The sequence below is a fragment of the Peromyscus maniculatus genome, chromosome 1 (genome assembly GCF_049852395.1).
Source record: "Peromyscus maniculatus bairdii isolate BWxNUB_F1_BW_parent chromosome 1, HU_Pman_BW_mat_3.1, whole genome shotgun sequence".
Lineage (NCBI taxonomy): Eukaryota > Metazoa > Chordata > Mammalia > Rodentia > Cricetidae > Peromyscus > Peromyscus maniculatus.
The window spans coordinates 22,928,593-23,000,681 of NC_134852.1; the positions used below are offsets into that span (position 1 = coordinate 22,928,593).

The 72,089-nt window shown below is 36.9% G+C and overlaps 1 long non-coding RNA gene across 1 annotated transcript; it reads right to left on the reverse strand.

Moving 5' to 3' along the window:
• Window positions 1–22,644: 22,644 nt before the first annotated feature.
• Window positions 22,645–37,700, reverse strand: LOC102911904 (uncharacterized). The gene is made up of 3 exons (XR_013051144.1): window positions 37,611–37,700; window positions 27,035–27,212; window positions 22,645–22,775 (listed from the first exon to the last, which is right to left on the reverse strand). It is a non-coding gene; the product is annotated as an uncharacterized LOC102911904 (long non-coding RNA).
• Between the last annotated feature and the right edge of the window lie 34,389 nt (window positions 37,701–72,089).

Here is a 72,089-nt window from a genome sequence, read left to right on the forward strand (position 1 = left end):
CTGTTTCCTTGCCTAGGTTGTTTTGGATGTTTTTAAGGAATACTTGATTGAGTTGAGGTATGGGGCAAATACTTGCATTGTGGTAGGGATGTTAGCAGGGATCTCAGACATCCACTAGAGATGTGGGTGGCCTTGCCTTAGCAAGTACTCTGCTGCAGAGCTGGGGGTAAGGCTGGGGGATTGGACTAAAAGGAATAAGGAAGAGTGAAGATCTGTATTTAGGTTAGCTCTTCTGACCTCTATATCTAATCTAGTGGCTGTCTCTGCCCTCTGATCTTCAGGCAAGTCTTATTAAGGTATACAATATATCACCACTTTTCCACATTTTTGTCTAAAGTAATAAAATAAGATTATAACTAATATAAGAATATTATATTCAATAAGTATAATAAGTACATACAATATATCCAGTTAAGAATTATATTAACATTGGACCGATTCAGAGAAATTATTCCTTTATTTATTTCATTTTGGTGAGTCCAGAATGTTGTACCTAATTCACTTACTATCCTAACTTTTATTACCAGATGAATATTCTCTTTCAATGACTTTCAAACATATACACTTTATACCTATTTAGTGAGTTTCCTTTCTCAATTAGTTAACAAGTAAAACTGTAACTATCTAGTCTTGAACTCCCTCAGAGATCCAAGAAGGAAGTAATATTCACTAAGTAAGCAATAAGTGCAAGCAGGCAACTTCCAAAAAATGTGAGAAATGACAGAAACTGATGGCTGCCTGGATATTCACCCAAGGTTTCTCAGTTGTAGTATCCATTTTTGGCTCACAGTCCTAGTATTTGGGACAGAGTCATCCATGAAGCAGGATGTTCTAAAGGGCCTTCCTACCTTGTCTATGTAAGTTTCAGCAGTCCTGTCTTTGTGTCCTCCTTGTCCATTCAGACAGTCTGCTGTCAGCACTTGAGGGAATGGCCCTTTATTACCAAGTGGCTAACATTTTGCAACAAAGGAAGTAAACTCCATAAGGAGTTATTAAGTGCCCCTCATCTTCTCTGAAGTAGATTAATGCTGCAAGGAGTACAATGTCTCACAGACATGAAACAGAATATATGTTATTAAAACATCACAAATACCATATTCTGCAGATCTCTGAGGTGTTTGAGATGACCTATCTAAAATATATTTCAATTTGAATTTGAAAATGTACCTAATATAAATACAAGTTCAAATGTAACAGGTGACTAACAACTAACTTTCATTTCTTTATATGCTAATTACATGGTAATAATATATTTCAGGGACTAGCAATTTGCATTACATTTTAAAGGAGTTGTATAGGTACAAAGCCTTGAACAAGATTGGAATAGTTTGTACAATATGGTCTTGTATACAAATTTCTAAAGGGTCTTAATAAATAAAAACAAGGAACCTAATATAGGGTAAAACCTTAGAGAGATCAGGGAAAAAGGAAAAGCCAACAGCCAACTTCACCTCACCAACTCTGTGGTTTCCAAATACTATCTACTTCCTGTCTACCCATGACTCTTTATGCCTTGCTTTTCTGCCTTCTTATTGGCCATTATACCAACTACCTCACTGCCTTGTCACTGTCTGTCTGTACATACCTCCAGATGTCCATAGTTGGTAATTGGATTAAAGGCATGTGTCAACACACTTGATTCTGTTCCCTAGTATGTCTTTGAAAACTCAGAGACTCTGCCTGCTAATTGATCAGATTAAGGGCATTGTGCTGCCTGACTTTGTTTACTTAAAATGGCTGGTCTTTCACCCTGATTTCCAGGCAAACCTCATTTCTAAAAGCACAAATAAATCATCACCACATTTCAGCAGAAAAAATATCCCCACACTTTGTCTTTTTTTGTGTAATAAAATTTTTCAAAATTAAAAATTTATAACTAATATAAGAAAAACTACCATCCAACTGGCAGGGACCTGTGGAAGCAATGCTGCAGACCCCTGTGGGGATCCTAAGGAGCTCATGGACTTCAGGCTTCTCTAACTTTCACTACGCTTATTCTCATGTTAATTCTTAGTCTTGTTTTATCAGTTGTGATTGTAGCTGAGTTTACTGGGAACAGAAGCTGATAAGTTTCTACAAAGAAATTAAACCTTTCTGCAGTCATTCACAGGAACCGGTTTCTCCAGTCACCCCTGGATGCCTTTGCCATCATTCTCAGTGAGAAAAGAGAACTCACTAGGGCTAAAGGTTCTTGCTTAATTAACTATCCTAAAAAAAGAGAACTGTATTCTAAAAAATTTAAGAACTTGGGAGGAAGTTTCTTAAAAATTTATAGGGACACGTAAGGAAAAGGTAAAGGATATGAAAGGTCAGAAATCTTTTCAGTTAAAACTGTCAGTTCCCTTGGAAGTAGAAAGTACACATAGAAACTGCTAGGAAAAAACGGTCGCGAGACGGCAGGAACTGACCTACTCTGGTGATGGGATGGCCAGACACCCAGATAGTGGTGCCATAAACCCCATCCAAGGACTGAGGAATCTGAAGGCAGACATCCACGGCTGGGCCCCTGGTGGAGCACTGGGAGTCTAATTAGTGAGTAAGAAGAGGGTTTATATGAGCGAGAATTGTTGAAGCCAAGGTTGGATAAAGCACCGGGACAAATAACCAAATGAATGGAAGCACAGGATCTATGAACCAAAGGCTGAGGGGCCCCCAACTGGATCAGGCCACCTGAATGGGTGAGACAGTCATTTGGCTTGATCTGTTTGGAAGGCAGCTGTGCATTGGTGCCAGGTCCTGGGCTCGTTGCATGAGTTGGCTGTTTGAATCCTGGGACTTATGCAGGGACACTTGGCTCGGTCTGGGAGGGGGGAATGGACCTGCCTGGACTGAGTCTACCAGGTCAACCCCGGTCCTCGGGGGAGACCTTGATCTGGAGGAGGTGGGAATGGGGGGTGGGCTGGGGGGAGGGGTGGGCGAGAGGGGGAGAACAGGGGATTCTGTGGCTATTATGTTGAACTGAATGGTGTTGTAAAATAATAATAATAATAATAAAAAAAAAACCAAAAAAAAAATAAAAATAAAAAAAAAAAGAAAAACTATATACTATAAGTACAATAACTACATACAATACATACAAGCAATAAATACATCAACAATGTCTAGTCCATTTACATTGGACAAATTCAGAAAAAATATTCATTTATCTATTCTATTTTGTTACGCCCAAAATGTATCTAATTCACTTCTTATTCTAACCTAAATTACCAATAGAAAACTATCTTATGATGTCTTTCAGACTTATACACTTAACACATCTTAGTGAGTTTCTTTTCTAAATTTCTTAAGTAGGAAATTTGTAACTATAACTATCTATAGTTTAACTCCCTCAGAGACCAAAGAAGGAAATAATATTATCTAGTAAAACAATAAATGTAAACAAGCAACTTCCAAAAAATTGAGAGTTCACAGAAACTTTCACCTGTGCATACAGTCATCTGAGGTTTCTCTGCATGTTAGGTCCTCATCTTCAGCCTATAATCTTAGAGTATCTGACAGACTCATTTGTGAAGTAGGGTGTATGCAAGGCCTCCTTCTTAACATCATATTTGGTGCAAGTGTTCCATGTTCCATATAAACTTGAATTCCACCAGTGTCCTGTCATGATTCAGGATTTTAAATTCTGGAAATTGTTGTTGTTTTTGGAATTTGGTTGTGCATTCTTCTCAACTAGTTGGTGGCTTCATCTCAGAATCCCATCATTCTTAGCTTATGGGTGGTTTCATGTCCTATCTTCAATGCCAGTCTATCATTGAGAGGATGGATGCCATCAGCCTAGTTACTCCTTCAGGAATAACTGTTTCAGTTACTGTTTCACTGCACACCAGAAGCCATCAGGCCACTGTTTGTTTGGTTGCCTTGCAATAAAGAGGCACTGTACTGCTGTGGATACCATTCTATATAAATAAAACACTGATGGCCAGTGACCAGACAGGAAGTATAGGCGGGACAAGGAGAGAGGAAAATTGGGGAAACAGGAAGAAGGAAGGAGAGACACTACAGCCACCACCAGGAAAAGCAGCATGTAAAGATGCCGGTAAGCCACCAGCCATGGGGCAAGGTATAGATTTATAGAAATGGGTTAATTTAAGATATAAGAACAGTTAACAAGAAGCCTGCCACAGCCATACAGTTTATAAGTAATATAACTGAGTGATTATTTTATACATGGATGATGGGACTGCAGGGATTAGTGGAACCTGGAGAGAAGATCTCCAGCAACACTGTACCTTTTCTGGATTACAAAGCCACTTTGGTAATGGTACCATATTGTCCTTATCTCAGAGGCCATCTGTTGACAAAGCTGCAACTACACTTGTCTTGGCAAGAACTGGTCATCCTGTGTTTTGTGTACTATTTGTCCATTTTGGACATAACACTGTCAGCAGTCAATGTGAGGTCACCCAGTGGCTAAGTTTTGATACAAAATAGTTAACTCTATATGCATTTCTTTCTTTGCCCATATCTTCTCTGAAGTAGATTGGTGCTGCCAGGAACTGACATGTATAGGCAGCTAAATGAAGCCTTTTTCTAGAAAAAGTTTGTACTTTATGACATTAATATCATGACATAAGTTTAATATATATGTATATATATACATATATATGTATTCATACATATATATTAATCTTATAAATTTTGACATAAAATTCACACCTTAAAAAAAGTTTGAAGAATCAAAATAGAACCAAAGAATTGAGATCAGTGGCAGTAGAAACGTTCCTTAATTTTTTGGTTTTCTTCTGTCCCATATCAGAAAATGTTTTTTTCTTCTGACACGATACAGAGAATTTGCATTTTTCTTTTAACAATATGCTTGGGTTTAGAGAAGGAAAGAACCATTCTCCAACTCCAAAACCAACTTTAATTTTTAATTGAACTGGGATTTCTTAAAGACCATTTTAGGTAACTGTAGAGAAGATTAAAAACAAATATTTAAGGAAGATTTATGAATTTTTTTTTTCCATCACAGGCAATTTATTTTGTTCTATTCATTCACAGTTAATACAGAAAATACTTGGAAACATTTCCATATAATGTTTGACAACATAAATCATCAAATAGAAATATACAATGTTGACAGGAGGCAGTACATTTATAATTTATAACCCCAAATGTATTTATAAATTAGAAATGGAAAGATCTACAAATGAAATTATGAAGGTTCACCAAAGTCATTTAATCTGTCAGTTTCTCATTCATTTTTATGTCTTAATAATATTCTATTGTATGAATAAGCCACATTTTCTCTCCAGTATTTGATAGCTATTTGAGTTGTTTTAACTTTTTTACTATTAGCAACACACTGCTGTAAACCTTCATGTACATGTTTCATAGGTGCACATTTTCAGTAGTTTGAGGTTATATTCCTAAGGGTAGAATTGTTGAGTAACAGAGTAACAATGTTTTGCATTTTGACCAACCACCAAACTGTTTTGCCAAAGTGGCGCACCATTTTACAATCTCACCAAATCCTTGTTTTTAAGGCTCTGATTTTTGTACAAAAGCATTCAATCATTCTGTCAGACCAAACCAGGAAAAGTAAGCTATAGTTCAGAGCTGTTCTATTCCATTTACTATGCAAAGCCAATCTTGGCGTTTGCAACTCTCAGCCCTTTTGAGTATTCTTGCAGTGTTCACCTTTTCCTCCACCACTTTTTTTTTCTTCTTTTTTTTCTGGTTTATTTCTATTTATTACAAATGTATAAAAAATCCTCCATCAACGCTGCTGATAGCAGCAGAACCTTGAGAAATATACCATTGGTTTGCCTCAGAAAAGGAACACATATTGTACTGTAAAGTTTATAAAATTGGCGCAAAACATTGTAATAATGTTACAATACCAGTTTTAAGAGTTCAGTGACTAATGGGGAGCCGATGGGATACACGCAGAACTGTGAGAGCGATCTCACTTAGCCAGCTGTACTCGTAGAGTGTAAATCTACATTCAGGTCATTTCTGAACTAAGACTATCATCTCAGTTTATCTGTTGAGATCAACCAGGAAACCCTAGAATATACCTTGATTTTTGCAAAAAAACAAAATAGGGGGAGGGGTTTCTTCAGCATTTCAGTCCACGAGTAACAGTATCCTAACAGGCAAAGTGTTCTCTCACTGTCAACATAGAATGAACTGCTGCTGGAGGTCAACTTGCGCTTTAATTTGCATTAGCACTTACATGCATAGTAGTCCAAGTTGTTGACCTCATGACTTTAAAAAGTAACTCTAAAAAAGTAAAATGGCCCTTCTTGAAAGACTAAAGAAAGACATCCAGCCACAGTTGTAAAAAGTCTCATCAAAACAATATACCCTTTTATGAATTACACCTCAATTAAAAAAAAAAAAAGTAGCCCCAAATAAGAAGCAGCTCTGAAAAAGAAAATATAACTTAAGATATTTGAAAAATACAAGGTGAATACAGGTTCAAAAGTAATTAAGATATATTTTCTTAAGGCTATCTAGAATTAGGCTTTAAAGAATTCTACCATTTCAAGTTTACCACTAGTTACTAGATACCTATTTACAAACAAGATGTTCACCTTTTTTGTTCCTTTATCAAGAGAAAAATCTACCTTCAGACTATGAGGATGGTGATGGGGAGGGACTAGAAAACAAGATTCAAACAATCCCATGCAAATATCACATTTTTCAAAAGGAAGAACTCCAAACTGCACTAGAAGTTCCAATCACTTAGACACTTTCCATTGAAATGATTTAAGTACAACTACATGGCACCAAGGTTTAGGCCTAATATAGGCCTGACAACCAAGTCCTTGTTTTCTGGAAGAAAGGCCTCAAAAGTCCCACTCAATTCCATATAACAATACTTCAAAGATCAATTAGGTTTTCCTTTCCTTAATATTTTTGTTTTTGACTTCTAATCCTAAAGACTAGATTAAAACTTAGCTCATTTCCCAGAAGGCATTACTTCCCTTTGCTCTATGAAAGAGTCCACCAAGACCTCTTCCTCAAAACCATCCAGCCCCCAGCCACCAGCCTTTGCTTGTGATGCATCTTTCTCAACATCCTGAAAAGGTAATGTAGGTAAAATATGCTCATAAACATTAAAACTAGTTGTTAGAAAGACGTAACTAGCTTTATAATTTAGGTTTTAAAGCATAAATACTTGCAGCTTAATCTGCACTGACAATGATTGTCAAAGCCTAGAATTCAACATTTACAAATTCTCATTCACACACACAAAACACACTATTATCACACAACTTGTGTCTTGAGAGAATCTTCTGCTTTTTAAATCTTTGGCCTCCCAGTCAATCCCAAGTTCAACCAACTTTTCAGAGTTCTGGTAGTTACCTGGACCACTGAGGCATTGCCACAAGACTTCTTCTCTTTTGAAACATCCTTTTTCTCTAAATATTAGGATAGCTACACCAGCTTGTTTCTTCTGTGGTGTATGTTGGTGTGGGATTATCTATTGCTTGATTTTTCATGGATGTGTTTATCTTCTTTGGGTTGAATTTTCCCTTCTAATGCTTTCTGTAGGGCTGGGTTTGTAGACAGGTATTGATTAAATCTGGTTTTATCCTGGAATATTTTGTTTACTCCGCTTATGGTGATTAAGAGTTTTGCTGGGTATAATAGTCTGGGTTGGCATCCGTGGTCTCTTAGTGTCTGCATGAGATTTGTCCATGATCTTCTAGCTTTCATAGTCTCTATTGAGTAGTCTGGTGTTATTCTGATGGGTTTGCCTTTATATGTTACTTGGTCTTTTTCCTTTGCGGCTCTTAATATTTTTTCTTTGTTCTGTGTGTTTAGTGTTTTGATTATTATGTGGCGAGGGGACTTTTTTTTTGGATCCAGCCTATGTGGTGTTCTGTAAGCTTCTTGTATCTTCATATGTATTTCTTTCTTTAGGTTAGGAAAATTTTCTTCTATGATTTTGTTGAATATATTTTCTGTGCCTTTGAGTTGGTATTCTTCTCCTTCTTCTATCCCTATTATTCTTAGGTTTGGTCTTTTCATGGTGTCCCAAATTTCCTGGACGTTTTGTGTTATGACTTTTTTGTCTTTAGTGTTTTCTTTGACTGACGAATCTATTTTCTCTATCATGTCTTCAGTGTCAGAGATTCTCTGTTCCATCTCTTGTAATCGGTTGGTTATGCTCGTTTCTGTAGTTCCTGTTCGTTTTGTCAGGATTTCTATTTCCAGCATTCCCTCAGCATGTGTTTTCTTTATTGTCTCAAATTCATTTTTCAGATCTTGGAATGTTGCTTTCATCTGTTTAATTGCTTTTTCTTGGCTTGATTTGATTTCTTCCCATTTTTTGTTCGTTTTTTCTTCCATTTCTTTAAGGGAGTTTTTAATTTCCTCTCTAATGGAGTTTTTCATTTCCTCTTTAAGGGAAGTTTTTATTTCCTCTTTAAGAGAGTTTTTCATTTCCTCTTTAAGGAAAGTTTTTATTTCCTCTTTAAGGTAGTTTTTCATTTCCTCTTTAAGGAAAGTTTTTATTTCCTCATTGAGGGAATGTTTTATTTCTTCTTTAAGGGCCTCTATCATCTTCTTAAAGTCATTTTTAGGGTTGATCTCTTCTGTTTCTTCTGTCATGGTATGTTTAGGTCTTGCAGGTGTAGAATCACTAGGTTCTGATGTTGCCATATAGGTCTTTATGTTGTTGCCTGTATTTTTGCACTGGCGTCTACTCATCTTTTCCTCTGTGCGGTGCAGGTGGTGTCTGTGTCTGAGAGTGCCTCTCTTATTCTAATTTTTAGTCTTGGTTTAGTAGCTGTTCTTGGTTAAATTGGTGCTATTGGGCTGTTTCTTCAGGGACAGCTGATTTCAGTCGGTGAATTATATACTTATGATTCTGGTGATCTGGTTTGGTGACTGGGTAGCGCCTTCTTCTGTGTTCCCAGGTCACGTTTTGTTCATTTGTCAACTCCTCAGCTGATCTTGTTTCTTCAGACTTCAAACTGTAGGCATCTGAATCCTCTCGCAGATGGGTTTCAGCTGAGCAGGGTAGTCTCACCAACACCTCCAAGTTGTTGGGTTTCACAGGATCAGCAATTGGGCCCTGGGTTGTCCCCAGACGGAGTGTCCAGACTCGCCCTGGTTCCGACCCATGGAGATAGCCTCTTCCCCAGGTGTTGGGGCTAGGGGCGTCCCCGTTCCAAGCTGTGTCCGCCCCTCTCCGTCCCTGGGCCTGTCCACTCCTGTGGCCCACTGCCACAGGCCCACCTGTGTCCACTTGACTCCGGCCGCTGGGCCTGTATGTCCCTGTCAGCTACCGCTGGGTCTGTCTGCCTCTGCGGGCGGCCAATGGCCCTGTATGTCTCTGCCTGCTGCCACCGCGGGCCTACCTACCTCTGCTTGTCACTGCTGCTGGGCCCATCCACCTCTGCGAACTGCCACGGGGCCTGTATGTCTCTGCCGGTTGCCGCTGGGCCTGTATGTCCCTGTCGGCCGCTGCCACCGGGCCCTTCCACCTCCGCAAGTCGCCGACCTGTGTCCGCCTGTCTCAGCAGCGTGGCCTGTCCACCTCTGTGGGCTGCCGCCAGGCCTGAATGTCTCTGTCGGCCGCCGCCGCCGGTCCTGTCCACCTCCGTCTGCTTATCTCTGCCGCAGGGCCTGTCCACCTCTGTGGGCCACCGCTGGGCCTGAATGTCTCTGCCAGCTGCCGCTGGGCCTAAATGTCCCTGTCAGCCACTGCCGCCGGACCCGTCTACCTCCGCGGGCCGCTGCCACAGGCCTACCTGTGTCTGCTTGTTTCCGCCATCTTCAATAAAGGGATTTCTTACATGGAGAATATTCAATACCATTAGAATTTAAAAAAATCAGAACGACAGAATCTAAGACGGAAGCCCACGGCAAGGGTATGCCCTCTTCCACCCACACATTATTACTGGGCCGATTTATGAAATTTTACATGTGATATACCAATAGGCCAATTTTCTCTGTCCTATTTTTTCTCATGTCTCATTTGTCCAATATTCTTCAGATCCCTTAGCCTTCAATCTTCTGAAAGACAAAAACAAAAACCTTTTCCCTAGCCTTGTAGCTAGTTATATCTGATTAAATGAAAAATGAAAAGAAAAGCATTTGGTGGGGTGGTGGTGGCGCACGCCTTTAATCCCAGCACTCAGGAGGCAGAGCCAGGCAGATCTCTGTGAGTTAGAGGCCAGCCTGGGCTACGAAGTGAGTTCCAGGAAAGGCACAAAGCTACACAGAGAAACCCTGTCTCGAAAAACCAAAAGAGAGAGAGAGAGAGAGAGAGAGAGAGAGAGAGAGAGAGAGAGAAGAAAAGAAAAGCATTTGTTACTTGCCTAAGTTAGTTTCAAATTGGATGGTCATACTGGTTGATGAACTATTCCCTCTTCTAATTAAGAGGTCTCTCCTGTTCAAATCAATCCTTTATCACTTTTAATGATATCCATAGCTTTTCTTCTTCTGTAGAAACAAAGCAAAATATCATCCTCAGTGTAACAATATCCTGGTTTCCATTTTGGGGTCATCATATCTTTAAAGTATATAGGCTAATTTAATACTGTAGATTTTTCTATTATCCAATGTCTCTCCTGTAGATGTAACCATTGTGTTAAATAAGAAATAAAGAGCCAATTGCAAAGTTAAAAAGCCAAAGAGGTCAGAGCAAATGCTAAGAACTAAAAACTTTACCCTTCTTTGTTGCTGCTGTCCTCCTCCGCAAGAGACCTCCTTCCTGTATTTTTGTCCTTTTTATTGACTTTATATTCTGCCTTCTCATTTGTTGTAAACCCAACCACATGACCTCCTCAGCACAGCTCATCAATACAGACCTCCAGATCTTCTATGGTTGGTATTGAGTATAAAGGTATGTGTCTCCATGCTGGCTCTATCCTTGAACACACAGAGCTCTTTCTAGCTCTGCCTCCCAAATGCTGGGGTTAAAGGTGTACACCACAACCACCAGGCTTCTGCTATGGCTTGCTATACTCTGACCCCCAGGCAACTTTATTTATTAAGACATTTCAATACAAATAAAATATCACCATACTCTCCACAGCTGTTGCTCCTTTCTTATTAGCACAAAGAAAATTCAGTGCTAATAGAGCACTATGTAATCTATTTCTGGGAGGTTGTGTTTTATTTTCTGTTTATTTAGCATATTCTTTAAAGTTGTGCTTGATCTTTATGTGACTCTTGGCTTGTAGGATTATGTGGTATACCTGTAATATGCTTTATCTTGTAATAAGCAAAAACTGTTTCATTTAAACAGAGACATATATTGGAGCATTGTCAGGTTAATTTTGTATAGGTGTACCCACAATAACCATCACTTCTGGCAAATGTGTGATTACAGAATCAGCCTTTTCAGAACCCAAAGCAGTTGCCCATTGAAATCCTGAATAAGTATCAATGATGTGGTGTACATATTTCAATTTTCCAAATTCTGCAAAGTGAAATATTCTCTGACAGATTTCATTCCTCTGAGTATCCTTTGGGTTAAATCTTGCTACAGTGGAGTCTGCTTTTAAATAGAACAAGTAGGACATTTCCTTGGCTTCTTCCCAGTTTATGGAAAAACCCCTTTTTAAAACTTTTACTATTGATATGATTTTTTTTAATGAATAAGGAGGCCTCCAGCACATTTCCTATCATTAATTTATTTATCTCATCATTACCTTGTGTAGAGGGCCTGACAGACTTGTATGGGATCAGATGTCAGTTACATGTGAAGGATGCTTCCCATTCCTGATTATATGCTGGAACTGAATAAATAACAAAGTTGATTCTGACTCATCATGTATAAATTCTGCAGTCTTAATATGTAAGACCACCATTTCAGCATACTGAGAGTCAGGAACTATGTTGAGAGGCTCAGAAAAATCCATTAATACTAACAGAATAGCATAGAATAATGGTTTTTGAACTGAATTACATGGACTTTGAACCACTTCACTTATTTTTTTTTTATTTGCATCCTGCCTTTCCTTGTTTGTTTTCATCTGAATAAAATGCATGGGCTTCATATATGAGTGTTTTCCTGAACAATTTAAAACAGAATCCAATGAGTTCTCTTTATAAGTTAAACTCTATCACTTTTGGGTTATTTACTGTTAATCTCTCCCAAAAATGTACAGCAAATTCTTTGCCAAGGTTCACTTTCTGCTCATAATTTTTCATTTGTTTTTCTTTAGTTAAAGGTACTACAATTTCTGCTGTGTCTATTCATGCTAATTGACAAAGTCTGAATTTTCCTTTTAAAATTAATAGATATTTTCCACATAAATTTTTAATTTTTTACCCATTTGCTTGGTAGAAATATTCATTCCAGTATATTATCTTCCCTCTTCACAAAAATTCCTGTAGGATCATGCTTAGACTGCAAAGTAACCAAAATTGATCAAGCTTCGGATCCACACAATATACATGTCCTTCCTGTACTATCTATTAAAACAAGGCTAATTCTCTCAGCTTCCCCTGAAAATTCTCTTGGAGTATATAAATTCTTATCACCTTCTAAGGTATTGAACAAATTACTCAGTTCATCATTTTTTAACCCCAAAATAGTTTGTGGATGGGAAATGTTTCCAAATAAACTTTGAAATTAATTAAGAGTCTATAATAGATCTCTCCTAATTTGCACCTATTGGGGTCTAATTTATTGTAGACCTATGTTATATTCAAAATAATTAATAGAATCTCCTCTTTGTACCTTCTCAGGAGCAATTTTCAATACCCAATAAGGCAAAATTTTATTTACTTCTTCAAACATTTGTTCTAAATTATCTGCATTTGAATCAGCTAGTAAAATATTGTCCATGTAATGATAATTTATAGATTTGAGAAATTATGTATTTATTATTCCAATGGCTGTTGTACAAAATATTGGCACAGGTATGGCTATTCTACATTCCTTGTGGGATAACCCTCCATTGATATCTCTTAAACATATGAGAATTATTATAACTAGGCAAGATGAAGACAAATTTTTCTCTGTCCTTTTCTTGTAAGGGTATTGTAAAGAAACAACCTTTTAAATCAACACCTATAATAGGCTAGGTAACAGAACAGGCAAAATAATTCCAGATTGTAGAGATCCCTTTGGCTGAATTACTTTGTTAATTGCCCTGATGTTTGTTATCATTCTCCATTTACCAGATTTCTTTATAATACCACATACAGGAGAATGCCAAAGGCTGTTTTATTCTTTGATATGCTGAGATTCAACTGTTCTTATACCAGGTTTTCTAAAGGCTGCAGTTTCTCTGTTGTGAAAGGCCATTGCTAAACCCATATATCTTATCTGTTAACCATTTTAAAGTCAGAGCTGTTGATGTCTATGAAAGACCAACAGTTCTGTACTTGTACAATCTGGATGACCAGTGATCTCTCTTTGTAATAACACCTCCTAATATTTCTCTCAGAAACATGTGTTAGTTTATGGTTTGCTTCTGAGGTTGGAGGAATGCTAATCCGAGCATTCCAATGTTGTAATAAATCATGTCTCAATAAATTCATAGGTATATTAGCCACATATGGCTTTAATTTTCTTCTCTGTTCTTTTGGACCTATGCATTCTAGCCATCTAGAGCTTTGTTTCACTTGAGATAATGTTCCAATCTCTAACAGCTGAACATTTACCTCCTGAAGAGGCAATTTTGGATGCCAAAATTCTGGCGCAATTAGTGTAACATCTGCACCTGTGTTTAACAAATCTTCCAAGAGAATGATATTTTTTATATTCTTAATTTGATATTTGTTCATTTAAAGAATTTTGCTGAAAAAATTGCTTTATGGTTTCTCCTAAAATTTCTGTTCTCTCTGCTAAGGCTGTTCTATTATTCTGAGCACCTTGATTAATTCCATTAGGCATTTGGTTATTTCATTTCTCTGAGAAGGGGTTTCTTCTATGTTGACAGGAAAGTTCTGAACTTAATTTGCTGTGGGTACCTGCATGAGACCCCTCTGGGAGTTTCCCAAGACAAGACAAAAAGGATTACCTTGTCTGTCCATAGTTGATCTACATTTGTTGGTCTCATATTTATTCTCACCACACTTTCTCCATAATCCAGAATGGAGGGGCCTTCTGTTGCTGCTGTTCCTTGAATTAACATTCTTTCTAGGAAAACCTTGTTTACACTCCCTTTTCAAATTACTTTCGTTCTTAAACCCAAAACTGCTCACATTATTTTTCCTGTCTTATGCACATCTCATTATGGTCATGAGACTCAATATTAATTGTATCCATGATCCAATATTCCAAGGGTGCTAATCTGGCCTTTTGTGGCCTGATTATTGTTTTCCATACCGCATTCACATTCTCAAAAGCCAAATATTCAATTATTATCTGTCTGTTTTCTGAATTTAGTATCATTCTATTTACTGCTGAAGACAGCCTTTGTAACAAATCCATGAAGGATTCTCTGGAGCCCTGTATAACTTTTTTGTTTGTTTGTTTGTTTTCAAGACAGGGTTTCTCTGTGTATCTTTGAGCCTTTCCTGTGACTCACTTTTTAGTCCAGGCTGGCCTCAAACTCCCAGAGATCCGCCTGGCTCTGCCTCCTGAGTGCTGGGATTAAAGGCGTGTGCCACAACCGACCAGCTCCTGTATAACTTTTGTAAATGATTCAATTTTCTTTCTTGCTTCCTCAGTTCTGTCTCATGCATTCATGACTGTTACGTAGCATAGAATTAAGGTTTGGTTATCATATACATATTCTCTTTGTATATCAGTGTATGTGCCTTCTCCAAGAAGCAGATCCTGGAAAATTTCCACACCTCCAGGACTACATTGTTGCTGTATTGTTTTAGCTTCCTCTTCGAATAACATTCTCCATTTTAATTGTGCCCCAGCTTCTAGGACAGCTGTAACAAGTACCTTCATGTCCTGAGGGAAAATTCTGTTACAAGTTGACCAAAAATTTAACATATGCTTTACAAAGGAGAATGCATACCATATGAGACTATATATCTCCTTAAATCTGATATTTCCACTGTAGTCCAATTAGCTTGTACAGGCCCTTGAACAGGTATTTCTATAAGGTTACCAGTAGATTAAGTTTGTTTGTTTGTTGGAAAACAGGCTGTATCTCTGTAACCATATAATTCAATTCTGAAATAATTTTACCTTTAAATTCTTCTGTCTGGCTCTAAATTTCTCTATAAGTCATTTAAACTGGTTTTTCTAAAGTCAACTGTAGAAGAATTTCTAATCAGTCTTTTAAATAAGAAACACAGAGCCAAATACATTAGTGAAAGCTGAAGAGATCAGAGAAATATGAATAGCCACCAGCTAACCTTAGATCACCATGCTGCTGTAGTCCCCAAAGTGAACCAGCTTCTTCCTGTCTAACCTGCACCTTGATTGCCTTGATGTTCTTCCTTTTCATTGGCTTTTAGCACAGCCACCTCACATCCTCATCACTGCCTGTCTGTACAGACCTCCAAGCCTCTATGTTTGGCATTGGGATTAAAGACGTGTCACCACACTTGGCTATGTCATTGAACACACAGAGACTTCATGCCATGTGATCTGATTAGGGGCGTGTGCTACCACTGCCTGACTTTTCTTTATGGCTGGCTATGTCCTCTGATCCCCAGGCAAACTTTATTTATTAACATACAAATAAAATATCACCACAGTCAATCCTGAGTTAGGTTCCCATTTAAATTCTCCTCTCTGGGTCTGAATTTATATGATTCATTTTAACAAGTTTTCTAAAGCTCTTATATTGGCACTTAAGTTGATCAAACATTTTAATACTATGATAAAGATGATTAAACAAATAATATTCAAAATTGATGTTATGTACATCCCAAGAACATTAATTATCCTCTCATTTAATTGTTCCATGTTCAGACTGCCTAATGTGTTATCAAACTGCAACGAAATTCCTTCTCTTGTAAAAATGTTTCCCATTTTTAATGTGGGAAAAATTTCTCTTTTAGCTAATTTCACCCTTTAAGATATCTTTATTGACTTACCAAATCTGTCTTTTGCATAGAACAGTAGAAGTCTGCGGATATTTCAAAGCAGTTACCAAGTGTTGTGGCAGTACAAGGTGGAAATCCAGAGAGAGACAGAGGTGATGGAAGTCTGCTACCCACAAGTAGAGAAAACTCCAAAGAGATTATGGCCACATGCTTGGGACTGAGTAATGCAACTGTTACTGGAGCCAAGGTCTCTGTAAGTTCAGAAGCAATCTGGTGGCATGTAGCTCTGGCCACTTGCAGCTCCATCTGAGGGCACTGCCCAGCTCTGGTGGAGCTGGGACCCTGCAAGGCCACAGGAAATTGGATTTTCTCTGAATTACTGCCCCACAGTTGTATGCCAAATGTAGATGACTGTCTAAATGGTCTTCTTAATTAAAAAACATGAAGGCAAATATAGGGGTGAGAGCCTTAGAGAGATCAGGGAAATAGGAAAAGCCACTAGCCAACCTTACCTCATCAAATCTACAGTTTTCAAATGTGAGCTACATCCTTTCTACCCACACCTTTATATGCCTTGCTTTTCTGCCCTCTCATTACCTCTGAGCCAAGCTGCTTCACTTTCTTGTCACTGTCTGTCTGTACAGAAGCCAAGATCTCTATAATTTGTAATTGGATTAAAGCCTTGTGTCACCACACTTGGCTCTGTTCTCTAGTTTGGGCTTGAAAACACCGAGATCCTCCCTGCTAAGTGATAAGATTAAGGGCATATGCTGCCTGAATTTGTTTACTTAAAATGCTTGGCCTTTTAACCCTGATCACCAGACAAGCTTTATCAAAGCACAAATAACTATCACCACATTTCAGAACAAATAAAATATCACCACATGGTCTAATAAAATTAATCTCAAATTTGTATTAATATACATAATTTGTATACAACATACAAAAATCCAATCTGGTGTAAAATATTTAAAAGTACTAGTTGATGTTTAAGATTAGATTCAGTAACCTACCCATTTTTTCTATCATTTCTATGACATTTTTAGAGAAGATTCAGTAATCTACCTCTTTTCTATATCCTCTTTTTTTTCCTTTTGTAGTAGATTCAACAATCTACTTTTTTTTAACTTATTTCTATATTTTTATAGTAGATTCAATAATCAAATTTCTTAACTTATCATTTCTATATAACACATTTCCTTATCATACCCCCTTTCTTATTTTAGAAAGATATTGACTTTGACCAATAACAATTTTTAGCCAACCATAAACATAGACAAACACCATAATCTATTTTTGGGAATGTCCACACAGTTTTTCAGGCTACATCCTTATTTGGAGTGTTCTCCATAATTACAGGAAAGGATTCAACTGAAATCAGGGAGTTTCCCAATGGCAAAGGCTAGGGATTACTTCATGTGTCCATTGCTGATCTCCATTCATTATCCCTGTATGTGCCTTTGCCACAACATAGTCTGCATAATCCAGCAGTTCTGTTGGGATTATTCCTCAATAAAAGATTATTTATATTATAAATAGATTATTTCAGTCCCTTTCTTTGGTGACCTTGTGTAACTCAATTAAGACATTATATATAAAAAAATTTTCTTCAAACTCCCGAAAATCAGCTTTCCTTTCTAAGCATCGTCATGGTCATGAGTTTCAATATTTATTGTAACTCAGATCCACTCATCAGAGGGTACCTGTATTGCCTGTAACAGCCTAATTACCCTTTTGTATTGTGCACTATAATTTTTAAAAGCCAGATATTCAATTATTATCTGTCTAGCTTCTGAAATTGGTTTCACTGTATTTACGGCTGAAGGCAGTCTTTTTAAAAAATCAGTGATTTCTATTGGGCCCTGTATAACTTTAGTAAATGACTCATTCTTTTTCCTATGTCTTCAGTTCTATCACAAGTACTCAAGACTGCCATTCGGCATAAAGCCAGGGTTTGGTTTTTATATAAAGTTTGGCTTTATATAACAGAATAATCACCTTGTCCAAGACGTTTGTCTTCAGAAATTTCTATACCTCTAGTTCCATTTTATTGTTTGAGGTCTTAGTCTCATATTTCCACAAGATTCTCCATAGTAATTGAATACAAGCCTCTAAACTGCTATAACCAAATTTCTTGAGAGATAATTCTATTACAAGTTGATTAGGATTGAACATCGGCTTCATGAAAGATGAGTGGATGGCATATGAGATGGTTGCTTCTAAGAATCTCCTGAAATTTAACATTTGCTCATGAGTCAAGTCAGTTCTTACAAAGTCTTGAGGATATCAAATCACCTGGTAGTTCTTGTAAGATTTCTGTTGATGGCTGTTTGAAAGACTTAGGCTGTTTTTCTGTTACTGTATAATGCAATATTGAGATTGGTTATTTTTAAAATCTTTGGTTTGGTCTGAATGTCTCTACAATCTGTTTAAACATGTTTTCTAAAGCCTTTATCTTTGGAATCATATTAATCAATTTTTAATGATAAAATAGAAATGACCAAAGAAATATTTATCAATGATGTTATGTAAATCCCATCAGCATTAATTATCATTTCATTTAATTGTTCCATTTCTAGAGCATCAATTGCAATATCAAGCAGAGACAAAAATTCCCCCATTGTAAAATGTTTCACATATTTAATGTGGGAAGAAACCCTTCTATTAACTAATTTGTCCTTAAGAAATCCCAACTGTATTATCAAGTCTGCTAACAATGAGATTCAGATGACTGTGTGGCAGCAGCCAGAAGAGTTTGCCAAGAGAAAGCCAAAACCCACAAGGAGAGGAAGAAGCAAAATATCCAGCCATCTGCATGGGCAAAGTGTTCAAAAGTGGCTAACTCTTGTCATTTTGGGAGTCAAAAAATACCTATGGAATTTGATGCAGAGTGTCTGCAACAAAAACTTAGCCAGAGAGTATAGAACCAGCCCAAATGAGGTAAAGACTCTGGCCAAATGCAAATCAGGCCTGAGCAGGGTACTGCAAGACCACAGGCAAGTGGCTTTTATGGGAATTCATGTTTCACAAGCTGTATGCCAGATGTTACTCAAATTCTACAAGGTCTTTTACTAAAAACCTGGAGCCAGTAATTAGGGTAAATACTAAAAGTTCAGAGAGACAAAAGAACAAGCCACCTTTTACAACTAGGACTCCTCAGCCTGAGAAGCTTTTCTCACCTGAAAGGTTTTAGATCTTATTTTCTTAACTCCATAGATGTGTTTTGCTACACCATATTAATTTTTGGGGTAAAAGGCACATTTGCTTCCCAAGCAAAGGCATGAGATCTGAAGTGTTGCGATTAAAAGTGTGTGCCACCACTGTCTGGCTCAATTTTTCTCTGAGATTGAGTCAATCTCATGTAGCCCAGGGTGACCTTGAGTTTACAGAGGTGCAGATGGATCTCTACCTCCTGAGAGATAGATTTAAAGGTGTGTGCTGCCATTACCTGAACTCTATGTCTAATCTAGTGGCGGGCTCTTTCATCTGATCTTTAGACAAGCTTTTTCATGGTACACAGTATATCACCACAGGCAGGAGTAACAAAAGTAAATTTGTTTTTAATAACAAATATTAAGGAGCAATAAAAACAGATAAACTGGATCACTCAAAAGAAATTGATATTAATATTATCATCCAGGAAAGAAAGTCCCCCATGTAAGTAGCAACACCAACAATTGATTAGTCTGTTGTAAAACAGTTTACTTTCTCATTATAAAATTCAATATTCCCCAGGAAGCTTCCTTACACAGCTGTCTCTGTTGTTCAGTAGTGCTGTTTCTCAAAGGTACCCTGTGCAACCATTCAACACATTCTTTTCATTTATTGCCATGGTTCTTTCTTTCCCAGGAAATAGTAACATAATTTGTGATAAAATATGTAATAAAACTATTGAGGCAATAATAACTTGAGGACTCAGGACAAGGGCTAGAATTCAAATCAATTCAATAAGAGATAAAATACAGGCCTTAGAACAGGTGGTGCAAGAGAAATTAATTTCCCAGCCTATTGAAGAATCAATCAGACCTTGGAATTCTCCTGTATCTGTTATTTTAAAGATACTTGGTAGGTGGAGAATGGTAACAGATATAAGAGCTTTTAAAAAGCTAATTAAGCCAGTGGGCTCTCTACAATCTGGAATACTTTGCCTTCTCTGTTACATAAAGGATGACCTCTTACAGTTATTGATGTAAAAAGCTGTTTCTTTCCACTGGACAATGAAACATCTAAAGGAAAAAGACAAAACATCCAAAAATGTCTCAAGGAAAAGAGTAATTGGCCAGTTGGTATATAGTATATCACATATTTAACAAGATAAAATATCATAAGTCTTCCTAAAAGTTTGTTTTAGCTGATTTCTACAAACATGTAATGCAAATAGTCTGTATGCAGTCCCAGTTCAATTAAAAGTTACAGCTATTTTTGGAGGTGGAGCATGGCACTCGCTTTTTCTAAACCCAAGCATGTTTGTTAAAAGAAAATGAAAAATCTCTGTAACAAGTCAGAAGAGAGTCTGGAAATGGGATAGGGAAAACAACAAGAAACTACTCTATTACCACTAATCTCATAATTCCTTGGTTTTATTTTGACTCTTTAAAGCTTTTCTTAATATATAACTTATATGTATATATTTTAAACCTTTGTCATGATATTATTGGTCATAGAGTATTATCTAATCCTAGAAAAAAGGCTTCATCTAGCTGCCTGTACATGATTTCATGCTTGAGTCTCTATCAGTTTTCTGCAGCATACCATGACCATACATAACAGTGATATTGAAGTCCAAAAATGATGATGGGGCCCCACAACAAAGATTCCATCAGAAAAATGATAATACCACTGAAATGATAAACACCACCAAAAGATCAGCTTTGGACTACAAAGTGCTCAGGATAATTTCAAGGTGTCTAGCTGAGATGATCCAGCCTCAGAGTCTACTTAAACAAGGACTTGAGAAATAATCTTTTATTATTTTAGACAAAAAGGGGAAATGTGATTATACATTGTACACCCCAATAAAACTTATCTGGGGATCAGAGGACAGAGCCAGGCACTAGATTATGAATATAGACTAGACAGTGATGACACACACTCTTCACTATCACTCAGGATACATAGATCTGTCAGGTTTTCTGTGCATTTAAGGCCACACTGGGAACAGAGTCAGATGTGGTGGAACATGTTTTTAATCCCAACACTTGAAATCTCATGCCTTTGCTTGGGAACTATACATGATTTTCATCCCAGGAAGTAAGATGCCAGGGCAGAAAAAGGGTATATAAGGCCTGAGTAAAGAAGAAGTCTCTCTCTTGAAGCTGAAGATTTTGTACAAGTAAGAACATGGCTGTCTTGTTCTGTTTCTCTGATCTTTCAACTTTTACCTCAATATTTGGCTCTGTTTTTTTTTTATTAATAAGACCATTTAGCAATTTGTATTACACACCTGTTAACTGACTTTTCAACAGTGAAAATTTAAGTACAGATTATAAGTAGCAGCAATGATAATATATCCAAAATTTTCTTTTCTTTTCTTTTTTTGAGACAGGGTTTCTCTGTGTAGCTTTGGTGCCTTTACTGGAACTCACTTTGGAGACCAGGCTGGCCTCGAACGCACAGAGATCTGCCTGGCTCTGCCTCCTGAGTGCTGGGTGCACCACCACCGCCCAGATAAATTTTCATCTCATTGTGTAAATTTAAGAAAATTTAAAATTTTCATGTCATTGTGTAAATTTAAGAAATTCATCCTATAGATCTGGAAATTTCAAGCACATACCCAAGAAAAAGTTTTTCCACTATGCACATTAGCTTTATTTTTTCCTCTAGTCTATATCTCTCCCATCAGATTTCTAATTATTTAAAAACTATAAACTGCTCCAAATTAAACACAACTACCCCTACACTTGCTGTAAACCATATAAACTTGACAATTTTGATGGAATTCCAAACTGGCCTTAGCCTCTGGCTATAACCAGAATTTTTATACTGCTCTAAAGCTCTCTCAAAACAGATGTCTCCAACCTTAACTCAACTCCTTCCTTCCAGTCTTTGATAAACACTCCAAACATCCAAGGTTCTGACAACACCATTGTAATTTCAGCCAAGAAGCAGTTACAGAACAGATTACATAGGCCTTCATCACCAAAAAACAGTCTGAAATGTCAGGGGCAAAAAAAATTCTTAGGACAAATGGCTAAATTGGTGCCTGTTAGCATACCAAAGTATGTGCTGGCCTCCATGCTCTCATGGCAAATACTATTACCAAGTTCACACAAGTATCCAGTATCCTGACTCTTCTCTGTTCTTCTCACCCCAGTCCCTATCCTGAACTTATCCAGGTCATAGACTTCTATTCCCTAGCCTCTCATTTATATATAAAACAGCCAATTTGACAATGCCCACTCTTGGCTCTCTTGATCTTCTTGGCCACTCTCTCATCTTATTCCGTTTTAGTCTTGCTTTCTTGATCCCCACTTAGTGTCCTGGCCTATTCTGCTGGCCATGTTCAGTCTACTACTTTCTCTCTCTGCTCTGGACTCTTCTAGATGATCCTAGGTATATTCTCCACCATACCTAAAATAAATAACTTCCCTCTAATCATAAAAAGGAAAGAAAATATTGCATTATTTCTCCATTCTGAACACCCATATTTTAACATAAGTGTGTCTATAGGACACCCAGGCCAAGAGGTGCTGTGTGGTAGGAGAAAGTACTAACGTGATTGAATGTATGGCACTTGGCAGTAGAGGAGCAAACACCAGTGTCCATGGAAGATTTTAAAATTTTAAGAATTTATTTCCATGGAAAAAGCCCTGGAGGAAAACCAGCCATTTTCTCCTGGAATACTTTATCAAAGTTTTCAGCTTGAGCTACTGTGAAGTGATTCTTCCAGTCCCCAGCCACACCTGGAAAATGTGAAGCAGACACAGAGATAGGTTAATGATGATTGTAAATCTGCTCTCATTCCTTTATTCACATGATCTTACCATCTGCTTAATTAGGACCACACAGTCAATAAAGTAGAACTAACAGTTACTCTATGGAGAACAATTCTTATGCTTTGAACAGTATGCAAACAGACTTGTATCTCTGTGTAAGTAATGTCAACCATTTCTTATACCAACATATCAACTCCACAATCTAACAACATGGACACTGGATCTATATTTTAATGTCCATATTATTTTTCCTTCTCACTAGACATGCTTCTATCATGCTATCGAGCCCAACAGAGTTTCATATCTCAATTAACCAAACACATTTTAATCGTTCTTTCTTCCTTTTAGGGTTTACTTATAACTGTTCTGCAAACCATGACACAAATTTTAACACACCCTTTAAAATTAATTCTATTTATGAATGCACATGCCTTCAGAGGTTGAAGGTATCAGATACCATGGAACTGGATATACACACAATGGTGATGTCCATATCAGTCATCTTGATATTTCCAACAGATACAAGAAACACAAAATACTGCCTGCTGAGAGCATCCCAGGATATCTGTTTTCAGTCAGTATGGAGTTTGCTAATGCATGAAGATGATTTCATTCCCAGTATTTTTTTTTTACCATACCTTGGTTCTCATAACCACATTCTAGAAGGTCTGTAGGTTTGGACTTAGATATCTCAAATAGTCTAAATTCTCACATTGTATTACGTGTTCGTTATCCATGAAGTACTGATGTGTTCCACACAGTCACTTCTTGTTCATCTGTTTCCTTATTTGTGTGATGGTGAACATCTCTTCCTATATTCTTTCCATGTAGATTTCTACAGGCCCTATCCTTGCTGTATTTTATTTCATAGCTGTGATACTTTGATGAATTTCCTCTTTTTAAACATTCTTGAAATATGCATCTAATATGTTTGAAGAGTAAAATATTTCTTAAATTATCAAAGGCTTCAATTATCAAAGTGTATCAGACATACAAAAACATTCACAGTATGGAATTATTGAAAGGATTAGTGAATGAGTAAGGAAGATAGTGGCCTGTTGTCATTTTGCTGATAAAGAAAAATTAGTCCTGGAAATCTTACCAGCAATATTGTGATGCATGTAGATTTGAAACCAAAAAGACTGACACTAGAAGTCATGTTTTTTCCTTACTAAAATACAATCTTTGTGTATCACATCAGTTAATTTTAAATGCCCAGTGGTACACATTAAAGGAAATATAATTATTGATACACAATAGTCAAATAATATACCATTACTTGCAATGTCTATAAGAGTGTCATCTATTAATACTGGAATCTATCACTGCCCATTGCTACTTTCAGCTTCATTATAATACTCATTATTGGAACAAGTTGCATTATTGTATCCCACAGCAATCTTGATCCTCATAAACCAGACTGGATGCTGAGCTACCAGACTCTCAGCAAATTCACTATGTCTGCCATATTGAATGAATCAGTCCAGATGAAAGAATCATGTTTGTGGAGGGGTATTCATGAAGTTCTCAGGCCAACCATCTCAAAATCTTGTGTACCTTTCATGCATGTATTTTTCTTCAGTGCTTCTTTCTAAAAACCACCTCAGACTCTGATGTGTCCAGGGTCAGTAAAACCTTAATGCATAATGGCTTAACTCCTGTTGGAAAGGAACTTCCTCCTAGTTTCAGAGGCTGCAGGTCTCATAAAATGTTGTTGTCCATACCCTCCTGGCTTTTTTGACCTGTAGATAGTGGGCTTCTCCATAGGACTTCCCTCTGTGTCTCAGATTAATATCATTTTTGTACACCAGAGAAAATGAGTACTGACTCAAGTACCATGTCTAGTACTTAGTACTACACTAAATATCTACTGTGAACTAATGGGTGTGAAACCTTTGAAGTTTGTCAAAAGACATTTCCTCCCATGTGTCTTGATTGTGACAATGTCTGTATAAAAGTTATATCAACTAAACAGAACATATCTCTGGTCTGTATTTCCTAAAATATCTAAATATTGAATCATAATGATGAAAATTGTTTGTTGAAATTTTTATTGAAGCTTCAAACTAAATTAATCCCATATAGCCGGATAAGTGAGTCTCCTATGTAAAGAGCAGCTCTTCAGAGTATCTCTCTAGACGCAAGAAAATGTATCTCTCTGGTGTCTTTAGAAAAGCAACCAAAGGACAACAAAAATAAGAAGAGATTATTCCTCTTGGTCAAAGCTAGTATAACATTTAACACAACTTTTCAAGCATTATGGTTAAGGATTAGGTATCTAATGGTAAGTAATGAAATTAATTTTAGAATTAACCTTTAATCTGCTCATACTTTCCATATTAAAAAAGGAATCAATCTAATGTTGGAATTAAGAAGATCAACATTTTCCTCATTCTTCTTATTCTTTTAAAAATGTTTCCCAACATATGCATCTCAGCAAATTCTGTACTGGAGTCATGAATAAGGTTGAGGGGTGTAATGAAGTTTGTCTACCCCTTCATTGACCTGGTGTCCTGTGGGATTCATGGCTTATAGTGAGTTTAATACAAGGAAAACAATTTCTCAGAATAAAAGTTATTTTCAAATGAAAAAGAAATGGGTGTCTTATATGATCACTATGATAATTAAACCACATATGACTTTAGAGCCATATCAGTTTTTGAAATAACTCCTATATATTTTCCTCCAAAAATATAATACATGAAAATTCCATGTTTTAGAAGAGACTAAACTAAAATCCCAATGGGGTTTCATTCTGGAAAAACATAGCTAGAAAAGAGGACATTACAGTTTACCTCATGTAATTTTATTCCAAATTCTAATTCATCTTCTCCAGTGTGTCTCAGATAAAACTTTCGTTAGTTTCAGTAGACTTTCTCTATTAAACAAGCCACCTTTTTGTTTTGGCATTTCATTTAAGCCACTTATGTACACATACTCTTTTATCTCTGCCAAATTGTTATTCATAACAGGAATCCAAAAATGGGCTATTTCTTCCCTTACTTGAGGTCTTCAGTTCTTGTACAGAGAACTCTATCTCCATAGAGTCTGGAGCACAGGAGTCTGAGGTTATGGGTCAATGAGAGTGGACCCTCTCATAGGCCTCAGTCCTTAGTGTATTGATGACCATTTTCTTGAGTTGACATTTTTGTGTGCCCAAATATAAGTATAATTTCCTCCTGTGAGGATACCAGGAGTACTGAATTAAATGCAATACACTAATGACTTTAACTTACTTATCTCTCTCTCTCTCTCCATATATATATATATATATATATATATATATATATATATATATATATATTCCTGATGTCCTTAGAGTCTTATGACCTTATCCTCACATGTAGGTTGGAGATTGACTGGAGATTAAGGCTGAAGCATGTAAATAATTGGAAGAGGAAAAGTAAACTCATAACTCTCCACTTCCTGCATTTATACCCAAGTTTTTAGTCATCCCCAAATACCTAACATCTAACTCATTCCTTCTTCAACCCTGAGTCCCATCTCACTAATTATTCACTAATTTGGTGTGGTGTAGTCTGGCAGTCACTCTTCTACTGCACAGCTATGAAACCATACACACAATTTGCTCATAGCACAGAGAGGTGGTACAGACATAGAGAAGATGTGTATTCCCATTCCAAAGGAGACAATTCAGAAAAAAGACAGTAACTATGATCGTGAAGCAATCCAAATTTAGCTTGGCAAATGCCATCATATTTTAACACTGGAGGATAATTCAATTAGTACTTATAAATTCTACTCTTAGCCTACCGTGGATCAGCAATCTTGACCTGTTGAACATCTTTGTCCAGCAGTGAATGGAAGTGTATTTTGTGGTTGTCATCATATATATATATATATATATATATATATATATATATATATATATTTGCTTCTTTCCATTAAACATTTTCTTTAGAGTTTAGGGCTATGATACAGAGAGCCTAACAAAAACTCACAAAAACATGTCTCTCATTTTACACTGAGGATATTGCACACAACCCTCTAAAACGCCAAGGTCATCTCCCAGATAAAAATCAATCTTTTCAGTGTTTCTGAAGTCCATGTCATCACCACAGAAGGATTCCTCTTGAAGGTATCTGAGAAACTATGATAGATTAGCAATGACTGTTGACACATTCACAACCATTTCTTAGAGTCTCATTGGAACAAAAAACCCTCCACTTATTCTTACATATTTTGGAACTAAAGAATTTCTTCACCTTTTCTCATGAGGACCAAACCATTAATATTCACATCTTTTCAGATGAGACTAAAATTAGACATTTTGTTTTCTTTCATGGCTTGGAAGGAGCTGTACTTGAGGACCAGATCTAGCTCATCTGGCTCCAGTTTCTTTCTTAGGAAGTCACATATCTTCCTTATGGTTCCCCTTGTATTCTAAAAGAAGAAACAAAACAAAAATGAGGTTAATAATTAGAGAGCTCTGAGTGAGCAGATGCAAAGAAGGTGACTACAGCTGGAAGATGGAAAAAGAGACATGAAGAATAAAATGGCACCACAAAATGAGAAATTCCATGGGGTTTAGGAAAGAAACAGGCTTTGTAAAGAGGGCAAGAGTCAAACACAGCATTTGCATATTTAGTTGGCTTGCAATATGACTGATCTCTGGCCCCTAAAATACAGAAGCTGTGATTTTTTATGGGGGAGTTGACATTAGATGAGTCTCATATAACTTAGGATGTCCTCAAATTTACTTTGTATTGAATGAAGACCATCAACTTCTGATCATCTTGTCTCTAAATGTCTATTGCTATATTCACAGGTGTATGCCAACCTACCTACTAAATGCAATGGGATGTGTATCTTGAGACAGTATGCTATGAAGGGAGTCCTATCTGGTCTGATGAAAATTGCTGTGGGGACCAGACTGACCTCCAACACAAAGAGGCTTTTTCCCTTAAGTGCAAGCATTAAAGGTGTGCACCATCATACCCAACCTGCCCCCAGAAGTTTAATGATACTTACAGAAATACTTCTCGAAAGCAGTCAAGGTGAATGAAGGCAATATGGACAAATAATTTGATGGAGGTTTATGTTTATGCCAAATGATACTTTTTCATATGGGTAACTGAGAATAACACAGATTTAAAACACTTTCACAAAAAATGTTCTCAAAAATTTTTACTTGGGACTACTGCCAATATTTGATTCTGTTTTGAATTATGATTTCATGCTTTTACTTAGATAGGCATCATATTCACAATCTTTTTACCTCAGACCCCCGGACTGGCATGATAACTGTGCACTGCTACAACTATCTCAATTCTAGGAGTTGGTCATAAGAATGCAAAATTTTGGAATAACAAAGACATTGCTTAGAATCCAAGCCCTACACATGGGCTCATACAGGAATTTTTGGCTCTAAACTTTTATTACATATTTTACCACAAATTCTGTTAATATTTAATATAAAGGTAAACAACCATGGCAATAACTGAAAATAGTGCATTGAATGGTTGCAAAGGAGACTTATGGGAAAATGAATTAGCATGCAGCAGAGGTGGGTAATGAAGTTTCCAGGGAAAAGTTGAATTTTATAATGAAGCATTCAAATATTTCTCAAAAGACAAAGAACACCTGGTGTCATCTCTCCCCCCAAATTCCCCAATATAATGTATATAACATAGGTCTTATTCTCCAAAGTTCCTTCTACCTACTCATTGCTTTCCCCTCACCTACAAATCAAGAAGACACTCCATAAGAAGCCACAGGTCACTCTGACCATGAAAGCAAGTAGGCTATCTAGAGATCCTCACCTCTACCTCTGTTATCTCAAGGCCAATCATTCAGTTTCATTCACAGCTTTATATCAAAATTTTGCTGTGGCCTGTCCTCACTCAGTACCCCCATTTCCAGGTGATTATCTATGCATTTCCTGTTGAAAACTCTGCTTTCTTCCATCCTGGTGTCCTTCCTATCACCACTCATAGGCCACCCCCTTTTCTAAGTGCCATGGAATGTTCCTGTACACTGTATAAATTATGCCCAGATTGGTTTAATGAAAAAGCTGACTGACACATAGCCAAGCAGGATATGGTTAGGCAATAAAACCAAATTATGGAGGAGGAAATGAAGGGCAGACTGGGAGTGAGCCACTAAAGAAGCAAGATGTTATAGCCAGTTGATGCCACAGGACATGTGGCACAACATAGATTAATAAATATAAGTTAATTTAAATGTAAGATCTAATTAGTAACAAGCTTGAGCTATTGGCTGAGCATTTTGAATTTAATATAAACCTCTGAGTGGTAATTTCAGAATTGGCATGTTGAAGAGAACTGTTGATTTACATATGGCAACCACCATGTATCCCACAGTGTGAGAGGTCTTAAAAAGGCTTCTAGACACACAAAAACAGAGCCAAGACCAGCATTATCATCCATGCTTCTCATGTGGGCCACTATACAGAGACACATTCCCTGGCTCTGCCATGTGGGCTTGAGCTGAAGCATGGCAAGTTATCACAGTTTCACACAGGATGAGGTGTTACAGAGAGGATTTTTTTGCCACATGGTAAGTGGCAAATTTATATTTTTTGTTCAAAAAGACAGAAAGTATTAGACATACACAATAAGGACATATTCAGATATAACGGCCTCTGAGTTGGTCGCAGCATGTTTGAAAAGTGTGTGTAGGCATGGGAGAGGAAAAGAAAGATTAGAAACAGTCATACACTTAAAATGATTTAAAAACAATTAAGCAAAATCCTTTAAAAAGAATTAGAATAATAAAAATTATTATAAGCCATATATAGATCAAAAAACACAGTCTAGATTCTATATTATGTTGTGTGTTGTGTTTAGATTTTTTGACTTTTAATGAGTGAATGATAATGTCTGAGAGTCATTTGATTGTGAAAGCTATTAAATTAAACCAATATATATATATATATATATTTAAAATTATCTTGAATTCAAAATTTAAGTCCAAAGGTATGTTAATTGGGGGAGAGGATATGCTTTTGTTTCCACAGAAAATAACAGCCTGTGGATTCATCCTGAGTCAAAGGAAATCAGGTTTGATCAAGAAAGATCCCCTAAAATCCTGACTACAGACATGAAAAAACAAACCTAAAGTAAATACAAGAAAAATGGTGTATAGTTTACCTGCTCCAACATGAAACAAAAAACCATTATTTCTGGCTAGTCTGCGTACAATGCATAGTTTATATTTTTAATCAAGGTATATATATATATATATATATATATATATATATATATATATATATCTCCTTTAATATTTCAGACCAAGAGGACAAAACAAAAATAAAAATGTTGAGGGTGATCCAACATCCAAAATAGCTTTAATATTGCTAGCTGTGATGATCTAGCCTCACAAAATATCTAGCCAAATCTTAACAATGATCCAGATTTCCTCAGAGTTTGTGAATGTTTACCAGAACCCACCAATCAGGAGGAAATAGTCTAGAAATCTATACATACTGTCCCAAAATATTGGTTATAATTTTTTTTCATTTAAGAAGGGTTGTTTACAAATTGAAATTGGTCATAATCTCTTCCTAAAAGAAGAAAGGGGATATGATATAGAAATGATGGGAAAAGTTTAGATTATTATGATGGGAAAAAAGAGTAGATTATGGAATATTTAATCCCCCCAAAAAACTATTAATCTCTACATATTTTATGTTGGAATGAAATTTACTTTATTTATACAAATTTAAAGTTACTTTTGTTGCAATGTATGTATACTACCACAGTTGCTTAAGGTAAATTTTATGCAACTCAATAATAAATGTAATATATAATTAAGCAATACAGATCCAGAGTCATCTATAATACTCAAATTTATAGTCTTGTTAGTTAGATGTTCTAGGTATACAATCATGTATTTTAAATAGATAGGCAATCTTCAAAACATTCAAAAAAGTAAGACATATGACGTTTTAAATGTTTTAATAATTTAAGCTTTTCATGAAAGTGAGATATGTCTGTCCTGGCAGCACCAATCTACTTCAGAATAGATAGTGAACATCAAAAAAACTGTATAGAGTTTTTTTATATGAATAATGCTAGCAATGTGGGCAAAGAAATGGTCTTTGCTTCAGTTGCTGGCAGTCACTGTAAAAACTGGATAGGGGAATACAACAAGTGGGGACAGCCAAACTTTGCCAAGACAAGGTAGGAATTCTTTCAGAATTCTCTGCCTCACAGTAAAGTCTGTAGGATATTCCAGGCCTGTACTCAATAGATGGATGCCCCATCATTGCAGAGGATCTTTGGGTGAGTGTTGAGATAGCCCGATGTCCCTGTCATTGAGTAATATTTCATTCTTCTGGGATTTGATGGAGTTGAAAAATAAATATCTATAGATAAATATTCCTTAGTTATAATGGAAAGAAATTTAGATACAAAACTTTAGACTAAGATAAGTTACATAATTATTTTATCTATTTTTGCTAAACCCAAATGGATTGAGTATTGATACTGTAAATCTTAATAACCTTTTCCATTTTACATAGCTTTACTATGTTAATGCTAAAACATTCCTATTAATTTAAACAAAAAAGAGAGAAACATTGTGGAATATTTCTATACCCTGTGTAAATTATGTTATGATTGGTTTAATACAGAAGCATATTCACCAATACCCTGGCTGGGTAAGGTTAGGAGGAAAAACTGAACTACAGAGGGGAAGAAGGACACAGTGGAGGGACACATCTGAGATGCCCAAGGAGCAAGGTGCTCGAGGACAGGTAAACCACAGGACCTGTGACAATACAAAGATGAATAAAAAGTGGGTTAATTTAAATGTAAAAGTGAGAATTCAAACAAAATTATTCAAAAGAGGTGGAGGATATTTTATACTTATTAAGGTAAAAATCCACCATGATGACATTTTAATTCTTAACATTTTTCTCCAATGCAAATGGCACACATATTTGTAAGAGAAATATGACTGACACTTAAATCAAATACCAAATCCCAAACACTTACAGTGGGACACTGCAGCAGCAAATTTCTACAAATGAACATGCCGTCCAGAAGGAAATTAAATGGATAAATAATGGAATTATCAAACATTATGGCACAAATGACCAGGACATACATCTATAGTACATTTCACCCAAACACAAAAGGTTATACTTGTTTCTCATTCCCTCATGGAACATTCTCCAAAATTAATCATATACTCAGTTACAAATCAATTATCCACAGATTAAAAAAAATTGAAATAACCCAGTATATAAAATGAGCCCACTGTGAGTAAAATTTGCATTTCAAAAACAAAAGAAACGATAAAAGCCGATAAAATCATGAAAACTGAAAAACCACCAACTGAATTAACAATGGGTCAAGAAAGAAAGAAATATAATAAACACTTCTTAGAATTCAATTAAAATAATTCCATGACCTACCAAAACTAATAGGACACAATTAAAACTGTGTTAAGAGAAGGCTCATATCACTTAGAAACTGATAGCATAAATTAGAGAATTCTCATACCAGAGAATTAACAGCACAATTAAAAGCTCTAGAACAATAATAAGCAGACACAAATACTACAAAAGAATTCAGCAAATAATCAAATAGAGGACTACAATCAATATAATAGAAACAAAATGAACAATGCAAACCATCAATGAAACATCAAGTTGGTTCTTTGAGGAAAAAACAACAAGGTAGACAAACATTTATCCAAACTTACTAAAAGGCAGAGAGAGACTATCCAAATTAACAACATCAGAAATGAAAAGAGAAACATAACAAGAGACACTTAGGATATTAAATAAATCATTGGGTCATACTTCAAAATGTGTACCACACAAGCTTAGAAAATCTAAAAGAAATGAACAACATTTGTATTAGATATTACTTACTGAAGTTATATGAAGTATGAAAAATTTTATATAGATCCCCAAGGAAATAGAAGCAGTCATTAAAAGTCTCCCAACCAATTGTAGCCAGGACTAGATTTTTTTAGTACATAGTTCTACCAGACATTCAAAGAAGAGCTACTACATATACTCCTCAAATTATTCTACAAGATAGAAATAGACGGGGTATTGTCAAATTATTCTATGAAGCCACAGTTACCTGATATCTGATCCACACAAAGAAGAAACAAAAATAGAATTACAGACCATTTTCTCTCATGAACATAGATGTAAAATACTCAATAAAGTACTCACAAACTGGATCCAAGAAAACAAAATGATAATCCACCCTGGTTAGGTGGGCTTCATCCCAGAGATGCAAGGATGATTCAACATATGAAAATCTGTTAATTTAATCAATCATATAGACAAATTGAAAGAAAAGCACCACAAGATCATCCTATTAGATGCAAAACAAAAATTCCTTTGAAAAACCGGAGCACCCCTTCATGATAAATATCTTGGAGAGATCAGGGATATGGGGACATACCTATACATACTAAAAGCAATATATTGAAAACACTAGCCAACATCAAATTTAATGGGGAGATAATCAAAGCAATTACACACACACACACACACACACACACACACACACACACACACACAAAACCCCAGGAGTGTGACAAGGCTTTCCATTCTTTCTATATCTACTTCACACAGTACTTGAAATGTTGTATACAAGAATATGACAATTTAAGGAGATTAATGGGAAACAAATTGTAATGGAAGTAAAAAAAAATACTATTTGCAGGTGATAAATTGGATACATAATCTAGCCCAAAAATTCTACCAAGGAGATCCAAAACTGATAAACATCTTGAGTGAAGTAGCTGGATACATTAATAACAAAAAAATTCACAGTCACCTTCGTATACACAAATGATAAATGTGGTGAGAAAGAAATCAGGAAAAGAACTTCCTTTACAATAGCTACAAGTAAGATAAAATATCTTGGTGTAACTGTAAGAAAGCAAATGAAAAACTGGTATGACAGGAACCTAAAGAATCTGAAGGAAGAAATTGGAGAAGATACTAAAACATGGAAATATATCCCATATTCATTGATCATCAGGATTAACATAGTAAAACTTGTCAGCTTATCAAAGCAATCTACAGGTTCAATGCAATACCTATCAAAATTCTAATACAATTCTTTACTGAACTTAAAATAAAAATACTCAACTTTGTATGGATAAATTTAAAAAAGTAGGATGGCTAAAACATTCCTGGACAAGAAATTAATGTCCAGAGATAAAACTCTCCCTGATTTAAAGCTGTACCACAAAGTTCTAGTAATAAAACTCATATGCTATTGGCATAAAAACAGAGAGATTGTACTTTTGAATAAGATCAAGGACCCAGAAATAAATACACACACCTGTGGACATTTGATTTTTGACAAAGAAGCCAATATTACACAATGGAAAAAACAGCATTTTTAGCAAATGGTGCTGGTAAAACTGGATGTTTGCATGTATAATAATACAAAAAATGCATATTTATCATTGTACAAAAATCAAGTCCAAGGAGATCAAAGACATTAACATAAATCCAGATACACTTAACCTGATAAAAGAGAAAGTGGGATACAGGCTTGAACACAATGAAACAAGAGAAAACTTCCTGAGCAGAATACTAATTGAGCAGGCACTAACACTGAAATTAACAAATGGGATGTTATAAAACTGAAGCGCTTGTGTAAGGCAAAGGAAATTCTCAATAGGACAAAGGGCCATTCACAGAATGGGAAAAGATTTTAACCAGTTCTACATTTGACATAGGCGTGATACCTAAAACATATAAAGAACACAAAAAACTAGATATCAATAACATAACTAATCCAATTCAAAAATGAAGTGCAGATCTACACAGAGAATTCTCAACAGGGGAGTATCAAATGGCTGAGAAATAGTCAAAGAAATATTCAAATTCTTAGCCATCATTGAACTGCAATTAAAAACAACACTGAAATTTTATCTTACCCCTGCCAGAATGGCTAAGATGAAAATTACCATTGACAGATTTATGATGAAGAGCACATAGAAAAAGGGGAATGTTCCTCCACTGCTGGTGGGAGTGTAAACTTATATAGCCACTTTGGAAATAAATATGGCAGTTTCTAAGAAATTTGGGAATAGATCTACCTCAAGACACAGTTATACCATACTAACCCTGGGCATATGTCCAAAAGAACACTCCATATCACAGGACACTTGTACTATTATGTTTACAGAAGCTTTACTTTTAATAGTCAGAAACTGTAAATAAACCCAATAGAAAAATGGATACAGAAAATCTGGTATATTTATATAATGGAGTATTACTCAGCTGTTAAAAACAATGACATCATTAAATTTGAAGGCAAACTGATGGATGTAGAAAAGATGGTCATGATTAAGGCAATTCTGACCCAGAAATACAAGTATGGTATGTACTCAATCATAAGTGACTATTACATCAGAAGTAAAGGAGAACCAAGCTACAACTGACAGACCAAGAGAAACTAAATAACTAGTTTATGCCCAAGGGGGTATGCATGAATTTCACTGTGAGGAAGTAACATGAACATTGCTAGTGCATGGGGGAGGGACTTAGAAGGGAGAATGCAAATGGGAACAGGAAGGATCATGTGTGAGGAGGATGGGTTGAGATAGAATTAGGAGAGACAATAGAATATGAGGGCATCTCTGTAAATTTAATGGTCTTATTATTAAATAAAAAACACAGAGCCAAATGCAGAATTAAAAGCCCAAGAGGTTCGAGCAGTTGTAAGAGCTGTGACTTAAAACCACCTTCTTACCCTTCCTGGCGCTGTTTTCCTTCCCCTCAGCAAATGACCTATTTCCTGTGTATCTGTGTTTTTATTGACTTTCTGTTCTGCCTTCTCATTGGTTGTAAACCCAACTACATGCCCTCCTCATCACTGCTTGTCTATACTGACCCTCAGGTATTCTATGGCTGGTGTTGTGATTAAAGGCATGTGTCTCCATACTAGCTGTATCCTTGTACACACAGAGATCTGTCTGTCATGTGATCTGGACTAAAGGTGTGTGCCACCACCACCCCACTCTAAGGACAGAATGATAGGGACAGAGACACAAAGTCAAGATTCTGATCAAGGTGAAACTTTATTTTTCTCCAGGAGGGTTTATATAGTTCCTGCAGGGTGGGGGGAGCAGGAAGCTATTATCTGCATAGGGTGGGGCAAGCCAACACAGCTCCAGGATGTTTGCATAGGATGTTTATGCAGGATGTTGATGGGGTGAAAAGGTCAAGGGCTCTGACTCAATGTCCTTTTGCTAGGCAACCTGTCCATAAGATGTTCTAGTTCCGTGTCTTATCAGGGGTCTGTATTTTTCCACTAACTAGAGATTCTGTCCTTGTCCCTGACAATGAACTATGAACCAATAGCTGACAAGCCCCCAACAGGTCAGGCCCTCTGGATAAGTAAGACAGTTGATTAGCTTGATCTGTTTTGAAGGCATCCAGGCAGTGGGACTGGGACCTGTCCTCAGTGCACGAGGTGGTTGTGTGGAACCTGGAACTTATATAGGGACACTTGGCTCAGCCTGAGAGGAGCGACTGGACCTGCCTGGACTGAATCTACCAAGTTGAATTCAATTCCCAAGGGAGTCTTTGCCCTGGAGGAGATGGGAATGGGGAGTGGGCTGGGAGGAAGGTGTGGTGGGGTCAAGTGGGAGGGGAAAGAACAAGGGAATCCATGGCTGATATGTAAAATTAAATTAATTATATACAAAAAAGACTGCTTCTCCTTAACTAAATTTTTAACGAATTCTAACAGTGGACAAGTATCTTTTCTAACTGACTGTTTACTCTGCACTATTTTGTTTTGCTCAGTAAAAAGTACATTTGATATCTTTATCATTGGTATATAAATGTGTAAATGATGGTTACATTTCACATAATACTTTCAAACTACTTAAATTTTAGAGTTGCTAATCAAATGAGAATACTTTTTTGCTTATATGCTTGGTTTCATTATTATGTGCATATCATTAGAGGGAAGGATTTTTAATTTCATGAAAATAAAATAGAAAAATGAACTTCAAAATTATTTTCCTTTGTTGTCTTTTGAAACAAGGTCTCTTGTACTCATGGTTGGCCTCAAAAACACCAGGCAACCAAGGATGACCTGTAGTTCTGAATCAGTCTCTACCTCTCAGTGCAAGGTTTACAATCATGTGACACCTTGCCAAGATAAGAATTTTTTTTAATTTTTAAAGTAAGAGATATTTGTGACACACACATATTACTCAAACATATTTATGACTTTCAGTGGGATATTTCAATGAAATGAAACCTGCAAAATAACATAAGGGTGTGGCCTATCAGAATATTTCGATATATTTCATTACTTAGTGTTGACACATTTTAGTTATTCTCTTCTAAGAGTATTGAAATTTCCAGTGTCTTCTAGCTCACCATGCAGAAACCCTCAGTACTTCAGAGCACAGGACACCTTCCTCCTGAAAGATTGCATGCCTTTGTCCCTCTTCTTTTCATCAAAGGGAGATGGCAGACATTTCGGCACACCAGTGGTATGACATTGTTTACCCCTTTCCCACTACCACTGGGTTATCAGCTGTATCAAAATTGTTGCATAGACAGAATTGAAACACCACTAGGACAAGTTTCAGCTTTACCAACTTCTTCAGGGTCAAGTAGGGTGGACTAGGAGGCTGGAGAGTAAATGACAGACCACCTTAACAAAGAAATAGGGTATAATCTCACATTTAGTGACTCTTCATGATTCTACCAGTGATAGAGAAGGTGGAATAGGGATACTAAACAATGTGGGGTGCTGCATGGGATGAACTGCAAAAGGATTTTGTGATTGCTGTAAGAATGACAGTTACCTTTTTCATGTCTTCATAGCTCAGTAACAGGAAGTTGTCATTTTCTCTCATAGAGAGCCGGTCACGGGTGTGCTCAAACACCATATGATCCATATGAAACTGTGTGAAAGAGGAAGGTAATTATTGATTACAAAGAATAAAATTGAGCTCTGCCTATTATTATTCACTTTTCACAAATAGCAGACAACTTTGCTAAGAAAAACAAAACCAGTATTTACTACATTTAATGTGATATTTCATGTAGCCATGTCAGAGGAGCAGTAGATGGCAACTGAAGATCAGTAGGTTGGTCCACCAGGAAAGAAAGTTCTAATGGGTGAGTCTCACATAGTTAAGGCCCCAAAGACTTTGGATCTAGAATGTCTTCTTCTAATGTTGCACCTTAACATTTATGCCACTGCTATTTTCCTATGATATCTAGCATGGTGTGAATGCATGTGGGAAGATCCCCACTTCCCTTAATTTATTATGTCTATCTCCCAGAAATATCCCATTCTACTGTGCATTTTTATTTGTGGATTATTATAAAAGTGATTTAATCCTAAGCTATTCTGTTTAAAACAATGATTTTCTACAAAATAATAATGTTAGTTCAAATGGGATTTTGGTGATTTGTGTTCTTTAATAAATATAGTAATTGATTATGATAGAGTTTAGTTTAGTGGGGAAACTAATAAAGTCAAAAGCAAGATATGGTGTTTCCCCTGCCCATGATAAATCATGGGCTGCAGAGGATAGAAAACAAGAACAAGGAATTTTCACATACCTAGTTTCTTTTGAGGTTCCATATGGATTGTGGCTTAGGTTGATGATTAAGAAAAACAATTGTCATTCTGTAGGCTGTCGCTAAACAGGACCCCAAGAGAGACACAAGGATTGCCCAATGATTGAGAAATGGCTGATATCTACATGAACAACCTGGACATGAGTGGGAGTAATGAAGGGCGAGGGTTGAGAGAAAGAGAGCGGGAGATCTCAGCTGGATCAAGAACAGAGAGGGATAACAAGGAATAGGAGATCATGGTAAATGAAGACCACATGAGAAAAGGAAGAAACAAAGCGCTAAAGAGGCCCACAGAAATCCACAAAGATACCCCCACAAAAGACTGCTGGCAATGGTTGAGAGACAGTCGGGACTGACCTACTCTGGTGACGGGATGGCCAAACACCCTAAATAGTTGTGCCAGTAACCCTATCCAAGGACTGAGGGATTTGGATGCAGACATCCATGGCTACGCCCCAGGTGGAGCACCGGGAGTCTAATTGGCGAGAAAGAGGAGGGTTTATATGAGCAAGAATTGTTGAAACCAAGGTTGGATAAAGCACAGGGACAAATAACGAAATGAATGGAAACACATGAACTATGAACCGAAGACTGAGGGGGCCCCAACTGGATCAGGTCCTCTGAATAGGTGAGACAGTTGATTGGCTTGATCTGTTTGGGAGGCATCTAGGCAATGGTACCAGGTCCTGTGCTCACTGCATGAGTTAGCTGTTTGAAACCAGTGACTTATGCAGGGACGCTTGGCTCAGTCTGGGAGGAGGGGACTTGACCTGCCTGGACTGAGTCTACCAGGTCGATCTCAGTCCTCTGGGGTGGCATTGATCTGGAGGTGGTGGGAATGGGGGGTGGGCTGGGGGGAAGGGGAGGGAGGCAGGAATGGGGAGAACAAGGGAATCTGTGGCTGTTATGTAGAACTGAATGGTATTGTAAAAGAAAAGAAAAGAAAAGAAAGAATTATCCAAAATTTGAAAATGGGGAAGAATTTTCTCCACTTTCTCTCATATGTAGCTAGGCTTGATTAGACTCTCAAAGGGACAGCTTTACAATGCTGGAAAGAAACATGATAGGAAAGAAATTTCTGAATGACAAATATAAACTCTCTTCTTGGTTTTGGGAAAAAAAATTTACCTTTGGAGGTTAACTAGATTTAGAACAAAACCATTAAGTCTAATGCAATTTTATTATATTGTCCTTGACTAATTACTTAACCTAAGTATAACTAGTGTTAACATAGTATTTACTATGTCAGTTAATAAGTAAAATCAAATACTTTGAAAATTCTCATCATATAATATTTTTATATAAATTCTAAAAAAATTAGGAATTTATTCACAACTGAATGAAAATATTGCTGTGGAACTGATGCTATGAAATAATTCTTTAAGCACTTCAGTTTTATTGGGGTCTGATATATGGATGTTGAATTCATGCTCCAAATGAAAGACAATTGAAATAGAAAGATCGAGGATCTTACTGTAAGATTTGAAATTTTTGGATGTGTCATGTTGCTTTGATATGTGTATGGGCACGCACGTGTGTGTGTGTGTGTGTGTGTGTGTGTGTGTGTGTGTGTATGTGTGTGTGTGTGTGCTCATGCATGCATTTCTTGAGTTTTTGCATTGGGATTTTAACATCTGACTTAAATATTTGGGTTTTTCTTTTTTTGTTTTAAAATCACCTATATTATTTTAGTAGAAGTATATGTAGCGTTTTAATGTTGCATTAGAGTTGAGGTGATATTTTTGTTCATTGTACTATATTTAAGTATATAACTATAATTAATATTAACTTAGTTTAGAAAATCAAAATTTTCTACTTTACTTGCTTTTAAAAGTTTCTTTTTTGAAATTTTATACTTTTATTTATTTATTTCTTGTGTGTATGAGTGTTTCTTTTCTCCATGTATATCTGTGCACTACATGTGTGCCTAGCACCACTAGAAATCATCAAAGGGCATCAAAGTCCATGTAATTGGAATTATAGATGTGTTTGAGACAATATATAAGTGCTGGAAATTGAAACCAGAGCCTATATAAAGGCAATGCTATTGACCATTAAAAAAAAAATCTCTAAAAAAGAGAAATGTTCAGACCCGATGAGTTTTTCCAGACTTTCACAGAACACAAAGATTATTGAACTGTTACATAAAAGAAGGAAAATAAGGCTCATTACCAAAGTATTTTTTGAAGTATCATCAGATCAGACAAATATTCAACAACAAAAATATCCTCTCTACAAAGATCTATGATTAACATAGATTCAAAGTTTCGCAATAAAATACTTTGTTAACATATTCAGGAACTTATCGAAGGATAGTAAAATGGCTGAACAGGTAAAGTTGTTTATTGCCAAACCTGAAGACCTAAATCCACATGGTCAAAAAAAGAACACATACTTGTTATTTTTTCTCTGGTTTCCTCCTGCACATTTGGGTATACATGGACCCACACACACTATATATATATGCACAAGTACACACACACACACACACACACACAGACACACACTATATCAAATCAACCATTCACCATGATAAAGTTGACTTTACTCCAGAGACTCAGTGAAGGGCTGATTAATACACAAACATCAATCAATATAAATTACATAGTATAAATGGACTCAAGAAAGAAAACCCCTTGTAATCTGTGTAGATACAGAAAAGAATTTTTGATAAATTTTATTCTTCTCTCATGTATAAAATGCCAAAGAACTTAGAATAGAAGGAACATTGTATTGGCCATATGTAGGAAAACTGTAGCTAATATTCCACTAGGTAGGGGGGAATCCAATATATTTCCAGTACAAGCAAGAAGAAAATGAAGTGACTTCCACCACTCTTTTTAAACATGGTACCAAATTCTAAGATAGAAAAAAAGATAAATGAACAAATAAAAGCTGTATAAATAAGAAAAAATCAAGTCAAAGTACCTATTCTTGAGTGATACATCTCTATCAGTGCAAGACTGAAAGTGTTTACCAGAATACATTTAGATCTGATAAAGACTTTTAACAAAGTGACAGGTACAAAATTATCAAACAAACATAAATAGTTTTCTCTATACCAATGATGAACAAATTGAGAAACAATTCAGAATCATCAGTCTGTTAACAAATGTCTAAAGAAAATACCTCAGAATAAATCTAAACGAGTGTGCTGACTTGTAAAAATGTCCCATATAATGTTCAGGTTTGAATACTTGGTTCACAGATGGTGTATCTTATGGGAAGATCAGCAAGCATGAACTTGTTGGAGGAAATATGTCACTGGGTTTGGATTTAAGTTTTCAAGGACTAGCACTGTTTCAAGTGCTCTCCTTCTGCCTCCTGTTTGTGGGTTGAGGTGTGAGATCTCAGGTGTTACCCCCATGCCATGCCTGTCTCCCTGGTGTCATGCTTCCTGTAATGGTAATAATTGACTCTTATCGCTCTGGAATCATAAGTTCCAAACAAAGCTTTCCTTCAATACGTTGCCTTGTTCATGGTGTTTTATCACAGCAATAGAAAAGTAATGAATACACCCAGGAGGTAAAGCCCTCATTACTGAAAACCTCAATACATTGAAGACAGAATCTTATGCAGATATTAGGAGATGGAAAATGTTCCCATGGTCACAGACTAGAGAAATTCATGTTATAAAAATGCCCATCCTACCAAAACAATGAACAGACTCAGTACAATACCAATCAAGATTTTAGTGTTATTCATAGAAATAAAAATTAATAATCTTCAAATTATTATGGAATGATTGGATGCTCATTTGTAAATTCAGAACTACAGAACGATCTCTAATCCAATGGGGTCATTCCAGAAGAGGGAATGTAAATAATGTAAAAGTTGAAAAAAAGGAAGTTATGGAAAATACTGACATGTGGGCATGACAGAACAAGTGTACTCATGATCTTAAAGCAACTGAAGCAGCTGCAAAGATCCTGCATAAGACTTGCTCAAAAATGAGGTATCATAGTGTGATGAAGATACTCACTGGACACTACAACTCCATAATGAAATTATGAATACTAAATGATTCTGGGTTGTAGGAAGACACTATCCTCAGTTGTGTCCCCAGTGAGGTGCCAACTAGATTTCCATTGGTAGTTCAAACTCCACATTCCCACAGAAGATAAAATCATGGTTAAATTGAATGGGTCACCAATAGAGAGATATGAAAGTTATAACAGACAACTATAGGGAATGGGGGTTACTAAAGGTGAGAGGAAGATAAGACAGGGAATAGGGTTTCAATAAGCATAATATAATTTATACATCTTTGTAATTTCTAAAGAACAAATTCAATAATAAATTCATACAAAACCACAAACAACTGCAGATAATCAATGCAATCTTGGACAAAGATAGTTCCTTATTTCAAGTTATACTACAGAGATAGAGTAATGAAAACAGCAAAGCACTGACACAAAACAAATATGTGGATTAATTGAATAGAAAACCAAGACATAAGTTCATACAACTGCAGGCATTGTATTTTTGACAAAATATCAAAAACATGCATTAGAGGAAAGATCTTGGTATCTTCAGTACATGGTATTTTGGACATTAGATTGCTATGTGTGGAAGAATGAATTTTGAACTTAATCCTTCATCACACACACACACACACACACACACACACACACACACACACACACACACATTTATACCAATTGTAAATGTATCAAGACCCTCAACAGAAGACACAAAACTCTGACAGGGTTGAGGAAAATAGAGGAAGTGCACTTTGAGAGGTAATCACAGGTAAGGACTTTCTAAATGCTACTTATCTCACTTAGAAAATAAGGCAAAAATCTCAAAAAGTAGGACCCCTTGAAATTAAAAGATTTCTATCCATCAAAGGAAATCATTAATCATGTGAAGAGTCAACTAATAAAATGGAAGAAAGCTTTGACATTTATATGCTTCTACACAATGTGTATCTAGTATCTAACAAGAATTAAAGATAATAAAATATTCAATATAAAGAAAGAATTGGATCAAAACCTGTGGTATGGAACTAAAAATATACTGTAAAAGAAATAGAATGCCTCATATGAATTTTAAAAGTGTTCATCAACATTAGCTATCAAAGAAATACAAATAAAAACTAAAAACTACTTAGGAGTCCATTTTATCTATGTCAGAATGGTCACAGTTATTACAGCCAGAGCTGTAACATAGAGAAAATGCATCTCAGAAACAACAACAAAAAGACAAAAAGAGGAAAAATAGTAAATGTTTGAATTATATATTGAAAATGTTTGAAAAGAAAAGATAATTTAAATATAAAGGGATGAGAAAGGAGTAATGGACAAGACTGTTAAATGAGAATATAAGCTAATGTTTTTCTTGTTCTAAATTTCTCATGGTTTTGGGGATTTTGTGGTCCAAAATTCAATGAAATATAAGCAATATTGAAAGTACAAAATTTAATATGGAGTTTCCCAGATTCTGTTTTGGATACCAATGCTAACTATATATAAATTCATTAAATTGTATAGATTTGAGTCTCAATAATTTTGTTGAATCTGGTTTTTATTTTTGTGCAAGCTGCTTTATAATAAAATTTATATTTTTTTAATTTTCAAAAAATCGTGGGGAAAGAAAAACACTGTTGGGACTCAAAACTGCACAGCCATTATTTAAATCACTGTGGGAAGCATTAAAAAGGCTGAAAACAGAAATTCCATATGACCCAGCTATCAAATCTTAGGTAAATACTCAAACTAGGTAGGTATATAGAACTATAGACTTATATATACACAACTACATAGGTACTTGAACATTTGTGCTAATTGCAGCTCTATTCACAACAGCTACAGAACAGTTTTAGCCTAGATGCCCATCAACTAAAAATAGATGAGATTGTGATATGTACACACAATACAATTTCATTCAGCTTTAAAGATGAAATTACAAAATTCACAGTAAAATAGTTGGAACATGCAAATATACTTAAGGAGGTAACACAAGCACAGATAGACAAGCACTGCATCTTTTGTCTCATATTTGGATTCTAGACAAATTCTTAGCATGGTTACCTTCATGTGTACATAAAGGAGAGGAAGGCAGGAAATAACAATTAGAAGAGTAGCAAGAAAAAAGAGACCTTAAGAAGAGAGAAGTACCAGGACACATATGGTATCAATATGAAGGAAGGGAATATGGGACTGATTGTGTTTATACAAAGATGGGGTGGGTAAATTAGGGATAGAATTAACCAAAACCAAGAATATATGAAAATGCCATTAGTTCATAAGTTCATTTAAAAATTGATTAAAGAGTTTAAATCAAGGCAGCTTTCATGAGCAGATACTACTGCTCTCAGAAGTTATTGCTTATAAAATGAAAGCTGTATTGCTATTATTGGAATACCTCCCTAGAAATTGTTGCCTAAAATGGACCTGGGGATCCAAATAATGTAGGCAATTGTCACTATTGTCAATTGCACACAAAAACTGGTTGGTAAGACCTATTCCTTTCTTTTTTTTTTTCGGCTTTCGAGATAGGGTTTCTCCGTGTAATTTTGGTGGCTGTCCTGGATCTTGCTCTGCAGACCAGGCTGGCCTTGAACTCACAGAGACCCACCTGGCTCTGCCTCATGAGTGCTGGGATTAAAGATGTGCACCACCACTGCCCGGCTAAGATCCTATTCCTCAAGCCAATCTCATAGTCTTGTCACACAACATAAGGAAAGAAAACTGGAAATGAGCTGAAATATAAATTTCTGCTGAATAGCCCTCATTGTAACAAAAGGTTTCTGCAGGATTCTAGTGGGAGATTTTGTCAATAATATTATTCAGCTATGGACACTGATATCTATACTTCAACCATCCATATAACATATTTCAATAATGGCAATTGTGGTATCAGAGTAACCAATCATTTTCTGATTGAGAAGAGTTCACATCCGATGCAGTCAACATGGTAAAATATCCATGCCAGGGAGGGAATAGGTCCTAGTATTGTGCTATCACTGTTTTTCTGCTAAGCACAAACTGTAACAGTTTCATTAGTACTGGAAAGACTAGATACTCGAAATATAGCTAAGATGGTGTGTCATGGGTCAAGCTGTAGCTGTTCCATTAGACACTGTTATATTAGAACAGGAAGAATTCACAGTTAGGTTTGTAATGGTAATGATGCTTGGATCAACAGATTTGTAGAGTGTAGAGGATTAAGATGGAGCCAAGAGAAAATTACAGAATATACTACAGGCTAGAGATATAACCAAGTTAGATAACATGAATGGCATTGAGGTATAGCCCCAGCATTAAATAAACAGAACGAAGAAGTAAGTGCTTAGAGTCTTACAACTCATGAGGTAGAGGAATGAGGAGCAGACCTTCAAGGCAATCCCTATCTGCATATAGAATTCAAGGCCAACTTAAGCTATATCAGACCTTGTCCCCACAAATGTATCTCAGCCTCCCTCAACCCCTATATTTAACAGGACACTCACCATTTCCATTGAAGAACCATTCAATGTAAGTTCCTAGGGATTCTGGATTATCAATAAGGTTTGTGTTTTGATGGAAAAAAAATAACCAGACACAAGAACATCTCTGGGATTTCTGATGACGTAGATCACCTTAAATGAAAAAAAAAAACATGTAAATGAAGGTCAATATAGTCACAAACCAATTTTATCTGGCATATTTTACATGAAATTTCAATCAAATATCAGGAGGTTTCTAAAAATATTTATTTTTATTTGAACAAAATATGAACAGAAATGGAAAATATCTATACTTATCAGAATCTTTTATAATTTTATTTGGTTTATAAAAATGTAATAGCAGCCGGGCGGTGGTGGCGCACGCCTTTAATCCCAGCACTCGGGAGGCAGAGCCAGGCAGATCTCTGTGAGTTCGAGGCCAGCCTGGGCTACCAAGTGAGTTCCAGGAAAAGGCGCAAAGCTACCCAGAGAAACCCTGTCTCGAAAAACCAAAAAAAAAGAAAAAAAAATGTAATAGCAAAATGACAGTGGTCTCTAAATCTGTAAAAAAAAATCAGCAGCAACAAGAAAAAGACAAGATTGATTCAATACTTGTAAAGATCAATATCTTACAGTGTGAAAGATTATATATTAAGTGTGAAGGAATATCTTTTTTTTTTTTTTTTTTTTTGTTTTGTTTTGTTTTTCCGAGACAGGGTTTCTCTGTGTAGCTTTGCGCCTTTCCTGGAGCTCACTTGGTAGCCCAGGCTGGCCTCGAACTCACAGAGATCCGCCTGGCTCTGCCTCCCGAGTGCTGGGATGAAAGGCGTGCGCCACCACCGCCCGGCTGTGAAGGAATATCTTATATACACAGAATAATGAATATCATGCTGAATCTCTCTGAAAATGACAAACTGATTGGTTTCTGTAATTGTAACTATGAAAGAAAACTCTCAAAAGAATCATGATAGAGTTTAATGCTAATTTTTCATTGCAAACATGGTGAACACAAAGACCCACAAGCAACTAAACAATGCTGAGACAGAAAGAAATAGAATTCCCTAGGAAAAAACATAGCAATTGGTTATGCAATACCAATTTCTTAGCCCTGAAAACAAACATACAAGTAACATTGTTCATACTGAGCACAATGTACCAAAGTACTTAGGAATATGTAGAAACATATGCAGATGTAACAACAAATAATGAAAAAAACACAAGTTTGAAAGAGAGAAAAGAGGGGTATAATCATAAGTATGAATAGAGGAAGAGAAAGGGGGAATAATGTATGTAATTAGAACATAATCCCCAAAATAAAAAAATAAATTAAAAAATTAATATAATGATATTAATATTTTATCCCAATATTCATTGTGACATTATTATATAATTCATCTTTTAGGCCTTAATTTATCCAGACACAAGTTTTCTAAATCCAGATAAAACACACAAATAGATTTATCATCACATCTTCATTGTGATAGTTTAAAGAGAGATTATTTTCTACATTTGTCTTTGTAGTTTAAGCATAAATACTTATAGGTTCTAAGGTGTGGGGACTTCCACAAAACATTCTTATTAACAATGGTAGGTCAGAACTTGGATATTTCAGATTCCTTTAGGAGATCCCCTATCACTGATGTTGGTGATTTTTATAGCTACTGATCTCAATGAACAGCTAGATACAGCAAGACATGATGGATACAGATAAGTCATGACTGTTGAACAATCTCCCAGATTACAGCATTAGTGCCTGTTCAGTCTGCTTCCCCTATGAGCAACTCTGCTTGGGTGATTCACTCATTAGGTATGGGCTATATGTAGAATCAATTTTAGCTAAATGACTTTGATGACAACAAAACAATAATATCCATGATACACTAGAGTTTGAACTCTACTTGACCTGTATGCGTAGTTCCTGATGTCCTAGTGTGATATTTCCCTTTTTCTCATATATCTGCCCAGGATCACTGAGTGGTGGTTGATATCTTTGTACTCTGATATAGTTTGAGGAAGGGACAGAATAGTATCACCTAGTGCATGAGAATCCCAAATGCCCTCCACAAATCTATACAGAGTGCATTTCAGGGACAGCTCTAGGATTCAACACAGTAAAATAAGTTCAATGAGCATTTGGCCAAAGATTTCTCAACCACTGGACACTGACCTTGCCCTTGGATCTAAAGAAAGACTTGGGGAAAAGATGGAAAGTAAGGTGGGAGGTGATAAGGCATGGTCCTTCCTTATTGTTTAATAGTTGATATCTTTCTTGAGTCTCTATCCAGGGTGAGCGGTCCCAGATGGATACAGATTGGATCCATTTGGGATTCTCCTTGGTCTAAACCAAGCAGAGAGTCTCAATCAGCCAGTTAGTTCCTGAAAAAGAAGAAAAAGTATGGTGGTATTTTATTTGTACTGAAATGTGATTTTAATTGTATGTTAATAAATAAAGTTGCCCAGGAGTCAGAGCTATTAGAGCCATAGAACGAGTGTGGCAGTGGTGGCAAATGCCTTTAATCCCATAGATCTCTGTGGGTTCAAGGAAACAGCCAGCATTGGAGACATACACCTTTAAGACCTGGAGGGCTGTACTTACAGGCAGTGATGAGGCAGTTATGTGTTTGAGTTTACAACCAATGAGAAGGCAAAACAGAAAGACTATTTAAAGACAGACACACAGGAAGTAGATCTTTATTGGAGAGCTAGGAGCACCACAGGAGGAAGGGTAAGATTTCAGCTCTGATCTCTGACCTCTTGGCTTTTTTTTTTTTACATTGGTCTGTGTTTCTTATTTAATAAAACGGTTGGTTACATCGACATCTGGTGCCCAACGTGACAAGAATCCATTAAAAATCGCTTGGCTAGGCAGCAGGTCTGGTTTACCACAAGGGTGCTGGCTCCCTAGTCCGAGTGGTCGGTTCCCTAGCCCAGGCCCAGGTCTGCTTGGCCTCAGGCCGGAATAACCGTGAGCTGCTTGCTTAAAGCCGGTGCTACAAACAACTCAGGCCTGCCCTGCCAAACAGGGCCCCTCTGATAAAGCCAATGCACATGGTCAGAGCTTAAGGAAGCCAGAGCCAAACCTTGACTCAGCTCAAGAGGGAACACGTGGCTGGATTTAAGCTTTAGCCGGCTTCTCTCTCTCTCTCTCTCTCTCTCTCTCTCTCTCTCTCTCTCTCTCTCTCTCTCTCTCTTTCTCTCTCTCTCTCTCTCTTCTCTCTCTGCATTCACACCTTGGGCACTAGGTGGCTGTTTGGAAATTTCCTCGGATTTCTACTGTTCCACACAGATTTGGTAAGTCATAACATATCAGATATTTAAAAGAGAAATTTTTCCACATTAAAATGGGTTTTATGTGTACATTGGAAGAAAATTGGGTTTTGTTTGAAATTTTAGGCAGTCTGACAATGGGATAACTATATGAGAAGATTAGTATTGTTGGAATCATGCAGTTTATCACTATGCTTATCCTCATTTACTATTTAAAAAGATAGTCAATTTAGGTGCCAGGATGACAGCTTTAGAAAACTTGTTAAACCTGTAAAAACTCAGACAGAAAAAAAATTAACAGTGAAGTTGTATCAAGTTTGGTTCATAAGGTTACAGAAAGAAAGTCTCTTTTCACACAGCCACCCTTAATTTATCCTGTAACCGTACAGCAGTTGTCTGATCAAATGACTACACAAAATATTTGGGCTCCAATTGAAATGTTGGATTTACGAGGGTTTAAGGAGGCAATAGTATCTTATGGCATGCATTCCCCATATGTAAAGCAAATGTTAAACTCTTGGTCAACATATAATAGGATTGTACCACAGGACTGGCAGGATTTGGCACAAGCTGTTCTGGAACCAAGCCAGAGTTTACAGTGGCTAAATTGGTTCAAGGACAAAGCTAAAAATATAGAAAAACAATGGAGGGATAAAGGAATACAAATTTGCCAGGATCAGCTTATTGGAGAAGGCCAATATCTTTCAGCACAAACACAATGTTTATATGATGTCCAAACCCTAATTTTATGTAAAACGGCAGCCTTGAATGCATGGTACAGAGCTGAGGAACCAGGAAAAAAACTGAGTCATTTACAAAGGTTATGCAAGGCCCAAAAGAATCTTTCACAGATTTTTTACCAAGACTGGCTTCAGCAGTAAATAGAATGATCTCAGATTCAGAAGATAGTAAGGTAATAATTGAACATTTTCCCTTTGAGAATGCAAATGCAGCATGCAAGGAATAATCAGGCCGTTAAAGGCAAGATCTGCACCTTTGGAAGATTGGATTAGAGACACGGATAATGTTGAGGCTCATGCATGATGATATGTGGTTAGGAGAAGCAATTTCAAAGGGTTTGAGGAATGTTAGATGTTATGGATGTGGAAAGTAAGGGCATTTGAAAAAGGACTGTAAGCAGGTCATTCTTGAAACAATGTTTCTTCAAGGAACAATGGCAACAGGATGTAGATCAACAAAGGACAGACAGGGTAATCCTTTGCCTCAGTCTTCAGGAAACTCCCAGAGGGGCCTCATGCAGGCCCACATAGCAAATCCAGTTCAAAACTTTCCTGCAGCCATAGAGGAAACCCCTGCTTAGAGCAATAAAATAACCAAATGCCTATTGGAGTAAATCATGTTGGTCAGGATGATGAAACAGAGAGAATAGAAAATTCAGGAGAAAATATAAAAAAAATTTTTGGCAAACTTCTATTAATGAACAAAGACCAAAAATAACGATAAAAATAAATGGTGTTTTGTTGTCAGGTCTGGTAGACACAGGTGTGGACGTGACCATTTTTGCACCAGAATTTTGGCATCCAATTTGGCCTCTTCAGAAGGTAAACATTCAACTGTTAGGAATAGGGACATTATCTCAGGTGAAACAGAGTGCAAGATGGCTCAAATGTATAGGTCCAGAAGGACAGAAAGGAAAATTAAAATCATATGTGGCTAACATAGCTATGAACCTATGGGGTTGAGACTTGTTGCAACAATGGAATACTCAGATTAACAACCCTCCAATCTCAGAAACAAGTCATAAGCTAGCACATGTTTCTGAGAGAAATATTAGAAGGCATTATTTTGAGTGGTCACCAGCAATCCATATTATACAAGAACAGGGCACAACAACTGATGATCTTCCAAAGACACCAACAGCTCTACCTTTAAAATGGTTAACAGGCAAGCCTGTATGTGTCCAGCAATGGCCTTTAACAACAGAGAAACTCCAGGCTTTAGAAGAGCTGGTAGAAGAACACTTAAATGCTCATCATATTGAAAAATCAACCAGCCCTTGGAATTCTCCTGTATTTGTTATTAAAAAGAAATCTGGTAAATGGTAAATGGTAATAGACTTTAGAGCAATTAACAAAGTAATTCAGCCAATGGGCTCTCTACAATCTGGAATTCCTTTGCCTACTCTGTTACCAAAACGATGGCCTCTCACAGTTATTGATTTAAAAGACTGTTTATTTTCTATACCCTTACAAGAAAAAGACAAAGAAAGATTTGCTTTCACAGTGCCTACTTATAATAATTTTCAACCAGTTAAAAGATTTCAATGGAGGCTACACCCACAGGGAATGTTGAATAGCCCAACTCTGTGCCAATATTTTGTACAACAGCCAATGGAAGTGATACATAAAAAATTTCATAAATCTATAATTTATCATTATATGGATGATATTTTACTAGCTAACTTAAATGTAGATACTTTAGAAAGAATGTTTGAAGAAGTAAAGAAAAATTTACCTTGCTAGGGATTACAAATTGCTCCTAAAAAGATACAAAGAGGAGATTCTATTAATTATTTAGGATATAAAATAGAGGTACAAAAATTTAGACCCCTAAAGGTGCAAATTAGGAGAGATAGACTATAGACTCTTAATGACTTTCAAAGATTATTTGAAGATATTTCTCATCTTTTTGGGGTAAAAAATGATGAACTGAATAATTTGTTCAAAACCTTAGAAGGTGACAATGACTTAAATAGTCCAAGAGAATTATCACCTAAAGCTGAGAAAGAATTTGCCTTGGTAGAAAAGGAAGTACATGAAGGGCACGTGGATTGTAATGATCCAAAGCTGGCTTGCATTTTGGTTATTTTACCTTCTAGGTATTCTCCTACTGGAATATTAATACAGAGGGAAGATATTATATTGGAATGGATATTTTTACCAAATAAACCAAATAAAAAATTAAAAACTTATGGAGAAAAAATATCTGACTTGATTTGGAAAGGAAAATTGAGACTTTGTCAATTAGCAGAAATAGTCCCAGCAGAAATTGTTGTACCTTTAACTAAGGAGGACACTGAAAAATTATGGACACAAAGTGAACCTTGGCAAAGAGCTTGCAGTAATTTTTTGGGAGAAATTAACAGCAATTATCCCAAAAGCAATAGAATTGATCTTATAAAAGAGCTGATTGGATCTTGCCTCGAATTGTATGGGAAAAACCCATATCTGGAGTTCATACATTTTATACACATGCCAACAAACAAGGAAATGCAGGTTACAAATCAGAAAATTTAAGTAAAGTGGTTCAAAGTCCTTATAATTCAGTTCAAAAATCAGAATTGTATGCGAATCTGTTGGTATTAATGGATTTTTCAGAACCTCTCAACATAGTAACTGACTCTCAGTATGCTGAAAAAGTGGTGTTACATATTGAGACTGCAGAATTTATCCCTGATGCTTCAGAATTAACTTCACTATTTATTCAATTACAAGATACAATCAGGAAAAGGAATCATCCTTTATATATAACTCACATCCAATCCTATCCTGGTCTGCCAGGCCGTCTAGCCCAAGGCAATGATGAGATTGATAAATTATTGATAGGAAATGTGCTGGAGGCCTCAGAATTTCATAAAAATCATCATGTCAATAGTAGAGGTTTTAAAAAGGATTTTTCCATAACCTGGCAACAAGCCAAAGAAATAGTAAAGAAATGGCCTACTTATTCCTTCTACAATCAAACACCATTACCAGCAGGATGTAAACCAAAGGGTATTCAGAGGAATGAAATCTGGCAGATGGATGTGTTTCACATTGCAGAATTTGGAACATTAAAATATATACACCTCACCATCGATACTTATTCAGGATTTCAATGGGCAACTGCTCTGAGTTCTGAAAAAGCTGATTCTGTAATCACTCACTTATTAGAAGTTATGGCCATCATGTTTATACCTGAACAAATAAAACTGACAATGCTCCATCATATATCTCTGTTAAAATGAAATATTTTTTGCTTATTATAATATAAAGCATATTACAGGTATACCCCATAATCCCACAGATCAAGCAGTTATAGAAAGATAAAACAGAACTCTGAAGGATATGTTAAATAAACAAAAAGGGATAACAAAACTCCCAGAAATAGACTGCATAATGCTCTATTAACTTTGAATTTTCTCAATGCCAATGAGAGAGGAATAATAGCTGCAGAGAGACATTGGGTAATAGAAAAAAACTACAATATTAAATCAGCCTATATACTTTAAGGATGTGCTGACCTCAGAATGGAAACCAGGGTATGTATTACGTTGGGGACTAGGTTTTGCTTTTGTTTCTACAGATGAAGATAAGCTGTGGGTACCATTAAAATTGATAAAGGTTTGATTTGAACACGAGAGACCTCTTAATTAGAGGAGGTGATAGTTCATCAACCAGCATGAACATCCAATTTAAACTAACTTGTACCAGTAACACATGCCTTTTCATTTAATCAGATAATAATGTGCCAAAAAGGAACATCCCCAAAATTAGTCTTGGGGAAAGGTTTTGTTTTTGTCTTTTAGGAGAATGAAGGTTAGGGAATCTGAAGAACACTGGACAAATGAGACAACTGAAGAAATGGGACAAATCATCTATTCCAGGAAACAGAGTGAAATGGCGTATGGGTATATATTATCTAAAAAATTTTATGTCTTCCTAAATGTTTGTTTCTGCTTTTCTCTAAACATTTAACACTATTGGTCTTCTAATAGTTTCAGTTCAATTAAAATTTAAAGCTGACTTTGGAGTTGGAGAATGGCTCTCTCCTTCTTTAAACTCAAGCATGTTTCTAAAAGGAAAATACAAACTCCCTGTATCATGCCAGAATAATAGAGCCATTTTCTGCTATGTGACAGGAGAAAAGCCAAATTAATGAAGGGACTATTCTTTTACTAATCTCAACTCTTTGATTCTATTCTGATTCTTTAAACTTTTCTTAAAGTATGAATTTTATATCAAAATTTACAAGATTAATGTATATATATATATATATATATATATATATATATATATTAAACTTTGTTAAGATATGAATGGTCATATACAGTAATAACTAAGTCTAGGAAAAAAGGCTTCAATTAGCTGCATATATATGTCTTTGTGTTCTAGTCTCTTATCAGTTTTCCGTAGGAAATCACTGCCAGGCCTAACATCAACTGAAGTCTCCAGAAAGAAGATGGGACCCCACAACAACAACAATTCCATGTGGACAATAATAATATCACTAAGCTGACAAACATCATCTACAGATCAGCTTTGAATTACAAAGTGCTCGGAGCAATTTTGAGATGACTTGCTGAGATGATCCAGTCTCAAAGACCTTGAATAAGGACTTGAGATAAACCCTGAACTTTGGTATTATACCCAAACTGGATAATAATGAAGGATATAGTTACCTTTCCTAGAATTTGACAATTAACCTAAAATTTTTCTTTCAGGATAAAGATAACTTCGCCCATACCCAGCAGGAAGCAATTTTAAAAATACAACGCCCACATTCCCAAAGAGGTGGTGGGGGTGGATGGGTTTTTGGTCCTTTTAATTGGGTCTGGGATAATTTTCATTGTTAAGGGGGGTTGTTTACAAGTTGTTGTCAAGAGTTAGGAAAGAGGCTAAGCAAAGGAGATTTAAAAAAAAGAAAAGAAAAGAAAGAAAGGAAGAAAAGAAAAGAAAAAGGCAATTATTAGTTTTAAATACTTTACATTGGATTGGATTGTTTTATATTGTATACAAATTTGAAATTGATATTGATAGAAAATGCTATATTTATATTTCTAATAGTGTTTATACCATTCATTTAACAATGTAATGCAATTTTCTGATCCTTGAATGTTATTATTACCAACTATTAGGATATAAAGAAATGAAAGTAGTTAGACATTACAATAGAACTTGTAGCCATATTAGATATGTTTTTAAAATTGAGCACATATATTTTAGATAGACAGGTCATCTTCAAACCCTCAGAGGTCTACAGAATATGGCATTTAAAATGATTTAATAACTTAGAAATTTTTTTTGTTTGAACATGTCGGTTCATACCAATCTTCTTCAGAGAAAATATGGGCATTGAAGAAACTGCATATGGAGTTAACTTTCACTGTGGCAAAAGTTATCCACTGGAAAACAAAGTATTCTCGAATCAAGAGGATAAAATGGACAGACAGGACACGAAACAAAGGACTACTTATTCTTGCCCAAACAAGTGTGGTTATGGCTTTATCAAAAGGCATCTTCTGAGGCCAGGGCAATATGGCACCATTCCTGAAGTGGTCTTTGGAATCCGGAAAAGGTGCAGTGCCCTTTTCTTCTAAGGCAGCTGAACAGGCAGCAGGCCAATGGCTTCTGTTTTGCAATGGAACAGCAGCTTAAAGCTCACACCTCTCAATAGTAGACTGGCATTTAATAGATGGATGTGGAGAAGAAGGGGATGCTGAGATGAAGCCATATATTCACAGCCAAGAAAAATGGACAGCTGAATTAAAAAACCATCAAAAATTTCCAGAATTTAAAATCCTGAATGATGATAGGACACTAGTGGAATTCAGGTGTTTCTGGTACATGGACTGCTCTCACCCAATGTGAGGTTGAACTGTTGACCTTGTGTACATCCTACTTCACAAATGAGTCTGTCAGATACACTAAGCCTATAGGCTGAAGATGATGCCCCAACACTGCCAGGAAACCTCAGGTGACTGTCCAGGCAGCTGGCTGTTTCTTGCAACTCACAAATTTTTTGAAAGTTGCTTGCATGCACTTCCTGTTTTTGTTTTTGTTAGCTTATATTATTTCCTTCTTGGGTCTCTGAGGGAGTTGAGGTTTAGTTAGTTATGGTTGAAGATTAGTTAGTTATAGTTGAAGGTTAGTTATAGTTGAAGATTAATTAGGATAGAAAGTGAATTAGATACATTTTGGACTTACCACAATAGGATAGATAATGGAATTATTTTCTCTGATTTGTCAAATACAAATGGACTAGACATTGTTTAGGTATTTGTTACTTATATATATTGTATATAGGTATTGTACTTTTGTATATTGTTTTTCTCATGTTAATTATAACCTTTTGCATTTTTCTTTTTATTAAAATAGAAAAGGGGAAATATGGTGGTATTTTATTTGTACTGAAAAGTGATTTTCATTGTATGTTAATAAATAAAGTTGCCCAGGGGTCAGAGCTATTAGAGCCATAGAAAGAGTGTGGCAGTGGTGGCCCATGCCTTTAATCCCATAGATCTCAGTGTGTTCAGAGATATAGCCAGCATTAGAGACATATGCCTTTAAGACCTGGAGGGCTGTACTTACAGGCAGTGAGGAGACAGACATGTGTTTGGGTTTACAACTAATGAGAAGGCAGAACAGAAAAACTATGTAAAGACATACACACAGGAAGTAGCTCTTTTTCGGAGAGCTATGAGCACCGCAGGAGGAAGGGTAAGATTTTAGCTCTGAGCTCTGACCTCTTGGCTTTCTCTTTTCCATTGGTTCTGTGTTTCTTATTTAATAAGACAGTTGGTTATATCTACAAATATGTTATTGTCAAGCCGGGCAGTGGTGGCGCACGCCTTTAATCCCAGCAATCAGGAGGCAGAGCCAGGCGGATCTCTGTGAGTTCGAGGCCAGCCTGGGCTACCAAATGAGTTCCAGGAAAGGCGCAAAGCTACACAGAGAAACCCTGTCTCGAAAAAGAAAAAAAAAAAGTTATTGTCACTCATTTCAAGAGCACTTGTGAAGAGCCTTAAATAGAATATACAACCATACAATTTACATTGCAGCTGTTTTCATGCACAATGCATCTATTATTTGCAATATCTACATTGTGTAAATAGAAAAATATTTTCCGAGCACATTCAAAATGCTTCACCTAACAAAACTGAAAATCTTTATTCAGTAAACTCTACCTGCCTATTGAACATCTCCTCCAGTACTGAACCATCAGCATTCTACATTCTGTTTCAGTGAATTCAACTATCCCAGATATTTGTCAGGGTAGCAGTCACTGTATTCTGTCCTTGATATTGGCTCCTTTCATTTAATACAATGTCACTATGATGCATCCATGCTGCAGTGTATATATGAGTACTGCTTCTCTTTAGCATAACTAAAATCCCTTGTGCCCATTTACCATACACACTTGTATTTGTGATTATGTGCTAATTTTCAGTGGGTGTTTCTCTAGCTTTATTCTCTGGGCAATTACAGGAATCCTTTTCCTTCAGTCCACTACTCTTGGATTTTCCCATATTATTGCCCTTTGATGTTAGCAACCCAATGCTTAACCAATGTTTAGTGCTGTGCCACTCACCAACACCCCTTCCCCAAATGACCATGTTGCTTTTTTGCTTCCTTGGGTTTACGACTCTTTCCTCTACCTGGAGGAGATTTATGGTAATTCATCTACCTGACATTGTCCTCTTCTCCACATATTCTTACATTCATGTCTTTTTGCTTGATGCTATTTTATCTGCTTATTCTCATCATTATCTCTGTTCCACTCTCTTCCACAGGGAAACAAACCAATGCCGATTCTGCTTTAGGAAACATTGTCACTGCTCAGACTGTATTAGTTAAGTTACAGATCTTCCTCTGAGTTGAAGTGCTCTCAGATGCAGCTCTCCCTGCCCACAAATCATTGAACACATGAGATATATAAGGCATTCTGTTCATCACCTAAGTGAATGATGATTAAATCCCTAACTTTCCACAGACAGTTCAGGAGCAGTCTAAATAATGTTCCTTACCTGATTTAAGAAAACTCAGTATGACTGTGTCTTCATCTCTGATCACAAACTTATCATGACTTTCTTCAATAAGATCTTTTTTAAACACTACAGCAGAGAAAGGTATTCCTTCAAACCAAAAGTGGGTTGACATCCCCCAAAAAACTCTTGGTGCTGTGAGAATTCCAGCACTGGCCACCTGTTCAGCATAAAGCAAATGCTGAGAGGTAAAATTTATAGTGCAGACAAAAAATCAGTAACATCCAAAAGTTTGTCCTGAAATGAATTGCTGGTAGGAAGAAATATAGATAGCAAAAACCAGTCAAAGGTTGCGATATTAAGCAACTGTGAACTTATTCAGAGATCATTCTGGAGAATTGTAAATAAGTTTTGAAACTCTGTGGGTTTGATCCTGGTTTTTGGCACCGAAATGTAAGTAAATTTTTCAACTCTGTGGATTTGATCCAGATTTTGGCACCAAAATTTGAATTGTGGCACTCTGGGGGAAAGGTATCCTAACTCTTTGGAGAGTCAGATGACACCTTGAGCTGCTTAGGACAGCTCAGTCCTGGAGGTATCTCAGATACCTTGAGCTGCTTAGGACAGCTCAGTCCTGGAGGTATCCCAGATACCTTGAGCTGCTTAGGACAGCTCAGTCCTGGAGGTATCCCAGATACCTTGAGCTGCTTAGGACAGCTCAGTCCTGGAGGTATCCCAGATACCTTGAGCTGCTTAGGATAGCTCAGTCCTGGAGAGGAGAGTATCCCAGATACTTTGAGCTGGTAGGACAGTTCTAATGGGTGGATCTGCAATGAGACAGCTCAGCTATGGAAGGGAAGGTATTTTGACTGCTCAGGAGAGTCAGGACTTAGTTGCTAGGACAGCCCAGCATGGAAGTGTGAATGAAGATCTTCACACCCAAAATTATTTTAAGAGAGAAATTTCTTTGGGAAGGAGGAGTCCAGGAGAGTGGCTGCCTCTAACTGGATGGAGAGAATTGTCTACAACTGATCTGGCAGGGTGGTTTGTATAAGGGTCTCTTGAGGGTAGAGTCAATCAAATATTGGTTAGTTTTTTCCCCCACAGAGATTGGTTAGTTTTGTGGGTTAGGGGCAGTGATGGCTCTGATCTCATAGCAAAACTGTGTTTCTTTTACTGGCCTTTCTTAGCTTTTTTGACTCTAATTCTAAGGCTAGGGCATATTTCTTTGACTCTGATTCTAGCTAGGGACCAAGCGTTTTTCTTTAACACCATTTTCACAGTTTGGGCATGTTTCCTTGGTTTAGGGTATGTGGATACATTGTTCTTTTCTTTGGCTGAGGTCCCAGATCCAGATCATGTTTCTTTCCCAGGTTCTGGGCTCCAGGGTCAGGGTCCTTAATTTCCTGCTGTGTGATTGATATATTTCACTGGTCAGTTGGCCAGTAGCAGAGATGGCTCTGATCTCAAAGCCAAACTATGCTTCTTTCATTGGCTTTTCTTAGCTTTTTTACTCTAATTCTAAAGCCAGAGCACATTTCTTTCATTGGCTCTCATTCTAGGGTACAAGAATATTTCTTTGGTATTGGTTTCAGAGTCAGGGCATGTGTCTCAGGTTCTGGGTTTGGGCATAGTGTTTCTTTTTCTGGATTTGGTACTAGACCAGGCTGTGTTTCTTTCTCTCTTTCTGGGCTGCAGGATCAGGATGGGTTGCTTTAGCCAGACTCTTTTCCATACATTCATTGTAGATGTGTCAACCGGGTTTGGGTACTTTACAGTGAATTATTTGAGAAATTCTGTGAAAGTCTCCATATATTGCAGAAAGAAACTCTTTGATGAAGGGTGACAACTATATTTACCTGTGTGTATGAAGATAGGTATTTAGAAAACAGCTAAAAATGATGCTAGTTAATTAAACTGGCAGTGGCAGGTTCACCTCTTGGTTCTATGCCCTCTCCACACTTAACGAGTGTATATGTTTACAGTACCAGACATGGCTTACCTCTTGTGAGTGTGCTTTAAGTAAATTAGACAGCCCTTGAAACCTCCAAGATGAAAGTTCCACTATTTCACCATTGTGAATGTCTTGCTAGTCCAGTTATTGTTGTGGGTCCCAGACAGTACATCTGGATGGGTCTAATGAATTGTCCTTTTCCTTGGCAGCTTTTCACTTTTGAAAGCACTTTTCAGGAAAGAGGTTCCAGGTCAAGTTCAGTTCAATTCACCCAATTTCTGTGTCTGAAACGCATTGAGACTTTAGCAAAAGAGTTGAATCTTCAAATTCTGTGAGACAATCAATGGCAACATTAGCTGAAACTGTTCTGGAAGTCCCATGAATTACCCTGACCATCAACTTGAGAGGAGGTTTCTTATGCATGGTACTCGGCTTTTTTTTATATTCCATTGCATTTGGGGGAATATAATCACTATTAGTTGCATAACATTTTTATAATATATGCACATTTTATGTGACTTAGGCAAATATGAATTAATAAAATTCTCTCTGTCTTTTCAAACATCCTTAGTAGTATTTATCATCCCCTACACTCTGTCATTCATTATTGCAATCTGTGACCTTTTATCAGATAAAGCTCCCATGCATTTATTTGCTTTCTCCCTTTGTAATACCTGCATACTATTCTAACATTGAGTGATACTTTACCAATTGATCCCATTTTGCTTTCTTGGTTCTGCAGTTGCTTGAGCTTATAAACTTGCATCTACAGGTTCAAAGTTTGCTATATTAAGCAACAGGTTTAAAGTCAGAAAGCACAAATAAGAGAGAACATTTAATATTTGTATTTCTGTGTCTGTGTTATCACATTCAGTATAATACTTACTAGTTCAACACATTTACCTGAAAATTTCATGAATTCATTTTTCTCCATACCTGAATAGATATTGATTGTATACATGTGTCATGCTTTCATTAATAATTAATTGGTTGAAGAACTTCTAGGTTGTTTTTCTTTCTTATCTATTATAAACAGCGAGTGATGAACATGGCCAAGGAAGTATTTGTGAAATAGGATATCAAGTTATTTAAAGAAATACCAAGGAGTAGTGGATTTGGGCCATGTGATAAATTTTCCACACTGATTTTCAGAATGGCTGCACTTATTTCCAGATTTGTCTATCCCACTAAAAGTGCATGAGGGTTCCACTTTTCCCACATATTTTCCAGGATTTATTATCACAAGCATTTGTTGTTGATGATTTGGAGGATGATATCGATTCTGACTAAGATGATATCTCAAAGAAGTTTCAATTATCATGTCCTAAAGTTTAAAGATGATGACCAATTTAAAAGATATTTCTTAACCATAGACATTTTAATTTCTTCATTTGAGAACTTTCTGTTTAGAGATACCTCCCAGTTTTAATATAGCCATGTTTTTAAATAGATCATTTCTTTAATGTGATAGTTCTGTATTTTTATTTCTTTCTTACATATTTATTTAAGTTTTTTTCATGTAATATATTTTGATCACAATTTAAACTACTCTGCAATGCCTTCCAGATCATACAAGGTCACCTTTATCCCTCTCTCATTAAAAACAAGAACACAAATAAAAGTACCAACAAAAAAATGAAACCAAACAAAAATAAAATGATAGGCTCCCCCAAACACACCAAATGGAGTCCGTTTTTTGTTGGCTATATACACCTGGTTATGAGGGCTGCCATCGAATATGGCTAATAAACCTAATGATACTCCATTGGAGACAATTTAATTTCCCGTCTTAGAAGGTGTCAATTAAATATAGCTTCTTGGTTAGGAGTGAGACTTTGTGTCCACCTGTCATTTTCTGTGCTGAAATATTGTCTCATTTAACATGTGAAACTTCTGCATGCTATTAGTCTGTATGAGATTCTATATGCACTAGCCTTCTTGTGTCTGGAATGTTCTGTAAACATGAATTTATCCAACAATTCTGGGTCTTACAATCTATCCATCTCCTGCTCTTCAGATATCCCAGAGCCATGAGTAGATGGGATTTAGGAAGATATCTGGTTTTGGAATGATTGATCCAAGTTTCTCACTTTCTGTACTTTGTCCATTTGTGATCTCTGTGTTAATTAAAATCTACTGCAAAAAAGTGGCTTCTCTGATGACTGTTGAATGATGCCCTGATCTATGGGTATAGCAATATATCATCAGGACCAATTTTATTCCTGTTTCAGAATAATAGTTATAGATTTCCCTCTAATTCCATGACCAATCTAGGATCAGGTTTCGGCCTCACTATCAGTGTCTGATGTGGGTTTCATCTAATGGAATTGGACTGAAATCCAGTAAAAAATGGTGTTGACTATTCCCATAATATTTTTCCATTAAAGTACTAATAAATCTTGAAGTTAGGTCACTTGTATAGGTCAAAGGATTGTAAATGTAAGAGATTTATGTTTGCTTTTCTCCTCCTGTAGTGTGCATAGTACTAATTAATGATAATCAGCAGAGATGAAGCTTCTTGTTAGACACCAACTCAGTTTCTCCATGGTGAATAATATAAGTTAAATTCTGTCTTCAGAAATAGGGCCTTATCATCAGGTTGTCAGGTAACCAATGACATTGATAAGAGCCTATAACATTTGGGGGTGTCTATGGGACCGTTTTTGCCAACTATTAAAAAGATGAAAACCAATTCATGATACTAGAGATTTTACTTGATAGCATGTAAATTATAGTTGGAGCTTGATCTTCCCTATACATCATAACAAAATTTGAATTATTTTACTTACTTAACAAAGCATCTAAAGTAGTGGGTTTCCATAGAACTTTTCTAATTGTAATTATTATCAATTTTAGAAAACACTCACCCCCACCAGTTGATTAAAATTTGACCTTGCCTATTGTTTTGATATTGCACAAGATGTCAGTTTGGAGAAATAATGAAACTAATACTATAAAATATATACTATGAAAAAAGAGTGGGTAATTTTAAATTCCTTTCTAACTAATTGTTATTATCTGACACCATATTGTGGTGGTTTGAAAGAAAATGACCTATAAATGGAGTGCTAATATTAAGAGGTATGACTTTGTTGGAGAAGATTTGGCTTTGTTGGAGGACGTGTGACATTGTGGGGGTGGGCTTTGTGACTTGACAAATGCTCAAGTTACTCTCAGTGATTCAGATAATATTCTGTTGCCATTGTATAAATATGTGAGGACACATAGCTTCAGTATCATATCTGTCTGCTTGCTGCCTTTCTTCCCACCATAAGGATAATGGGATAATCATCTGAAGTGTAAACTAGCCAACCATTAAATATATTCCTTTATAAGAGCTGCCATACTAATTTCCTGCTGGGGATGGCATATAAGATGGTTGATATGCTTCCAGCAGATTGGAGAAAAGCAGACCCGAGATTGTGGACAATCAACCCTCCATGTGTTCCCCTCCAGATCCTTGCTTAGCATGCCTCTAGAGAGCCAAGGCAGAAATGCCTAAGTGTCCCAAGGTAATGAATGCTTTATGGGGTTCACTTGTTATGTCCACCTTTATATAAACACTTCTTGTAATACTAGTCTTTTTCTTCTATTTGATCTTAATGTGCTGTGTTCCTAGATCAATGGGGATTTCTGTGATAAAGGAAAGAAATGAAGTAAATTTCAAAGGAAATTACACAATGATGATCACCCAGGCTGGGATTAAGGCAGTTATGCAGTTCATGGAAAAGAACCTGTAGCGTGGGGAAGCTTTCCAGGCTTGGATAAACTGTACCAAATGTGTGGTCAAGTATAGTACATGGAATGATGTGTATCATCACACTGGACTCATATTGGCCATGATGAATAATTCAGTACCTGAGGATATTTCAAGGACATTGTGTAAAACTTGAGACCCTAAGAGGTATTGGCTGAAGACTGTGAATGGCTTAACATACAGATTGGATGACAAAATAAAATTATGGGAACCTAGAATAGGAGGAAAATAGTGGCCTCCACCAAGAAAGGGAGATGGCAACTTTAATTCACATTTTTTTATTCCTTTTGAAAGTATGTGGAGATAATGTGACAATTGATGGAGTGATTGCTACAAGCTTAATTGGATTCCTAGATTAAAAAGGAGCTGCCAGAAAGGTGAACTTCCTTTCATGGAAACTCTAAAAATGAGATTAAGTCTTCCTTGGAATTGTTAGGATATAGAAGGACAGAAGCTGCCGACTTGCAGGGTCAGATATCTTGTCTGAGGTCATTGTGCCCCACCAGTCATGGGGCTTGGCGTTTGCAGAGGCCTGAGGGGGGACTTAGGCAGCTGCAGGGATCTTGAGGTTGGAGCAGGCTGTGTGAGAAGGAAATGACTGTCTGGTACATTGACCACTGTTCTTATTTTTACCTTTTTTTTTTTTTTTTGCAAAACTGCATGTTACTAGGCTCTGGTTCAAGTGCTCAGAAGATTGTCTAATCATTAGTAATAAAAATAGATTGTTTACTTAGGTGTTAAATCTGAGATAGTTTCTATGTATAGTAAAATATGATGAAGAATTATGAGAACATTTTGTATTGGGAGATTTCCCCTGTTCTTTCTGTTATCCCTTTATTTATGATAATAAAAGACTGAGGTTACCAGGGCAAAAGCAGAAGCAAAGAGAAGCTAGGGAAACCAAAGAAACTGTAGCACAGAAGCTACTTAGCAACTGCAGAAGTCCAAAGTCACCTGTCAGCTTGCATGAGCATAGTCTCTGAGTCGTTACTGCGTCTTCCGGGTATCCCATCCTTCAGACCCCTGAAACTGCAGAGGCATGTCTCTGGCAATTTTCAAAGTGGCTGTAGCAGTTTACATTCCCACCAGCAGTGGAGGATTGTTCCCCTTGCTCCACATCATCTCCAACATAAGCTGTCTTCAGTGGTTTTGATCTTAGCCAATGTGACAGGTGTATGATGTTGTCTCAGAGTCATTTTCATTTTCATTTCCCTGATGACTAAGGATGTTGTGCAATTCCTTAAATGTCTTTCAGCCATTTGAGTTTCTTCTGTTGAGAATTCTCTGTTTAGCTCTATAGATAATTGCACTGTTAGGTATTTTGATGTCTAGGTTCTTGAGTTCTTTATATGTTCTGGATATCAGCCCTCTGTTAGATGGGGTCGGTGAAGCTGTCGTTTTGCTATTCTATAAGCTGTCGTTTTGTCTTATTGACTGTGTCCATTGTCCTGAAAAGCTTCTCAGTTTCAAGAGGTCAAATTTATTAATTGTTGCTCTCAGTGTCTGTGCTACTGGTGTTATATTTAAGAGGTGATCTCCAGTGCCAACGTGTTCAAGACTGCTTCCTATTTCCTTTTCTATCAGGTTCAGAGTAACTGGATTTATGTTGAGATCTTTGATCCACTTGGAGTTAAGTTTTGTGCACAGTGACAGAGATAGGTGGGATCATATGAGCAAGAGATATTGAGACCATGATTGGAAAAAGTACAGAGACAACTAGCCAAACTAGTGGAAACACATGAACTATGATCCAATAGCTGAAGAACCCCTGTGGAATTGGACTAAGTCCTCTGGATAACTGAGACAGTTGTTTAGCTTGAACTGTTTAGGGGGCCCCCAGGCAGTGGGATCAGGACCTGTCCCTAGTGCATGAGCAAGCTTTATGGAGCCTAGTTGTCTATGCTAAGACACTCTGTTCAGCCTTGGTGCTTGGAGGAGCTGATTGGACCTGCCTCAACTGAATGCACCAGACTCTGCTGACTCCTCAGGAGAGACCTTGCCTTGAAGGAGGTGAGAATGAGGAGTGGGTTGGGGGAGATGGCTGGGGGTTGGGAGGAGGGAGGACAGGGGCATTTGTGGTTGATATGTAAAACAAATAGAAATTCTCTTAATAAAAATAAAAGAAATAAAAGAGTCAAACCTGAAAAAAAGGAGTTGCTTATAAAATTATGTTGTATCTTAATAGCAATAGAAACTCTATCTAAGAAACAAATTTTAATTGTGATGGGAGAAGAAACAAGATATTAGACCTGTGAGAAGTAAATATTCCATTGATTTTGTGGAAAATCTTCTCACTTATAAGAAGACTATAAAATGGGAGAGGCACAATGTAGATTAGTTGTTAAGAGTACTTGTTCTTGCCGGGCGGTGGTGGCGCACGCCTTTAATCCCAGCACTCGGGAGGCAGAGGCAGGCGGATCTCTGTGAGTTCGAGGCCAGCCTGGTCTCCAAAGCAAGTTCCAGGAAAGGCGCAAAGCTACACAGAGAAACCCTGTCTCGAAAAACCAAAAAAAAAAAAAAAAAAAAAAAAAAAAAAAAGAGTACTTGTTCTTCCAGAGAACAGGTTCCAATCTTGTCACCCATATGTCACTGTCAACCATCTGTAACTGCAGTTCTAGGGAATTCAATGATCTCTATTGACTTCATCAGGCACCTGAAATGCATGAGGTACACAGATAATCAAGTAAGCAAGACACTTAGTAATAAAGTTAAAATAAAATTCAAACATTTTTTTTAAAAAATAAGGAATGAAATTAGAATTTTGACAAAATTTTACTATGGAATTTCTGTGCTACTTTAGTCATGTTCATAACTGTAAATTGAACAATCAATGAAGAGAGTATTGCTGGACAGTGTCATCCCAGTTCATTTTGTCCATTTTAGGTGATTTGTTTGGTTTCTTAAATCTTTGCTGTAAATGACTTTCACTTCCTTTTTCAGGACTAGTCCCAGTATATTTTAAGCTATTGGTTTTTTTTGTTGTTGTTGTTGCTGTTTCTTTCTTTCTTTCTTTCTTTCTTTCTTTCTTTCTTTCTTTCTTTCTTTCTTTCTTTCTTTCTTTCTTTCTCTCTCTCTCTCTCTCTCTCTCTCTCTCTCTCTCTCTCTCTCTCTCTCCTTCCTTCCTTCCTTCCTTCCTTCTTTCTTTCTTTCTTTCTTTCTTTCTTTCTTTCTTTCTTTCTTTGGTTTTTCGAGACAACATTTTGAGACAGGCTTTCTCTGTATAGCTTTGTGCCTTTCCTGAAACTCACTCTGTAACCCAGGCTGGCCTCATACTCACAGAGATCTGCCTGACTCTGCCTCCTGATTTCTGGGATTAAAGATATTTGCCACCACTGCCTGGCCTAAGCTTTTGTTAAGAGTATTATTTTCAGAGACTTAGAGACCGGCCCCCAGCTCCCAGCCTGCCCCCAACGACTTCCCTTCTGGACCAGAGGTGAGTACCCGGGTCCAACCCGGACCCCATCCCTGGGCACCAGCCACCCCGGGAGGACCTGCCCAGCTTGGCGCCGGGTTCTGGCCACCGGGCAGCTCCCCTTCTAGCCCCACCGGGAGGGATCCCCATTTCCAAGCCCCCGGCAGCCCCTGCAGTCTCCGCGCCCTGCCCCCACGCCCATCTACCCAAGACCCCAGCCACTTCCTGAGACTTAGAGACCATCTACCCAAGACCCCAGCCACTTCCTGAGACTTAGAGACCGGCCCCCAGCTCCCAGCCTGCCCCCGACAACTTCCCTTCTGGACCAGAGGTGAGTGCCTGGGTCCAGCCCGGACCCCATCCCTGGCCACCAGCCACCCCGGGAGGACCTGCCCAACTTGGCACCAGGTTCTGGCCACCGGGCAGCTCCCCTTCTAGCCCCACCGGGAGGGATCCCCATTTCCAAGCCCCCGGCAGCCCCTGCAGTCTCCGCGCCCTGCCCCCACGCCCATCTGCCCAAGACCCCAGCCACTTCCTGAGACTTAGAGACCGGCCCCCAGCTCCCAGCCTGTCCCCGACTGCCATTCTGGACCAGAGCTTGCCCCTGACTTCCCTTCTGGACCAAAGAGTTGGACAAGAGAACTCCCTTTTGGACAAGAGAGAGAGTCTTCCTGAGTCTGTCAGCTCTTTGTGAAACAAGTCCACTGATAAGACCAAGAAGGAACCACAAGGAGATGGGCAGACGTCAAAGCAGAAGTACATACAGCAAAATGAAGAGCAATACAGCATCACCAGAACCTAGCTTGCCTCCAACATCTAGACCTGAACACCAAAAATTGGAAGAAGCAGAAGAAAGTAGCCTTATGAGTAACTTCATGAAGAAGGTAGAGGCTTCTGTAGAGGAAAAGACAAGAAAATTGGAAGAACGCTGTAAACAACTAGAGGAAAGGGCAAACAAATTAGAAGAAAACAATAAAGCCCTCCAAGAAAACAATAAAGTCCTGGAAGAAAACATTAAAATCCTGGAAGAAAACAATAAAGCACTGAAAGAAAATCATGAAAAAGCAATGAAACAAACAAAGGAAACAGCCCAAGAACTGAAAAGGGAAATTGAAAAAATAAAAAAGACACAAACAGAGGGAATGCTGGAAATAGAAAACCTGAGTAAAAGATCAGGAACTTCGGATGCAAGTATAACCAACAGAATGCAAGAGATGGAAGAGAGGATTTCTGGCATTGAAGATACAGTAGAAGAAATAGTTCCATCAGTCGAAGGAAACACTAAAGCCAACAAAGTCATGAACCAAAATGTCCAAGAAATCTGGGACACCATAAAAAGACCAAACCTACGAATTATAGGGATAGAAGAAGGTGAAGAATACCAACTCAAAGGCACAGAAAATATATTCAACAAAATTATAGAAGAAAACTTTCCCAACTTAAAGAAGGAAATGCCTATGAAGATACAAGAAGCCTATAGAACACCAAACAGACTAGACCCCCAAAAAAAGTCCCCTCGACACATAATAATTAAACAACTAAATGTACAGAATAAAGAAAGAATATTAAGAGCAGCCAAGGAAAAAGGCCAAGTGACCTATAAAGGTAAACCCATCAGAATAACACCCGATTTCTCAATGGAGACTTTGAAAGCCAGAAGGACCTGGACGGATGTAATGCAGACACTAAGAGACCATGGATGTCAGCCCAGACTAATATACCCAGCAAAACTTTCAATCATCATAGACAGAAGGAACAAGACATTCGAAGACAAAGCCAGATTTAAACAATACCTATCCACAAACCCAGCCCTACAGAAAGCACTAGAAGGAAAATTCCAACCGAGGGAAGTCAGATACACACTTGAAAACACAGGCAATAGATAAAGCCACAACAGTAAACCCCAAAGAAGAGAAGTACACACACACTACCACCAAAAATAACAGAGATGAAGAATCACTGGTCATTAATATCCCTTAATATCAACAGACTTAATTCACCTATAAAAAGACATAGACTTACAGAATGGATACGAAAGCAGGACCCATCTTTCTGCTGCATACAAGAAACACATCTCAAATTCAAAGATAGACACTACCTAAGAATAAAAGGCTGGGAAAAGACTTTTCAATCAAATGGTCTTAAGAAACAAGCAGGGGTAGCCATCCTGATATCCAACAAAATAGACTTCAAACTAAAATCAATCAAAAGAGATCAAGAAGGACATTACATCCTCGTCACAGGAAAGATCGACCAAGATGAAGTTTCAATTCTGAACATATATGCCCCAAACACAAGGGCACCCACATATGTAAAAGAAACATTACTAAAGCTTAAACCACATATAAAACCCCACACATTAATAGTGGGAGATCTCAGCACCCCACTTTCACCACTGGACAGATCTCCCAAATCGAAACTTAACAGAGAAATAAAGGACTTAACCGATGTCATGACCCAATTGGACCTAATAGATATCTACAGAACATTCCATCCTAACAAGAAAGAATATACTTTCTTCTCAGCACCCCATGGAACTTTCTCTAAAATCGACCACATACTTGGCCACAAAGCAAATCTCAACAGATACCAAACAATCAGAATAACCTCCTGTGTTCTATCAGATCACCATGGTTTAAAGCTAGATTTCAACAACAACAAAAACTACAGAAAACCTACAACCTCATGGAAACTGAATAATGCTCAACTGAATCACCAATGGGTTAAGGAAGAAATAAAGAAAGAAATTAAAGACTTCCTAGAGATCAATGAAAATGAAGACACCACATACCCAAACTTATGGGACACTATGAAAGCAGTGTTAAGAGGGAAATTCATAGCACTAAATGCCCACATAAAGAAGTTGGAGAAATCGCACACTAGTGAATTAACAGCACATCTGAAAGCTCTAGAACAAGAAGAAGCAAAGTCTCCCGGGAAGAATAGACGCCAGGAAATTATCAAAGTGAGAGGTGAAATTAATAAATTAGAAACTAAGAGAATAATACAAAAAATTAATGAAACAAAGAGTTGGTTCTTTGAGAAAATCAACAAGATAGACAAGCCCTTATCCAAACTAACCAAAAGACAGAGAGAGAGAATCCAAATCAACAAAATCAGAAATGAAAAGGGGGACATAACAACAGACATTGAGGAAATCCAGAGAATTATCAGGTCATATTTCAAAAACCTCTACTCCACAAAACTGGAAAAGCTAAAAGAAATGGACATTTTTCTGGATAGATACCACATACCTAAGTTTAATCAAGACCAGATAAACTATTTAAATAGTCCAATAACCCCTAAGGAAATAGAAACAGTCATTAAAGGTCTCCCAACCAAAAAAAGCCCAGGACCAGATGGTTTCAGCGCAGAATTCTACCAGATCTTCAAAGAAGAGTTAATACTAATACTCTCTAAATTGTTCCACATAATAGAAACAGAAGGAACATTACCAAACTCCTTCTATGAGGCTACAATTACCCTGATTCCTAAACCAAACAAGGATGCAACAAAGAAAGAGAACTACAGACCGATCTCCCTCATGAACATTGATGCAAAAATACTCAATAAAATACTGGCAAACAGACTCCAAGAACACATCAGAACAATTATCCACCATGATCAAGTAGGCTTCATCCCAGGGATGCAAGGGTGGTTCAACATACGAAAGTCCATCAATGTAATACACCATATAAACAAACTCAAAGAAAAAAACCACATGATCATCTCACTAGATGCAGAAAAGGCATTTGACAAAAATCCAACACCCCTTCATGATAAAAGTCTTGGAGCAATCAGGAATACAGGGAACATACCTAAACATAATAAAGGCAATATATAGCAAACCAACAGCCAACATCAAATTAAATGGAGAGAAACTCAAAGCAATTCCACTAAAATCAGGAACGAGACAAGGCTGTCCACTCTCCCCATACTTATTCAATATAGTACTTGAAGTTCTAGCCAGAGCAATAAGACAACATAAGGAGATTAAGGGGATTCAAATTGGAAAGGAAGAAGTCAAGTTTTCCCTATTTGCAGACGACATGATAGTATACTTGAGTGACCCCAAAGATTCCACCCAGGAATTGATAAAGCTTATAAACACCTTCAGCAACATAGCAGGATACAAGATCAACTCAAAAAAATCAGTAGCCCTCCTATATACAATGGACAAAGAAGCTGAGAAGGCAATTAGAGATACATCACCCTTTACAATAGCCAAAAATGACATAAAATACCTTGGGGTAACACTAACCAAGCAAGTGAAGGACCTATATGACAAGAACTTTAAGTCCCTGAAAAAAGAAATTGAAGAAGATCTCAGAAAATGGAAAGATCTCCCATGCTCATGGATAGGCAGGGTTAACATAGTAAAAATGGCAATCTTACCAAAAGCAATTTACAGATTCAATGCAATCCCCATCAAAATACCAACACAATTCTTCACAGATCTGGAAAGAACAATACTCAACTTCATATGGAAAAACAAAAAACCCAGGATAGCTAAAAGAAACCTGTACAATAAAACAACTTCTGGAGGCATCACAATCCCCGACTTCAAGCTCTACTATAGAGCTACAGTAATAAAAACAGCCTGGTATTGGCATAAAAACCGACATGTGGACCAATGGAATCGAATTGAAGACCCTGACATTAACCCACACACCTATGGACATATAATTTTTGACAAAGAAGCCAAAAGTGTACAATGGAAAAAAGAAAGCATCTTCAACAAATGGTGCTGGCATAACTGGATATCAGCGTGTAGAAGGCTGCAAATAGATCCATATCTGTCACCGTGCACAAAACTTAAGTCCAAGTGGATCAAAGACCTCAACATAAATCCAGCTACTCTGAACCTGCTAGAAGAAAAAGTAGGAAATAGTCTTGAACGCCTTGGCATAGGAGATCACTTCCTAAATATAACACCAGTAGCGCAGACACTGAGACAAACAATCAATCAATGGGACCTCTTGAAACTGAGAAGCTTTTGTAGAGCAAAGGATACGGTCAACAAGGCAAAGCGACAGCCTACAGAATGGGAAAAGATCTTCACCAACCCCACATCTGACAGAGGACTGATATCCAGAATATATAAGGAACTCAAGAAATTAGACATCAAAAGGACCAACAGTCCAATTGAGAAATGGGCTTTAGAACTAAACA